At 44.3% G+C, this 72089-nt stretch overlaps 3 protein-coding genes across 3 annotated transcripts in view; all 3 read left to right on the plus strand.

The window, feature by feature from the left end:
• The first annotated feature begins 3147 nt into the window (after window positions 1-3147).
• LOC116685220 (protein NLRC3-like) lies at window positions 3148-34533 on the plus strand. Its single transcript, XM_032510382.1, is given in 12 exon segments — window positions 3148-3291; window positions 6429-6575; window positions 7178-7306; window positions 9301-9447; window positions 9866-9984; window positions 21597-23093; window positions 23096-23372; window positions 26477-26650; window positions 27504-27677; window positions 31206-31379; window positions 33943-33989; window positions 34391-34533. Coding segments are annotated over 11 exon segments (3009 nt in total). The 5' UTR covers window positions 3148-3291; window positions 6429-6447.
• Window positions 34534-35562: 1029 nt separating this feature from the next.
• LOC116685222 (uncharacterized) lies at window positions 35563-44039 on the plus strand. Its single transcript, XM_032510384.1, has 6 exons — window positions 35563-35571; window positions 35686-35903; window positions 38592-38857; window positions 41535-41651; window positions 41748-41889; window positions 43441-44039. The coding sequence occupies exons 2-6, from the start codon at window positions 35744-35746 to the stop codon at window positions 44037-44039; spliced, it is 1284 nt and encodes a 427-aa protein (XP_032366275.1). The 5' UTR covers window positions 35563-35571; window positions 35686-35743.
• Window positions 44040-59452: 15413 nt separating this feature from the next.
• LOC116685221 (NLR family CARD domain-containing protein 3-like) overlaps window positions 59453-72089 on the plus strand; it is a 13987-nt gene continuing 1350 nt past the window's right edge. The window contains 6 exon segments of the mRNA XM_032510383.1: window positions 59453-59469; window positions 60675-60818; window positions 61399-61502; window positions 62081-63953; window positions 68307-68477; window positions 69583-69756. Coding sequence (XP_032366274.1) covers window positions 60694-60818; window positions 61399-61502; window positions 62081-63953; window positions 68307-68477; window positions 69583-69756 — 2447 coding nt within the window. The 5' untranslated portion in view covers window positions 59453-59469; window positions 60675-60693.

Consider the following 72089-nt stretch of genomic DNA (forward strand, 5'->3'; position numbering starts at 1 on the left):
GCTGTTTTGCTGCTTCAGGACCTGGAAGACTTGCCGTGATAAAGGAACTATGAATTCTGCTGTCTACAAAGATCCTGAGGAGGAGAATGTCCGACCATCTGTTCGTGTACTCAAGCTGAACGAACTTGGGGTCTGCAGCAGGACAATGATCCTAAACACACCAGCAAGTCCACCACCGAATGGCTGAAGAAAAACAAAATGAAGACTTTGGAGTGGCTAGCCAAAGTCCTGACCTGGATCCTATTGAGATGTTGTGGTATGACCTTAAAAAGGCCGTTCATGCTCGAAAACCCTCTAATGTAACTGAATTAGGACAATTCTGCCAAAGATGAGTGGGCCAAATTCCTCCAGGACGCTGTGAAAGCCTCATTGCATTTATCACAAACGCCTTGGTTGCAGTTGTTGCTGCTAAGGGGGGCCAACCAGTTATTAGGTTTAGGGGGCAATCACTTTTTCACACCAGGGCCATGATGGTTAGGATTGTTTTTCACCTTTAATAAAAACCTTTATTTACAAATTGCATTTTGTGTTTACTGTGTTGTCCTTGACTGTTGTTTAAATTGGTTTGATGTTCCGAAACACTTAAGTGTGACGAACATGCAAAGGAACAGGAAATGAGGAAGGGGGCAAACACTTTTTCACACCACTGTATATATATATATATATACACACAGTTAAGTCTTTAGAAGGTTACTCTGTTTAATCAAGTTCTCCCAACTTAAAAGTCTTCTATTAAAGACAGAAATCTGATCTACGACTTTAATGAATGGACTTTATTAGAATAATAACTTCCACCGAGCCAAATCTAAAAGTCTAACTAATGAAACTAAATGAATGTGTGGATCCATGTGTGTGAAGCCTCAGGATTCCAAGAGTGTATGGCTGCAGCCTGGAGCGTCCCATGTCATCCGTCTCGTCCCATGCGGAGGTGTGTCCAACGGTAAATCCAGAGGGTCAAAAATACAAAATTGCAAATAATTTTCCAGATGGAGTCACGGGTAAATTCGTGACATTTGTTGCAATCAATTGAAAAAAAGGTTAATAACTGTTAAAGTAACAATTTTCCATTTACATACAGTTTGCTCATTTCTAAATGTTATGCTTGTGTTGACCAGATAAATGCAGACTATCGTCTGGAATAAAATAAGCCTGCGTCAACTATCGGCAATCATACAAATTAATAAAATACTTTTAATATTACATACAAATTAATAAAATATGTTTTTTTTAACTCAACATGTCTGTAAGATAAATGCAGACTATCATACTGATGAATAAAAACACTTAAAATATATGTCCGTCTATAAAATAAATGCAGATTATCGGCAAACTAAAATCCTTCTGCCATCCCCAAGTTACTACTTTTCAAAGTAGGAGCTCGCATCTGGAAAAAAATACTAATATCTCTCTCTTACTTTTCAAAGTAAAAGCTCACGTCAACTATCATGCTAATGAATAAAATATATACATATATTTTAAATATTTAAAAATATATGTCCGTCTCTAAAATACGTGCAGATTATAGACAAACTAAAAAAATCCACACACACAAGGAATTTCTCTCCCGGCAGAGGTCAAGCATTTGGTTTTGTTTTTAATTTTTTCCCCCCTTTCATACAATACAACACAAAATAGAACAGAACCGCTGGCGGGAGTGGAAGAAAAATACAATCGCATCCTGGCCCAAGACCGTGGCAGCAGAAATACGCAGTCGAATGCAGGACGGGTCTCTGAGACCCGGAGCCGAGGCCCCGGGTCTCAGAGACCCAACAGCATTCTTCCCCGGGTCCCAGAGACTCAACAGCGTTCTTCCCCGGGTCCCAGAGACCCAACAGCATTCTGCCCCGGGTCCCAGAGACCCGACAGCATTCTGCCCCGGGTCCCAGAGACCCGACAGCGTTCTTCCCCGGGTCCCAGAGACCCAACAGCATTCTGCCCCGGGTCCCAGAGACCCGACAGCATTCTGCCCCGGGTCCCAGAGACCCGACAGCGTTCTTCCCCGGGTCCCAGAGACCCGACAGCGTTCTTCCCCGGGTCCCAGAGACCCGACAGCGTTCTGCCCCGGGTCCCAGAGACCCGACAGCGTTCTTCCCCGGGTCCCAGAGACCCGACAGCGTTCTTCCCCGGGTCCCAGAGACCCGACAGCGTTCTGCCCCGGGTCCCAGAGACCCAACAGCATTCTGCCCCGGGTCCCAGAGACCCGACAGCGTTCTGCCCCGGGTCCCAGAGACCCGACAGCGTTCTGCCCCGGGTCCCAGAGACCCGACAGCGTTCTGCCCCGGGTCCCAGAGACCCGACAGCGTTCTGCCCCGGGTCCCAGAGACCCAAAGGCCGAGGCAGCAACTGTAGAGCTATACAGTTGAATGCTCTCGCCATGCTGATAAGCAGTTGTATTTGCAGCAATGTCCCGGTGAAGTGTGAAAACAATATAGAATATACAATTAAAAAGAGTCTTGTAAAGAGTGTAACATGTTTATTTTTGTAGTCTTGTTGTGTGTGCAGATCGTGGAGTGTTCTCCCTCCTCAGGAGATCCTGCCGTTAGTCGCAGAACGGCTGCGTTGCTGATGCAGGTTTCATCAGATATAGCCACGTTAATATGGAACAACACCTTTGCCTATGGCAAAATTGTTACTTTAACAGTTATAAACACGAATTTACCCGTGACTCCATCTGGAAAATTATTTGCGATTTCGTATTTTTGACCCTCTGAATTTACCATTGGACACACCTCTGCATGAGACGGGACCGCATGAGACGGGACGGATGACATGGGACGCTCCAGGCTGCAGCCATACCCGTCTCCAGGATTCAGGCTGCAGACGGAGTATCACATGTGACAACAAGGTGGCGGCATAGAGCTACTTTAAAATCCATCAGAGTCTCCTGAAGTTCCACATACTGGAAATCACTCTACGTGCACTGGACTGTTGACGTGCACATGTGTCCTCATGTTGAGTCCTGTGTGTGTGAGTGAGTGCATGTGTGCGTGGATGCGTGTGTGTGTATGTGTCTTTGTGTTTCTGTGTGTGCGTGCGTGTGTGTGTCTGTGTGTGTGTCTCTCTTTGTGTGTGTTCCTTTTCCTCCAGTCTTAACTGTGACTTGTTCTAACTTGTGTAATTTTGTGCGCTAAAAACATTTCACACCCACACACTCAGACACCTCCCACTGAGGGGAAGTTGTGTCATTTCCTGGAAGTGGAGACCAGAGAGGGAGGAGCAGCAGCCCTGTTGAGTCAGTTAGACTCCATTCAGAGAGGAGGAGGAGGAGGAGGAAGAGAAGGCTGAGGAAGGGTGAGTGGCCAAGATCTATTATCTTACTCTTAAAGACTCTGAGAGACGACTGGAAAGGAAGAAACATCAAACTGCGAGGTAGGGCATGTAATAATCAGGACAAGTTTCCTTACATAACACGGGTAAAACGAGCAGTCAAATCAAAAGGAGTCCTACGATAACACAAATAAAGTAAAACAGCAAGAAAATACAGTACAACATGTAAGAAAAGTATAATAGAATCAAAACTAGAAAATTCAGCAGAAATCAGTTCTCAGTGAGCCTCCTACTTGGTGCACATGCAAATAGCAATAAAACTTAATAAAAATAATTAATGCCTTAACCCTTCAGAGATTAGATTAGATTCAACTTTATTGTCATTACACATGTACAGGTACATTGCAACGAAATGCAGTTTTGAGAGTTTAGGTTGAGCTTCAGGGCCGCAGCTGTTTACGGCGCCGCCACACACACTCTGAAAAGGATTTATGCAGAAAGCAGGATAATACAAGACATAACAACATAATGCACAAGACTACACACGGAACATGTGGATACACGAAGGAATTTTTGTGATGGGTGGTGTATGGGGAACATGTGAGTCTGTGTATGTGAGTGTGTGTGTGTGTGTGTGTATGTGTGTGTATGTGAGTGTGTGTGTGTGTGAGTGTATGTGAAGTATGAGAGACAGACTGTCTGCTCAGTTCAGACCAGCCTTGACCATGAAGGTGACTCAGGAGGACGGAAAAACAAACAGAAAGAGACCGAGGCAGTCAGACGGAAGCAGTGGGGGATAGGGGAGGGCACGTATGGTGTGAAGTGAGAGTGTGTGTGTGTGTGTGTGTGTGTGTGTGTGTGTGTGGTGTGTGTGTGGTGTGTGTGTGTGTGTGTGTGTGTGTGTGGTGTGTGTGTGTGTGTGTGTGTGTGTGTGTGTGTGTGTGTGTGAGTGATATGAAGCCTCAGACTGTCCAAGTTGTTAGAAAGTTCAGTGTGTTCGGCCTTGCATGAGGAGATAAGACAATGCACAGGAGGAGATAGCAGTCCGCTGCAGGCTGTTTACCCGCTTAGGTGAAGGGGGGGGGGACATAGATCATTTTGACCAAATCAATGTCCGTCAATCAATTCCACTCGTCCTCAGCGTCATACGTGCATCCAGTTCATGAGGTGCCCTCTGCGCCCCCCCAGACCGGTCTGAGATGTTACAAGACAGTTCACTGGTCTGGTCAGCCCTCAGATGTAAAACCTTCATCCCCTCAACCACTCCGTGCAGGCACTCTTTAAGTTCCCCAGACAGCTGGTGGGTGAATTTGCTGGCGGCTGTCTTACCGATCTTCCGATAGGTCAGCTAGACCCCAAGGCCGACGATCAGGAGTCCCACCAACAGAATTACAATTATCCAAATGTCTTCAACGTCTTCCACAGTGAGAACGTCCAGGCAGACCACCTGCCAATCCCCCAGTAATCACAAGCGTAGCCCTGCAGGGAGCGTCCCACTGGGGCAGACCGGTTACCCCGGTAAGACATGCTTGGGTGAAAAAATCTTGTCAATGGCGCTGAGTGACCATTTAATCAATTCCATGTCGAATGTTCCAGAAAAACAACAGGCAGGGGACAAAGAGAAAAGACAAAAGTTCCACAAGACAGGGTGGACAGACTGGGAAGGAGCCAAGCTCAGATAAGAGGGGGGAGGAGGAAAAACACGTCTGCTCTCGCCAGAAGCAGGAAGACAAGCATATAAGATATATATATATATATATATATATATATATATGTAAGCAGATATAACTTTTTAAAACCTATTTAAGACGTTAGGACGTGTGTGTGTGTGTGTCTTAGAGAGCACATCATTTAAAAGCTTAAAGTCTCATGATTCGAGTCTAAGTTGAGTGTGTTTTCCCACCTGTTACCTTGTGTCTTTATCCACAGCGGTGAAAGATCACCAAAACCTTTTTTTTGCTACATCGCCAACAGTTCAAAGAATAAGTCCATCCAATCCTCTTAATCCAAAACCAGCTGGTTTCCTCACAAGCTTGTAGATTCTGGCCAAGTTTCGACGTTGAGAAATCTAGACAGTTCATAATTTCTGCGTTTTGATTGCTTGTATCGTCTCCCCCCGGGGCGCTAAAACGAAGCTCTGCCCCATGGCAGAATGTTTGAAACCCGAGCTTTTGAGTGAACTTTTGTTGCCGGCCAATCCATCTACTGAAACCCGAGCTGTTCCTTATGGAAGTTTGGGACACATGGGAAAGATTGACAGTTTTCCCTTCCAGTTAGATTTAGATGTAGTGAAACCGGCCTCCCTGTGTAGCCAATCAGAAGACGACTTGATTGAGACCTAACATGACCAGAACACTTTAACTCGTGATGGCTCCAGCTGTGTCAAAGCAAAAATACTGTATGGCCTTCTTATGGCATTTCACTATTTTATCAAATTATAATTAATTATTTCTATAAATGTATGTATGTAGTTCTTTCAGGTATGTGTTTGAGTGATGTGGATGTGTTTTGTATTTGAAAAGTTTTGTATTTTGCACTTTTTGGGCTTTTTTAGAAATAAGAAATAAGAAAAACGCACAGACACATCTGTAGAAATAAATTCATATAAAATCAATTTTTTGAGCCATTTTTTTCTGGATTTTTTCTGTTCTAAGTTGAGACATGTGGCTAGGGTACTATGTTAGTATATAGCCCATGTAATATGCTTACAGTAGTGTTTTTTAATAATTTTACAGATTATTTATTTGGACGGAAATAGAGATTCTGTGTTCTAACCTCTGTAGCTCTGTGTCAGTGAGGCCTAGTGTCACACTGCCACTAGAGACTAAAGGTTGAGAGAGTTAACTTCCCAACGCACCAGCTGCAGGCGAGACAACGAGGACTGGTACAGTGGGTCGCATTAATTGAACCTGGAGGAGATTAAAGCAACGGGGACAGTCTTCATGTCATCAGAAGACAAAGTGACACAAAGTGCAGAGCAGGGTAGTGTGTGTGTGTGTGTGTGTGTGTGTGTGTGTGTGTGTGTGTGTGTGTGTGTGTGTGTGGTGTGTGTGTGTGTGTGTTGTGTGTGTGTGTGTGTGTGTGTGTGTGTGTGTGTGTGTGTGTGTGTGTGTGTGTATCCTCTAAATGTGCTGAGTCAGTGTTCCTGTTGTTCCGCTCAGACTGACTTCAGATCAGAAGATGAGTGATTTGGAGGAAGAGGAGGACGGAGCAGAGTCTGGAGGATCCGGCTGTCTGTCTATGAAGAGTGACCAGTCCAAAGGTCTTCCTCTAGCCTTCAGTGATGAACCTGGACCCTTAGACCCAAAGTAAGACACTGTTGAGAGACTGCTCCCAACTCATTCAATGACTCTGGTTCAGGTTTTCCTGCCTATGGCATGTATTGATTGTTCTGATTTCTTTAAGTTCTATGGAGTCTCTGGACCATATGTGGTCCCTGAAAGCCAAGAACAGACCTCCATGGGCAGCACTGATCTAAAAGGTCTCAGCAGATTAGTCTAGCATCGCCAGACGGTGAATCAGAGAAATTAAAGCTTTTCTCTGATTCGTTGGTAGAAATGCAGCTGTAGCAGGTATCTCACTAGCACTGATGTTCTCCACATTCTTACTGAGACACAACAAATGAAATCCATCTCCAAAAAAAGCCTGAAGGTCTGAAGTTAGACCAGAAGACCAGGAAGTTGTTGTTCTATGCAGATGATTTCAATCAGCTGATACATGGTTAAACAAAGCCTGACATGAATGTACTGGGATGTTGATCCAGGATATCTTCATCATGCATTTGATAGAAAACAGGTTTCAGAACCCAGGACCAGTCTGGACCTGGACCTGAGACATCACTGTTACATGCTGGTCTTTCACCATATTCACTTGTTTCAGCAACAATAGTGATGAAGACATGTCTCCACAGAGAGAGGAAGAGGAGTGATGTTTCTGAGGAGGAGCAGCCGTCCAGATCCGGCTGTCTGTCTATGAAGAGTGACCAGTCCAAAGGTCTTCCTCTAGTCTTCAGTGTGGAACCTGGACCCTCAGACACAAAGTAAGAGACTGCTACCAACTCATTTAATGACTCTGGTTCGGGTTTTCCTGCTGATTTCATGTGTTTAGGACCCGAACCCCGACCGCGGCGAGGTTCCTACCTGTGACTTGTTCAAACTTGTGTAATTGTGTGCACCAGCCAAAAGTGAATGATTACACACACACAATCAGACACCCCCACTCAGGTGAGGTCATGTGATTCCCAGTAGGTGGAGACCAGAGAGGGAGGAGCAGCAGCCCTGTTCAGTCAGTAGGCTCGTTGGAGGTGATCCAGGTCTGAGCAGAATCGATCACCGGCGATCGGCGCCCGTTGCATGCTGGATAGATTTGTGTCCGACTTGATCCCAACTCGCTCTGACATCATGCACACGTGGGCAACGGAGATCTCACGAGACCAGGGGGCGCAGGTCTGAGACCAGGCGGCGCAGGTCTGAGACCAGGGGGCGCAGGTCTGAGACCAGAGGGCGCAGTTGCTTTTCACCGACTGCAAGAGCCAAGCGGACCCAGGCGGCCCCAGAGCATGCTGGGAAACGCCGGCTTCTCAGCTGATCTAACACCTGATTGGTTTACAACATGATGACGTTTTATATAAACTTTTTATCGTTTTTGAATCGGAAGGATTTTAATTTCTATTTGTCTGATTTAAAGACTTATTCTGTTCAGAACACATGTTGAGGCTGATAGAAACGTTTAGAATTCAGAAAGACTAAATCTGATCTCAGATCATCTCCAGTCTGTTAATTAAAATCAGCAACAGATCTCATGGAGACCATTCTGAGATCTACTCTGTCATAATTAAACAGCTGGAGACTGGGTACCAGCTGATTTAGGGTCTGATTAGATTTTATTAAATCGGAATCGCACCACAGTGTTTTTGTCACTTCCTGTCCTGAATCGGCTGGAAACTGTCCGACTTTACCGCAGTTTTTTGTCTCCGCCCCCGCTGCTGCCGCCTGCTCTCGTCTACTTTCTGGGCGAGGCGCAGTTCATCTCGAACGAGCCTTGTGTAGACTCTGTCACCGACCAATGGGAGGAGAGAGCAGATCTGAATCGCGCATTTATCACTTTGAGACAAGTAGCCTCTGAGATGCTAACGAGAGACTTCTGTAATGTCAACACAGTAAAAATGGACCTACTTAACAAAGTTGGTTCACTGCTAGCTTAGCTACTAGTTAGCAATAAACACAACAAAGGCTGTCGGTTGAATGGTGTTTTGAGCTAACGTTAGCAACGTATCTGAAATGATTGGCGTTCTAACCTCCGTCCCCGTCCTCTGTCTCTATGTTGGGACTCTAACCTGCAGCTGATTTCTGAGGACTATGGTTACCTGGTCCTCAGATCTCTGCAGGGTAAATCCAGACAGCTAGCTAGACTATCTGTCCAATCTGAGGACTATGGTTACCTGGTCCTCAGGTCTCTGCAGGGTCAATCCAGACAGCTAGCTAGACTATCTGTCCAATCTGAGGACTATGGTTACCTGGTCCTCAGGTCTCTGCAAGGTAAATCCAGACAGCTAGCTAGACTATCTGTCCAATCTGAGGACTATGGTTACCTGGTCCTCAGGTCTCTGCAGGGTAAATCCAGACAGCTAGCTAGACCATCTGCCCAATCAGAGTCTCTGTTGTCAAACTAAAACTACCTCTGAACGTACACATGTTCCACCAAAACAACTTCCTTTCTGAGAATATTTAGCAGCGGCACTGTGGCTCCGTCCAGAGCTTAGCCCCGCCCACGATGATTCTGATTGGTTTAAAGAGATGGCGATAAACCAGAGCACCCAGAAGGCTGTGTGGCTTAGCCAGACCTTCCCCCAGAGTTCTGTGGAGGAGGGTCAGCCTCAGAGAGACTATACTTCAACAAACTGGTACAGATTGAACCCATGGAGAGAAAATATAAAGCAGCGTGTTGGTAGGAGAACCTAAAGCAGGGACTCTAAAGTCCCAATACTCTCTCAAGCTGTCCTGAGACTCTGAACCTGTACCCTGTTCCTCTTAGACTGACTTCAGACCAGAAGATGAGTGATTTGGAGGAAGAGGAGGATGGAGCAGAATCTGGAGTATCCGGCTGTCTGTCTATGAAGAGTGACCAGTCCAAAGGTCTTCCTCTAGCCTTCAGTATTGAACCTGGACCCTCAGACCCAAAGTAAGAGACTACCAACTCATTTAATGACTCTGGTTCAGGTTTTCCTGTCTATGGCATGTATTGATTGTTCTGATTTATTTAAGTTCTATGGAGTCTCTGGACCATATGTGGTCCCTGAAAGCCAAGAACAACCCTCCATGGGCAGCACTGATCTAAAGGTTCTCAGCAGATTACTTCGTTATTCATTGGTAGAAATGCAGCTGTAGCAGGTATCTCACTAGCACTGATGTTCTCCACACTTACTGAGACACAACAAATGAAATCCATCTCCAAAAAAAGCCTGAAGGTCTGAAGTTAGACCAGAAGAACAGGAAGTTGTTGTTCTATGCAGATGACCAAATGAACGTGAGCTTTTTAAATCAGCTGATACATGGTTAAACAAAGCCTGACATGAATATGTACTGGGATGTTGATCCAGGCGATCTTCATCATGCATCAGGAAGAGGAAGAGGAGTTATGTTTCTGAGGAGGAGCAGCCGTCCAGATCCAGAACCAGATCTGGACTGCAGACAGCCAATCAGAGCAGCTCTAAGCAAAGTAAGTCTGTCCATCTGTCTGCTGATGTCTTCATGTCTCAACACACCACTGCTGTTGGAGTACGGAGACATTTGTTGAGACATTTAACATTATAAATATTCCAGTTTTTACAGTCGTACAGCGCAGAAATTTAACATCTGGGGGGGGGGGGGGGTCTGAGTGGATTATGGACTACTAGGTACTGGAATGTGTCAGTGATTGTGATTCGGTCCTCGGTAGTACTGACATAATCCGCGTAGGAGCCATTTGGTTCCATGTGTATTATTTGCTGCTGTTAGTCCTCCCCCCACCAGGGGTTGCCATGGCGATGTCAATTCAATTCAAAGGGGGGGGGGGGGGGTTACTCACTGTTCCTCAAAATGTGACAGTGTAACTGATGATATCAGCATTAACATTACAACATTACAGCTGTGTGTGTGTGGGGGGGGTAAAGACATACTGTGCTGCTAGACTCCAGCTCTCTGGCTGTTCTCCCAGTAGGATCACCATCTTGTTGGTGTCTGAGTGTCGCTTATTTGGTCAAATGTTGGGTGCTTGTGTCTGAATTTGGGAAATATTTAGTTCAGACCGGCTGCAGGTGGGTGCTTTCTGTCTCTCTCTTTCGCTCAGGAAGTGCAGCTCTCTCTCTCTCTCATTCTGTCAGGAAGTGCAGCTCAGTCTCGACTGTGTCGCTCTTACACAGCTGGCAGAAGCGCTCCTCTTTGGGGAGCCATTGCTGTCGGTAGCGGCCGGTCTCGATGGCCAGGTGGTCTCTGAGTCTGGACCTGGTCAACGTGGTTCTTAGTGTGACATTAGTCCCTGTGGTCAGGTAGTCTGCCACTCGGTCCTCTCTCTTTAGGGTCAGGTAGCACTGCATCTTGCTTTGTACTTTTGTTTGTGTGTTCCAATCGATGATGTAGTTTTGTTTCTGTTGTGTTATAATTTGGTTAACTCTGATTGGTTGGTTCCCAGACTGGTCCTGTGGTAGTACAGGGTCAGGAAGTGGACTGAGCCTCAGGACCAGCTGAGTGGGGGGACTCTTCTCTTTGCTCAGCTTTGCAGTCTTGCAGGGCTTTCTGCTGATGGGGGGGGGGGGGGGGGGGTTTGTTGTTTTTTAGATGGAGCCAATATTTGAGTGCATGTTTTTGAATTTTGATGAATAATGGGAATTGGCCTAATTCAGCTCTGCAGGCGTTGGTGGTGGTTCTCCTGGGCACCTGCAGGATGCTTTTACAGAATCTAGGTGCAGGATTTCAACTCGTTCTTTTGTCCAAGTGGGCAGAATTCTGGTGGGAAATAGGACCCCACACCTCACTACCGTAGAGGAGGATTTGAGCCAGATTCTAATAATAGATACAGATAATTGTAATGTGTACAGTTGTCTAATTTATGTTTCCCTAATGTGAAGCTGTATGCGTTTCCTTGAGATCTGAATCTTTTCTGAAAAGAAATTGTCTTTTTCTTTTGAGTGTTTATTGTCAGGGCCCAGGTCTGACAGTACTGGTCCAGCAGGTCCAGGTTCTGCTGTAGGCCCTGTTCTTTAGTGGACAACAGAACCAGGTCATCTGCATAGAGCAGGAACTTGATCTCAGTCGTGTAGCCTGAGACCAGGAGCTGCTGATTCCTCTAGGATGGAGACCAGTTGGTTAATATAGATGATGAATAGAGGACTCAGACAGCATAGAGACCAGTTGGTTAATATAGATGATGAATAGAGGACTCAGACAGCATAGAGACCAGTTGGTTAATATAGATGATGAATAGAAGACTCAGACAGCATAGAGACCAGTTGGTTAATATAGATATAGATAGTACTGGATTATATTAACACCACCATAGACACTGTTACAACCCAGAAGCAGATCACCACATACCCAAATCAGAAGCCATGGATGAACAGGAAAGTGCGACTCCTATTGAAGACACGCAATACTGCCTTCAGATCAGGAGACGCACAGGCCTATAGCACATCCAGGGCAGATCTGAAAAGGGGCATCAAAGAGGCCAAGCACTGCTACAAGCTGAAGATAGAGGGACACTTCTCCAACGCTGATCCTCGACGCATGTGGCAGGGCATTCAGGCCATCAGTGACTATAAACCCACTCACTCCACCCCCGTAGCCACTGATGTCAACTTCCTGAACGAGCTTAATGACTTTTATGCTCGCTTTGAAAGAGACAACAGAGAAACTGCCACCAAGCTCAAACCCTCAGCTGACCACCCCCCCCCATCACACTCTCCTCCACAGATGTCTGCAAGGCACTGAGCAGGATCAGCACGTACAAGGCTGCTGGACCGGATAACATCCCTGGACGCGTACTCAGGGCATGTGCGGAGCAGCTCGCTGGAGTTTTTACAGACATCTTCAACCTGTCTCTTGCCCAAGCTGCTGTACCAACATGCTTTAAATGCACGTCCATTGTGCCAGTGCCAAAACACTCCAGCCCGAAGTGCCTTAACGACTACCGCCCTGTAGCACTCACACCCATCGTAATGAAGTGCTTTGAGCGGCTGGTCCTGGCACACCTAAAGGACTCGCTACCATCAACATTGGACTCACACCAGTTCGCCTATCGTAGCAATAGGAGCACAGAGGATGCGGTTTCCATGGCACTGCACTCTGTGCTCACACATCTGGACAATAAGAACACTTATGCACGAATACTGTTTGTTGACTTCAGCTCAGCATTCAACACTGTCATCCCGGCTAAGTTAATAGCCAAACTTGGAGACCTGGGCATCAACACCTCCACGTGCAATTGGATTTTGGACTTTCTTACCAACAGACCCCAGAATGTTCGATCAGGCTCCAACTGCTCCACGTCCATCACACTCAACACTGGTGTACCACAGGGCTGTGTGCTGAGCCCGTTTCTCTACTCCCTCTTCACCTCCGACTGCAAGCCTGTGTACGAATCTAATTCCATCATCAAGTTTGCGGACGACACTACGGTGATTGGTCTCATCAGCAACAACGATGAGACTGCCTACAGGGAAGAGATCCAGCACCTGGCCACATGGTGCACTGAAAATAACCAGCTCCTCAACACCACCAAAACCAAGGAGCTCATCGTGGACTTCAGAAAGGAGCCAAGAGGCACGCACGACACCATCCACATCGATGGAATGGCTGTTGAGCGTGTCTCCAGTTTCAAGTTTCTGGGGATCCACATCTCGGCGGACATGTCCTGGTCAACCAACACCTCCTGCCTGGTCAAGAAGGCTCACCAGCGCCTCTTCTTCCTGAGGACACTGAGGAAGAATCAGCTTTCCTCAACTATCCTGGTGAACTTCTATCGCTGTGCAATAGAAAGCATCCTGACAAACTGTGCAACAGTGTGGTATGGGAGCTGTTCTGTTGCAGAGCGCAAGGCACTGCAGCGGGTGGTGAAAACCGCCCAGCGCATCACCGGGACTCCACTACCCGCCATCACCGGGACTCCACTGCCCGCCATCGAGCACATCCAGAGGAAACGCTGTCTGCATCGAGCAGCATCCTGAAGGACTCCTCTCACCCAGCCCACAGACTGTTTTCTCTCCTGCCCTCCGGCAGGCGGTTCAGGGTCCTCCGGACCAGGACCAGCAGACTAAAGAACAGTTTTTTCCCCAGAGCTGTCTCTTTATTGAACTCTAATCCTCATTGATCCCACTCCCCTCATATACTGACAGACTCTCCTCTCCCTCCTCACACCTGCCTCCATTTTGTTATCTGCAATATTATAATGTTCATCTGCACTGCTGACTGTTACTATAGTAACGACTGTTTACATCTGCATCTTTTGCACTACTTACCTTTTTGCACTACTTACATTTCATTTGCACTGCTGACTGTTTATTTATTACAGTACCAATTGTTTACATTTACATCCGCACTACCGTACTTTAACTGTAATATGCAATTACTTTCCACCGCACTTTAATTCGGATAGTTTCTGCCCAAACTTTACCTTATTTCATTAGTATATTATGCTGTTTGCACATATCTGTAAAAAATTTGCAATTATAGTAATATCCACCAAATTCCTAGCTGTAAATCTTGCTCACAATACCTGTTATCTATATTTTGTATTCATAGGACAAACCCATCTGTAAAACTCTGTTTATAATAGTATTCTTTTCTATATTTATTCATTACATATCCATGTCTTGCACTTACGGAACCATTGTATATCCTGCACTTACTGCTATTGCACTTCTGGTTAGACCCAAACTGCATTTCGTTGCCTTGTACCTGTACATGTGTAATGACAATAAAGTTGAATCTAATCTAATCTAATCTAGATGATGAATAGAAGACTCAGACAGCATAGAGACCAGTTGGTTAATATAGATGATGAATAGAGACTCAGACAGCATAGAGACCAGTTGGTTAATATAGATGATGAATAGAGGACTCAGACAGCATAGAGACCAGTTGGTTAATATAGATGATGAATAGAGGACTCAGACAGCATAGAGACCAGTTGGTTAATATAGATGATGAATAGAGGACTCAGACAGCATAGAGACCAGTTGGTTAATATAGATGATGAATAGAGGACTCAGACAGCATAGAGACCAGTTGGTTAATATAGATGATGAATAGAGGACTCAGACAGCATAGAGACCAGTTGGTTAATATAGATGATGAATAGAAGACTCAGACAGCATAGAGCAGGGGTTCCCAAAACTTTCAGCCCTCGACCCCCAAAGTAACGGTGCAAGTGACTCGCGACCCCCCCCCCCCCCCTTCCCCCCCACTATAAACATTGCGCGCAACCGCGCACGCACTACAGGCGTATCCAAACATGAGCATATTGACAACACAAAATAACACAACAGCCATGACATTATTCTACAGTAATTTACTCATTACTTTAATTTGAACTTAATCTCACCTAATGAGGTGGATGTGCAGGATGTTTGGAGCACAGCAAGTTAAAAAGCTCTATATTTTAATTTAAAATAGTTTTTATATACATTACACACTAGGCCAAAAAAAAGAAAAATCCATTTTACCTATTTCGGCCTTACAGTATTCGGTATTTCGTGGTGTTGGTTTTAAGCGGTCTGGAGTAACAACTGTGGGCATCAGCAATGGGCCGAAGGTAAAGCCCGGGTCGGTAACGCTGCTACCACCGTGAGTACGGCGGGGATGGACTCCGCTCTGGACCAGGAGGCAGCGCCGGGCGCTCGCTCTGTGGAAGGAGCGGGACACGGAGCTAGATGGCCGGGGGCTGCCTACGTGTTTATAACTTTATACATCCTCAAACTGGCTGGAATCATCACCTCCTCTCCAAGGAGGGCACCAGCAGGGACATTGTCTGGAGGAAGTTCAGGCAGCAACTGGCAGAGGAGCTGAGACACGAGTTTAGAGGAGGAAAGGGAGCGGGGCGCGGTCTGAACCCCGGGGTGGGGGGGACGCGGTCCGAGGAGCAATGCGCACCACGGCAGACACCAACACGGAGGCAGTGACAGGTTAGGTTAGGTTATAAATGTTCAAAGAAAATACTTTTAGGTGTTATTTGCATGTTTACATACCATATTTTTCAGATGTGAATGGAATAATTACATTTTACTACGCCATGATATGAGTTATTGAAGCACCTGGGCAACTCAAGTGTATAATTAAACACGTTAAATTGTACATTTTGGTGTTATTTCGTTTTTCTAAAGATATCCTAACACAGTACCTGCATTAAAATTGCAATTAGGTGTTTATCATGACAGATTATAGAGTTTAGATGGTTCCAGTACTTTGGGAATCCCGGCGGTTGTAGTGTTAATGTTGGAGACGCTACTCGGAAAGAAAGAAAATCAAAACAGCTGTTCCCTTTTTATTTAGTTGCTTGGTTTTATTTTAAATTTAGCCACTAGTTTTATCTTGTGTTAAAATCATGGCTAACATGCTATTTCTAATCGTTTTTACATTTTTATTTTATTTCTGGAAATCAACTCGCGACCCCCCCTCTCTGGCTCGCGACCCCCCTGGGGGTCGCGACCCCCACTTTGGGAATCACTGGCATAGAGACCAGTTGGTTAATATAGATGTTGAATAGAGGACTCAGACAGCATAGAGACCAGTTGGTTAATATAGATGATGAATAGAGGACTCAGACAGCATAGAGACCAGTTGGTTAATATAGATGATGAATAGAGGACTCAGACAGCATAGAGACCAGTTGGTTAATATAGATGATGAATAGAGGACTCAGACAGCATAGAGACCAGTTGGTTAATATAGATGATGAATAGAGGACTCAGACAGCAGAGAGACCAGTTGGTTAATATAGATGATGAATAGAGGACTCAGACAGCATAGAGACCAGTTGGTTAATATAGATGATGAATAGAGGACTCAGACAGCATTCCTGTCTCACGCCACACTTCTGACTGAAGAATGTTTTTCTTTTGTTGTCAATGTTAATACTTTCCTTAATGTTAGTGTACATTGATTTAATGATGTCATATGTTTTACCCCCTATACCGGATTTAATAACTTTGTAGAATAGACCGCTGTGCCAAATAGAGTCAAATGCCTTTTTGAAATCTATGAAACATGCGCAGATTTTGTTTGTCGTTTGTCTACCAGGGTGTGGAGGGTGTAAATATGATCTGAGGTGCGGTGTTTGGTACAAATCCAATTTGACTTTACTCAAGACGTTGTGTTTGGTAAGGAAGTTTTGAAGTTTTGAAGTGTTTAAGTCTGGCGCTGTAAAGAAGGCGTAAGTCTACATTTCCTGGATCTCTGTGTTTTTGGTTAGATAATAGTTGAATGTTTTGTCTAATTTCTTTACATTCTTTGTCAAACCAGTTGTCATCTTTGGGGTTCTTAGGTTTATTTTTGGATAGTTTTGTGATTTGTGATTTCTTTGCAGTTTCCATGACGATGTGATTGACATGTCTAACTGCATTATTTACGCCTTCTGGACTGTGTATATACGTGGTGTCCAGAAAGGTGTCTAGTAGTGTTTGAATTTGGGCTGAGATGATTGCTTTCTGGAAGTCCTCGGTGGTGTTTTCGGCCCATCTGTATGATCTCCTGATATTAAACAGCTTACTGGGCTGGGGGGGTTGCTGCTGTTGTTTGTCACTGACCTTCTGAGAAACACAGTAATTTGGCTGTGGTCAGACAGAGGGGTCAGGGGTTTGACTGAATGCACTGAGAGAGAAAGGGTATATATCTGTCACCATGTAGTCCACGTTGCTGTCTATCTATTCAATTCAATTTTATTTATAGTATCAATTTATAACAAGAGTTATCTGGAGACCCTTTACAGATAGAGCAGGTCTAGACCACACTCCAGAATTTACAAGGACCCAACAGTTCTAGCAGTTTCCTCCAGAGCCGCAACAGGGCCACAGTGGAGAGGAAAAACTTCCTTTAGGCAGAAACCTCGAACAGACACAGACCCAGACCCAGGCCCAGACCCAAACCCAGGCCCAGACCCAGACCCAGACCCAGACCTAGACCCAGAACTAGACCCAGACCCAGACCCAGACCCAGGCTCTTGGTAGGCGGTGTCTGACGACCGGTTGGGATTAGAATGAAGAGTGGAAATAACAGTCACAAAAAATATAAGTTTGTAACAGTTCATTGCATAGCAGGGCACTGTGGGCATTGCAAGGGATGAACAAGGCATCACAGAACGTGTAGCGGGACCATGGCGACAGCTGCTACCCTGATTTTGGAGCATCCCTGATCCGAGGGAACATGCTGGGGAAAAAAGAACATAAGGACTCCGGGGAATGACTCCGCAGAGCTAGGTTAGTAACTAGGTTAGTAACTAGGTTAGTAACTAGATTAGGAACTAGGTTAGTAACTAGGTTAGTAACACGCATTTCTGGGACATGGGTGCACATAAATGAAAAGATAGAAAGATAGAGGAGAGAGGAGCTCAATCCCCATCTGTCTAAAACTATTACAGCATAACTAAGAGAGACAGGGTAAAGAGAGGAGCCTGGTCGGGCTAGAACTCTCCCCAACTGGATCGGGCTGTATGCCAAGTCTCCCTTTAGTTTATTATATTATTGATTATATGATAGATAAATCTGACAACTATGACGAGAAGCAGGCGGGCCGGGTTAGGCGGACGCTGCGAATCCTCACTCCCTAACAATTTTCAATTCTATGCCCTAACAATAAGCTTTATCAAAAAGGAACGTCTTAAGCCTACTCTTAAGGCAAGGCAAGGCAGCTTTATTTGTAGAGCACATTTCAGCAACAGGGCAATTCAAAGTCCTTTACACAAAATCAGTTAAACAACAGTTAAAAACAAACAAACAGATAAAACACGTGAATAAACAGTTAAAAATAAGAACATTAAGACACATAAAATAAAAGTTACAGTGCAGCATAAGAAATTAAACATTAAAGAAATGAGCATTCATTTAAAGAAAGGCAGCATCAAAAAGAAAGGTCTTCAGCCTTGATTTAAAGAACTGAGAGTAGCAGCAGATCTGCAGGTTTCTGGGAGTTTATTCCAGATATGAGGAGCATAGAAACTGAAAGCTGCTTCACCCTGTTTAGTTCTGACTCTGGGGACAGAAAGTAGACCTGTCCCAGATGACCTGAGAGGTCTGGGGGGGTCATAATGTAGTAGTAGACCTGTCCCAGATGACCTGAGAGGTCTGGGGGGGTCATAGTGTAGTAGTAGACCTGTCCCAGATGACCTGAGAGGTCTGGGGGGGTCATAGTGTAGTAGTAGACCTGTCCCAGATGACCTGAGAGGTCTGGGGGGGTCATAGTGTAGTAGCAGACCTGTCCCAGATGACCTGAGAGGTCTGGGGGGGTCATAGTGTAGTAGTAGACCTGTCCCAGATGACCTGAGAGGTCTGGGGGGGTCATAGTGTAGTAGTAGACCTGTCCCAGATGACCTGAGAGGTCTGGGGGGGTCATAGTGTAGTAGTAGACCTGTCCCAGATGACCTGAGAGGTCTGGGGGGTTCATAGTGTAGTAGTAGACCTGTCCAGATGACCTGAGAGGTCTGGGGGGGGTCATAGTGTAGTAGTAGACCTGTCCCAGATGACCTGAGAGGTCTGGGGGGGTCATAGTGTAGTAGCAGACCTGTCCCAGATGACCTGAGAGGTCTGGGGGGGTCATAGTGTAGTAGTAGACCTGTCCCAGATGACCTGAGAGGTCTGGGGGGGTCATAGTGTAGTAGTAGACCTGTCCTGATGACCTGAGAGGTCTGGGGGGGTCATAGTGTAGTAGCAGACCTGTCCCAGATGACTGAGAGGTCTGGGGGGGTCATAGTGTAGTAGCAGATCAGAATGTATTTTGACCTAAACGTTAAGGGATTTATAACTAGCAAGAGTATTTTGAAATCAATTCTTTGAGACACAGGAAGCCAGTGTAAAGACTTCAGAACTGGAGTGATGTGATCCAGTCTCTTGGTCTTAGTGAGGACTGGAGGGATGTGATCCAGTCTCTGGTCTTAGTGAGGACTGGAGGGATGTGATCCAGTCTCTGGTCTTAGTGAGGACTCGAGCAGCAGCGTTCTGAATCAGCTGCAGCTGTCTGATAGATTTTTTAGGGAGACCTGTAAAGACCCTGTTACAGTAGTCAAGTCTACTGAAGATGAAAGCATGGACCAGTTTTTCCAAATCCTGTTGACACATAAGTCCTTTAACCTTGATATGTTCTTAAGGTGATAGTAGGCTGACTTTATAATTGTCTTAATGTGGCTGTTAAAGTCCAGATCAGTTACCATGACTACACCAAGATTTCTGGCTTTGTCTGTTGTTTTAACATTGTTGTTTGAAGCTGAGCGCAGACTTTTAATTGTTCCTCTTTTGCTCCAAAAACAACCACCTCAGTTTTTCCTTCATTTACTTCATAGAATAGAGCCTTGGGGAACTCCGCACATCATATTTGTATGTTCAGATGTATAATTACCTATTAACACAAAGTAATCCCTATTCTTTAGGTAGGATTCAAACCAGTTTAGTACTGAGCCAGAAAGTCCTACCCAGTTTTCCAATCGGTCTAGTAATATGTCGTGGTCGACCGTGTCAAATGCAGCACTGAGATCAAGTAATACTAAGTGAGATCTAGTAATACTAAGACTGAGATCAGTAATACTAAGACTGAGACTAGTAATACTAAGACTGAGACCTAGTAATACTAAGACTGAGACTAGTAATACTAAGACTGAGATCAAGTAATACTAAGACTGAGACCTAGTATACTAAGACTGAGATAGTAATACTAAGACTGAGACTAGTAATACTAAGACTGAGACCTAGTAATACTAAGACTGAGACCTAGTAATACTAAGACTGAGATCAAGTAATACTAAGACTGAGATCTAGTAATACTAAGACTGAGATCTAGTAATACTAAGAGATCTAGTAATACTAAGACCTAAGACTGAAGTAATACTAAGACTGAGATCTAGTAATACTAAGACTGAGATCTAGTAATACTAAGACTGAGATCTAGTAATACTAAGGCTGAGATCTAGTAATACTAAGACTGAGATCTAGTAATACTAAGGCTGAGATCTAGTAATACTAAGGCTGAGATCTAGTAATACTAAGACTGAGACTAGTAATACTAAGACTGAGACCTCTAAGACTGAGATCAAGTAATACTAAGACTGAGATTTTGCCACTATCTGTGTTAAGGTGGATTTCATTAAAGACCTTAACGAGAGCCGTCTCAGTGCTGTGGTGTGGTCGGAAACCCGACTGAAAGATATCAAAAATTGAATGGCTGAGTTGTAGAAAAACGCTTTTTCAATGATTTTACTTAAAAACGGAAGGTTTGATATTGGCCTCTAGTTGCTCATTAGTGACTGTCTAGGTTGTTCTTTTTTAAGAGTGGCTTGATTACTGCAGTTTTCAGGGCCTGTGGAAAGATACCTGAAAGAAGAGATGTGTTCACAATCTGTAGAAGATCAGAAGCCAAACAAGTCGAAACATTTTTGAAAACACCCGTTGTAGAATATCAAGGCAACAGGAGGAGGATATCAGATGTTGTATATTGTCCTCCAGGTTTTTATGGTTTATCGTGTGAAATTCTGTCATATTGGAACTAGTTTTGCTTGAACACTGTGACAACACATATCCTGAACTTGATATGGAGGCACTGACTGTTTGAGTTTGACTGATGGCAGGATGATTTGTCTGTAGTTTGGGGGGCGGTGTGTGACAGAGCCGGATATATACCATGTCTCTTAGATGCTGTCAATGTGGCTGTGACTCAGGTGATTTAATCAATGTCCAACAGGGTCCCAGGTGTTGGGGGAGAAGGGACCAATATGTTGTGAGAATGGAAAGAGGAATGAAGGGATCTGTGTTTGGTGTTTCCAAATCTGAATGGACTCTATGTCTGAAACCTGCCTGAGTTTAAAAGACATGCTGACCCCCGATGGTTGGCATCGGACCACATAGTGCACGAGTCTTAAATAGCTCCAGGATCTACCCAGCACCCGTAGGGGACTGGTCTGGTAAGCAAAGGGTCCCTACAATCCGGTTGGTACCCTAAACAGGAAGTCAGTAAATCCGGTACCCAGTCCTGATTTTAAGTCCAACTGAACTTTAACTGCATGTTTTAATATTAATACAGTAATAAAGTCCTAAAAAGAATCAGCAGCTTGTTCTCTCTTTCTCTTTCTTGTTCTGTCTCTCACCTCTGTCCTTTTTTTAGTGGACGTTGGTCGTCAGGAACAGAAGTCCAGGCTGAAGGAGACATTTGAACATGTGACTGAAGGAGGTGAAACAGGAAGTAGAACCCTCCTCAGCAGGATCTACACGGTCCTCTACCTCATAGAGGGACTGAGTGAAGAGGTTAATACCCAACATGAGGTGAGGCAGCTGGAGACAGCTTCCAAGGAGAAGAGCCTCCATCACTCTCCGATCCAGTGCTGCGACATCTTTAAAGCCTCACCTGGCCAACAGAAACCCATCAGAGTGGTTGTGACGAGCGGCGTCGCTGGCGTTGGAAAAACCTTCTCAGTGCAGAAGTTCTGTCTGGACTGGGCCGAGGGGTTGGAGAACCAAGATATCAGTCTGGTGATCCCTCTTTCCTTCAGGGAGCTGAACCTGATCAGAGATGAGCAGTACAGTCTTCTGGAGCTGCTCCGTGTTTTCCATCCAACATTACAGGAGGTCCCAGCAGACCAGCTCGCTGCCTCCAGACTTCTCTTCATCTTTGACGGCCTGGATGAAAGCAGACTTTCACTGGATTTCAACAACGATGAGGCTGTTCCTGATGTCACACACAAGTCCTCAGTCAACCTGCTGTTGACAAACCTCATCCAGGGGAAGCTGCTTCCCTCGGCTCTCGTCTGGATCACTTCCCGACCTGCAGCAGCCAATCAGATCCCTCCTGCGTGTGTTGACAGGGTAACAGAAGTACGAGGCTTCACTGACCCCCAGAAGGAGGAGTACTTCAGGAAGAGAGTCAGTGATGAAGAGCTGTCCAGCAGAATCATCTCCCACATCAAGACCTCCAGGAGCCTCCACATCATGTGTCTGATCCCAGTCTTCTGCTGGATCACTGCTACAGTCCTGGACCACATGTTGACTACAGACCAGAGAGGAGAGCTGCCCAAGACCCTGACTGACATGTACTCCCACTTCCTGCTGGTTCAGACAAAGAGGAAGAAGCTCAAGTACGCTGAGGGACATGAGACGAGTCCACAGGAGCTGATGGAGGCCGACGGGGAAGTTCTTCTGAAGCTGGGGAGGCTGGCGTTTGAACAGCTGGAGAAAGGAAACATCATGTTCTACCAAGAAGACCTGGAGCGCTGTGGTCTGGACGTCACAGAGGCCTCGCTGTACTCAGGAGTCTGTTCACAGATCTTCAAAACAGAGAGTGTGGTCTTCCAGAAAACAGTCTACTGCTTTGTTCATCTGAGCGTTCAGGAGTTTCTGGCTGCAGTCTACCTGTTCCACTCTTACACCAACAGGAACACACAGGTCCTGGAGGACTTCCTGGGACCAGACTACGTTAACTCATCTTTGGATGTCTTCCTGAAGAGAGCCATGGAGAAATCCCTTGAGAGTAAAAATGGTCACCTGGACCTGTTAGTCCGCTTCCTTCATGGCCTCTCTTTGGAGTCCAACCAGAGACTCTTAGGAGGTCTGCTGGGTCAGTCAGACAACAGTCCAGAAATCATCCAGAGAGCCATCAACAACCTGAAAAGATGAACAGTGATGAGATCTCTCCTGACAGAAGCATCAACATCTTCCACTGTCTGACGGAGATGAAGGACCAGTCAGTCCATCAGGAGATCCAAGAGTTCCTGAAGTCAGAGAAGAGATCAAAGAAGAAACTCTCTGAGATCCACTGCTCAGCTCTGGCCTACATGTTGCAGATGTCAGAAGAGGTCCTGGATGAGTTGGAAGTGATGAAGTACTACACTTCACTGGAGGGACGACGGAGACTGATTCCAGCTGTGAGGAACTGCAGAAAGGCTCGGTAAGTCCAGATCATCATTTTAAATCAGTGTGAAGCTGAGGCCATCAGTATCAGAGGAAACATCCAGACTTTACACACATGAACAATAGAAAGCTTCCACACTATAAAAGATAAAGCTGCTTATTAGAAATAATTCTACATGTTCCTCTGCAGATGTCTTAGTTGTGTCCAACGCTTTGAGAATGAGCCGATGGAGATCTAAAGGATCTTCTGTCATCATTAGTCCAGCAGACGGCCTTTAGACCGTGGAGACAGAGGCAGCTCTGCAGAGATTACAGATACAGTTATTATTGGGTCAAGGTTCAGCTTTTCATTAACAACTTTCATTCAGTTATTTTCATCATATTTAATGAGCAGATTCTTGGCTGAGATGGACACTGCTCCATCAGACTGACCAACGGAGCTCATCATCTCTCTGAGCAGTAGCTAAACTTCGCAGGGGGGGCCAGCGATGTAGCATTTACATTTCCATAAGCTCCAGTAATCAACACGACATCAACAAGCAGTGACTAATGATCTTATTAACACTCCTTCCTCAGATGATCACATTAATGTGGGACACAGCTGCAGCGTTAGCAGTTCCTATATTAAGAACCATACCTGGTTCTCCATCTGCCAGGACTCCTGCAGCCTTCCCTACAGTATTTAATGTTGGCCTGTTGTCGACCTGTTTTATAGTTCCCGCTGTGTTCAGGGTCTGGCCAGCGAATGGGGATCCAGGGAGTTTCTCAGGCTTTGGCATTTACCACAGACCTGATCTCTTTGTTCAGGGCCACATGTTTCTTCTGTTCCAGAAAGCAGTCAGGCTGTGGAGTTGTCTCTAGGACACATTTGGACATGTGTCTCCTCTATTTCAGAGAGAGTTTAATTCCCTTTCTGTGGTCCCAATAGTAGGAAACAGAAATCATAGTCTATGCAGCAGGTCAAGGGAACCTTGTACAACTCTGTCATCTCCTTTATATCCAAAGGGAAATGTCCCAAATCACCTTTAAATATCTGAATGAGAATCAATGTACCAGGAAGTGGAGGCGAGCCCCCCACCCTAATGTCTCTAATTATTGTTGGATGTGAGAGAGGAACCAAACATTTCCATCCTGGTTAAATAAAAGCTGCACCTTTACCTGGGCCTGTTGCACGAAACTAGGATAAGGGATAAGCCGGGATATTCAAGTTATCCTGGATAAATTTAGCTTTGACTTGGTTGCACGAAACCAGGTTGAATTAAGCCGAGCCAAGTAACCATGGAGATTTATTCTTTGAGGCTAGCCTGGTCCAGAGCAGGCTAACAGCCAGGCTAAGATTAATCCTGAGTCTCGTGTGTCAAATCAGATGCCGTCTGTTCCGAAATAAACGTGTTTAACAGTATTCCGTTGTCTTCTGCATGCTTTATTTATATTAACAGCGGCCGCTGCCCGGTGCCCGGTGGCCGGTGCCCGGTGGTCGGTGGTTGGTGCCCGATGGCCGCCACCTGCCGGTGGATCTGCGAGTCGCGTCATGTCTCTCTCTCTCTGTAAAGTGAGATGAGCAGCGCAGCGTCGTGGTCTCAGCTTCAGGTTTATACAGGACGCTCCGGAGATTAAGTGTGACGATATTAATGTAGAGATATTCCAGATGATATTAATGTAGCGATATTCCAGATGATATTAATGTAGAGATATCCAGATGATATTAATGTAGCGATATCCCAGATGATATTAATGTAGCGATATCCCAGATGATATTAATGGCACAATGCTCAGAGACCATACATTCATGATTCATGTTCTTGTTGCTTGTCCTTCTCTAATGAAGGGTAGTTTGTGTTACTCCTTAATAAGTGGGCCTATTGTTTTTTTGATATACCTTACATTAGTTTCATAACCTTCTCAATTAGTCTCACATCACCGACTAATAACGTGGTCTATATACAGCACGTATGTAGTGGAGTTTACATTCATCACACACGGGAAAACCACAATGCTTCTTAATCTTTTATTTGGTGCGGTCACTTGTCAGAAGAATAAAAAAACATGAATTGTTTTACAAATGTTCACAGCGTGTATTGAAGTCACTTACTTCTTTTTCTAGTTGTTGTCCCTTTCTGATTGTTCTGTATGAACATTAATGTACAAAGAATTAGACACAGCTTATAGAAACTTTTGCATGGTTGTAAAACATGTTCTCACGTTGTGAATAAGTTTGAAATTAAGCCTAGAGTCCATAGTGTCCATTTCCTGAGGACTTAGTTCCCTCTGCTCACTTTTAAGGCAAAGAATATATTTTTACACTCCCACGCATTCATCGGGTCCGCTATTGGGCTATTTCTCCGTTTGATAAGAGCCGTATTTCCCTTTTTGCATATTCTTCCCCTCCTCGTTAGAAGCTGCTGCTCATTGGATGAAACATATAGCGCATGCGTCTTCTCAATCTCTGCATCAGTAAATCTGGGATCGATACCGTGGTCTATTCGAGAAAGCCGTGAACGTGCACTTATCCTGGTTATCTACACCTGGCTTGACATAGCTCCACCTGTTTATCCCGGCTTGGCAATAGTGTAACCGATTAAGCCGCAATGAGCAGATCACACTAAGTCATGCTTTTTCACTTATCCTGGATATCTTTATTCTACTTTCGTGCAACAGGCCCCTGGTCTAGTTTCCAACGAGGACCATCTTTAGAGATGGGCCGAGCTTTTTAGAGCTCGTTCTTCTCCTTTCATCTGGTCGCCCTAACATTCAAACTGTAGCCAACGCTTTATTTCATCTCTTATAGTTCTCATCGTCCCCAATCCTGGTTTTTCTTCGGCCCCGATGACTGGAGGCGAGCCGATAAAACAGTTCTTAAAAAATAGAAACTACTTGCCAAAAGATTAATTATGATTGTTATTATTGTTGTAAAGGAAGAGGGATGGTTTAAAGATATAATTTTCTTCATCTGAATGATCCAGTATCGATTCCACAGAACGGATCTCTGTCTGTCTGCATGGGGTTTTGAAAGGGTCCCGTGACCTCTGACCTCAACATATCAGAATCAAACTTCAGACTCCTGTCAATCAATACGTGATTTTTAGGATAAAAGGGTCAGATTTGATTATATTTTAAATGTTTTATTATCTGTGATCACAGGCTTTTTAACTGTTTCCTCTCTGAGACTGATTGTGAAGTCGTCGCCTCAGCTCTGAAGTCCAACCCCTCCCATCTGAGAGAGCTGGACCTGCGTGCCAGCGACCTGGAGGATTCAGCAGTGGAGCGTCTGTGTGCTGGACTGCAGAGTCCAAACTGTAGACTGGAGACTCTGAGGTCAGTTCATGTGTTTTGCTCACATACAGTGTATAACTCACTAGGGCTGTTGGAACATATTCTGAAAATTTAATATAATTTGAATGGTAAACAAAATATTTTATTTGACTGCTGAAATTACTAATGAATAGGATTCTTTATAAATGGACATTATATATATAAAAATGTTGGCTAATGTTAGCTAATCTCAGATTTTACACCTTGGCCTACCCACATGTACCAGTAACGTAATGTAACACAGAGATCTTTGAGATTGTTGCTGTGGACTCGTGGTGGAAATTGAATGGGAAAAACACACACACACTCACACAATCAAACACACACACACACACACACCAATCAAACACACAGATGTCTCTGTTATTATTTAAAGTAAATACATTTTTCTGTTTGTTGGTAATGGTCACATCTGTTCCAAAAGATCCTCTCACTAATGGTTTGGATGAAGTTCACCGGCGGAAGTAGAAATATTTCTCCTTGTAGCTTTGGACTGGTGGTGGATTATGAATGGAAACACACACACAATCACACAATCACACAGACACACACGCACAGAGACACCCATACACACATAGAGACACACATACAGACACACACAATCACACAGACACACACAAAGTCCACACACACACACACAACCACACACAAACAGACACACATGCACAGACACAACACAAAGACAGACACACACAGACACACACACAATCACAAACAAACACACACACACAAAGACATGTAGATGAGACAAAGAGACCAAAGCATGTTTCCAATGCAGCTGTTTAAAGGATCATAAAGTTTTTATTGAATTAGAATTAGAAATAGATTTTCATCATCATCATTTATTCTTATCCAGATTGGAGGGCTGCAGGTTGTCAGAGACCAGCTGTGCTTCTCTGGCCTCAGCTCTGAAGTCCAACCCCTCCCATCTGAGAGAGCTAAACTTGAGTGACAACGAGCTGCATGGTTCAGGACTGGAGCTGCTGTGTGGTTTTCTGGAGAGTCCAGACTGTAGACTGGAGACTCTGAGGTCAGTTCCCTGACTCTGTTACTATTAGAGATCTAATATCTTTAATTAACAACTGAAACTAATTCATGTCCAAACAACTTCCATCTACCAAGTAGTAAATGTTCTGTAGTTCATATGTTGATGGTTCTTGTAGTCCATTCAGTCTGCAGTCCCAGAAGACTTGTGTCCATTAACCCTCGTGTTGTCTTCCATCGGCCATCAGCTCGTTGTTTGGAGATATTTTCCTCAACGTTTTGGCCCTTTCTCCTTTGATTTGGAAGGTTTTGTCAGTTTTTATTTGAAAAGAAATCATGGTTGATAAACTTAACATATTTATGACATCCTAACTAATCTTTAGACCTAATATATATGACATCATAACTAATCTTTAGACCTAATATATATGACATCATAACTAATCTTTAGACCTAATATATATGACATCATAACTAATCTTTAGACCTAATATATATGACATCATAACTAATCTTTAGACCTAATATATATGACATCATAACTAATCTTTAGACCTAATATATATGACATCATAACTAATCTTTAGACCTAATATATATGACATCATAACTAATCTTTAGACCTAATACATATGACATCATAACTAATCTTTAGACCAAATATATATGACATCATAACTAATCTTTAGACCTAATATATATGACATCATAACTATCTTTAGACCAAATAATATGACATCATAACTAATCTTTAGACCTAATACATATGACATCATAACTAATCTTTAGACCTAATGTATATGACATCATAACTAATCTTTAGACCTAATATATATGACATCATAACTAATCTTTAGACCTAATATATATGACATCATAACTAATCTTTAGACCTAATATATATGACATCATAACTAATCTTTAGACCTCTCATATATGACATCATAACTAATCTTTAGAGAACAGAAGTTGTGAATTCTTTGGACTAATAGTTCAGATCAGAGGACGTCGAGTGGACCACAGACTGGTTCAGGTCTAAGTTTAGTCCCCATGCTGTTTGTCCAGTTTGACCAAATTTAGTCTGAAGTCCACCTGAGACACATGAGAGAGACATCTAGATAGAAATAATTAAAAGATCTTTATAAGAAGGTCTTTATATACAAGCTTCAGAACATCATATTTACACAACTTCTAGGTTTATATTAACTAAAATCTTCCATTCCATGAACTTTAACTTGAAACATGAATGTCTTCATGGAAATATTTGAAAAACATCAAAATGCCACAAGGAGACATAGAAGACATGTGTAATAGAGCAGAAAACAACATAATAAAGTAGCTAAGCAAAACACAGAAACACATACAGACAGACACAATGTTTCCTGTATGATGTAAAAGTGATTGGAGTAGTCGTTAAGACCAGAAAAGCGCTTTTAAATACAGCACATTTACATTTACATTTACAGACAGACACACACACACACACACACAGACATGTAGATGAAAACAAAGAGACCAAAACATGTTTCCAAATGCAGCTGTTTAAAGGATCAATAAAGTATTTATTAAATTAGAAATTGATTTTCATCTTCGTCATTTATTCTTTATTCAGATTGGAGAGCTGCAGTTTGTCAAAAACCAGCTGTGCTTCTCTGGCCTCAGCTCTGAAGTCCAACCCCTCCCATCTGAGACAGCTGAACCTGAGTCACAACCAGTTGCAGGGTTCAGGACTGGAGCTGCTGTGTGGTTTTCTGGAGAGTCCAGACTGTAGACTGGAGACTCTGGGGTCAGTTCCCTGACTCTGTTACTATTAGAGATCTAATATCTTTAATTAACAACTGAAACTAATTCATGTCCAAACACAACTTCCATCTACCAAGTAGTAAATGTTCTGTAGTTCATATGTTGATGGTTCTTGTAGTCCATTCAGTCCGCAGTCCCAGAAGACTTGTGTCCATTAACCCTCGTGTTGTCTTCCATCGGCCATCAGCTTGTTGTTTGGAGATATTTTCCTCAACGTTTTGGCCCTTTCTCCTTTGATTTGGAAGGTTTTGTCAGTTTTATTTTAAAAGAAATCATGGCTGATACAGCTAATACATATATGACCTCATTACTAAACTTTAGAGAACAGAAGTTGTGAATTCTTTAGACTAATAGTTCAGATCAGAGGACGTCGAGTGGACCACAGACTGGTTCATGTCAAAGTTTAGTCTCCATGCTGTTTGGTCCAGTTTGACCAAATTTAGTCTGAAGTCAACCTGAGACACATGAGAGAGACATCTAGATAGAAATAATGAAAAGATCTTTATTAGAAGGTCTTTATAGACAAGCTTCAGAACATCATATTTACACAACTTCTAGGGTTATAATAGCTGAAGTCTTCCATTCCATGAACTTTAACTTGAAACATGATCGTCTTCATGGAAATATTTGAAAAACATCAAAATGCCTTAAGGAGACATAGAAGACATGTGTAATAGAGCAGAGGACAACATAATAAAGTGCAATGAAGGGTCCTAGTGCAACAACTAGTGTCCCCAGCACACTCAGACTTCCCCCCATCATTTAGAAAGCTATATGACCTCATATCTAATCTTTAGAGAACAGAAGTTGTGAATTCATTTGACTAATAGTTCAGATCAGAGGACGTCAATTGGACCACAGACTGGTTCATGTCAAAGTTTAGTCCCCATGCTGTTTTGTCCATTTGTTGAAGTTTTAAATTCCTTCAGTTCTCTTGTTTTCTGGGTTTTTGTTTCAGTCTGAACAGTTAGACCAAATGTAGTCTGAGCTCAAACTGAGACACATGACAGACATCTCTATAGAAATATTTAAAAAATCTTCAAGAAGTCCAAGGCTTTTTCAAGAAGGTCTTTTATACTTTTATATACAAACTTCAGAACATCATATTTTACAGAACGTCTAGATTATAAATAACTGAAGTCTCATTGTCACAGACACTTTAAAACTCCCTTGCAGGACCAGAGAGAGAGAGAGAGTGAAGCATATTTCCAGTTTAAATGTGTTTAAAGTCTGTCAAGTCGTGTCTGATCTGAGACCAGCAACACTTTAACATGTGGACAATGCTTCCTGTCCAACCTGGTCTCACTCCCAACTCCTAAAATAGTGACATGGGTGACAGTTTGTCACCCATGATCTGATCCTGGACCTAACTGTCCGGTTGGTGTGTCTCATGTCAGCTAAACGGTGTCACCACACCAAAGATTTAGTAGTCGCTGCCTATACAATTAAAATACCATGAAATCAAAAATATAGATTTTGATAACAAGGTAAAAAAGAGATTTAATATGTTTAATGAACAACTGGAACTATTTCATGTGCTAAGATAGAACTATTTCTTTTGTTTCTGTTAATTTCAAAGCATTATCACAAAAATGTCTAATCATTGATATTGATCCTTCACAACAGTCACACACACACACACACACACACACACAGATTATAACAGAGACAAAAGGATATTCCAAATGCAGCTGTTTAAAGGCTCAATACAGTATAGTAATGATTGGAATAGAAATGTATTTTTTATCATCATCATTTATTCTTTATTCAGATTGAGGGGCTGCATGTTGTCAGAGACCAGCTGTGCTTCTCTGGTCTCAGCTCTGAAGTCCAACCCCTCCCATCTGAGAGAGCTAGACCTGATATACAACAAGCTGCAGGATTCAGACGTTAAGCAGCTGCGTGATCTTGTGGAGAGTCCAGACTGGAGACTGGAGACTCTGAGGTCAGTAGAGGGTTGGACTCAGTCCATGCTGGTCTCAGCAGTATTGAACTAAACACAGTTAGTATCAATGCACCAAATAAAAAATAAAAAATAAAAAGCATTTATATATGCTTTTTATGTTTTATATATATATATGTGTATATATATATATATATATATAGATATATATATATATCTATATGTCTTGGGAGTCACACTGTGAAGAAATAATCCTCATAGCTTATATAGTTGACAAAAATAAATACATTTTTATCAAAGAAAGTCCAGACGCTTTTGCCCTAATGACATTTACTTATGCCAATAATCAACATAATAATGTCATATTTATTGATATTACACACAAAGTAATGCTACACAAGCATTTGTGTGTCTAAAACAGTTCTCCTATATGCAAAAATAATAATACACGTAAAAACAATATATCTCATATAAAGCACATACTATTTACATTTCTTCAAAAAAGGCCCAAATAAATGCCAAATCTCAAACCAGTGTGGCCATTTTCTTCTGTAGATATCTATCTTGTGCACTATAGCATCTTTGATCGCATATTAGACTAGTTTGACTGGGTGGAGAGCACTTTTCTTCCTCCATACATGTGGGTGACGTTGTCCACACTCCATACTCTTTGGGTCACGTTGTCGCCCATATATGTGCAAGGTCCCTGTACTTCCATAAACACACGGAGAGGAGAGATGGAGCGGGCAGCTAGCAGCATAAATGAGCGAAAACGCGATGAATTATGGACATAAAGTGGATAAATCTTGGATGAAACAGTTTGGATTTAATGCTCAACGACCCCGAAAAAGGCTGGAAGTTCCAGGCTCAATAGAAAATCACCTGTAGAGGCTAGAGAAACCCGGAAGAGACGTCCGTAAACGCTAACTCGTTAGCGTTTAGCCGCAACAATCTGTGAGTTTCTATGTTTTACGGTTGTTAAATGATTAAACTCATCAGAGGTGCTGTTTTTACTCGGGGGCGAGTCTCTCGGGTTGAACGCTGCAACCAGCTATGAGAGTAAAGGGTTCTAAAATGGTGAAATACTTCAGGCAGCTAGGTTTCTCCCTAACTTAACCTCTCGGCCAGCGTGGTCCTGCTGGCGGGCCGTTTTCTCCATTTTTGGAGACGTTTTCTTCACTCATAAATTGCAAGCATTAAATCTTCATAAACACGATCATGCAGCACATCTTTAGAAAGGTTAAAGTCTCGTGATTCCATTAAGCGCACACACAAAGCATACGGTGACTTATAGCAGTTATAATCATGTTATGAATTGAAGAAACACAGAAAGATTCTGCACCGTTTCTGTCTAAAGTCGAGCGTGCATCCCTACCTTTGTCCTCAAGTCTTTATCCACAGCGGGGAAACATCGTTATCAACTTTTTTCTCCTACATCGCCAACAGTTCAAAGAATAAGTCCATCCAATCCTTTTAATCCAAAACGAGCTGATCCCCTCACAATCTTGTAGATTCTGGCCGAGTTTCCTCGTAAACAAAGCTGAACAGTCCATCATTTTTGGACTTTGATCGCTCCTGCCGTCTGCCCTTAAGCAGCCACGTTGGATCTTTTTACACAGCCGAATACCCTGAAGTTTGAAATTGAGTGACAGCATTTTTCAGCTAATCCGTCTACTGTAACCTGAGTTGTCCCTTATGGAAACCAATCAAGTCGCAGGGTTTACAGAGGAGGAACCTGGGAAAGATTGACAGCTATTCCATCCAGTTACAACTAAATGTTATAAAACCGGCCTCCCTGTGTAGCCAATAAGAAGACGAGTTGATTGATACCAAACCTGACCAGAACATTTTAACTCGTGATGGCTCCAGCTGTGTCAAAGCAAAAATAAGGCCTTAGTTATTGCATTTCACCATTTCATCAATTTATAATTACTTATTTCTATAAGTTTATGCATGTAGTTATTTCAGGTATGTGTGTGAATGATGTGGATGTTTTTTTAATTTGAGAAGTTTTGTATTTTGCTCTTTTTGGGCTTTTTTTCTGAAAGGAAATGAGAAAAACGCAATGTCATATCTATAGAAATAAATTCATATAAAATCAATTTTCTGGATTTTTTCTGTTCTAAGTTGAGACATGTGGCTAGGGACTATGTTAGTATATAGCCCATGTACTATGCTTACAGTAGTGTTTTTTAATCATTTTTCAGATGATTTATTCGGACGGAAATATAAAATCTGTGTTCTAACCTCTGTAGCTCTGTGTCAGTAAGGCCTGGTGTCACACTGCCACTAGAAACTAAAGGTTGAGAGTGTTAACTTCCCAACGACCTCAGGGTCCTCCCAGAGGTCAAAGCATGTGGGAACAGTATCACTTCTTTGGGGGTAAACATTTAGGCGAGAAAAACACGTATTTTTAAGTGTTTGTAAAGAGGTTTTAACTTCACAGAGTGGAGGATACAGAGAAGTAACTTCTTCTGCTAAGTTAGTACTTTTACTGCAGTATTAAAATAAGTTGAGGTTTCTTCAGTGTTAAAGGTTCATCTGATGAGGATTTAGTGGACCTCTCCCCAGAAGATAACTGCTTTATTCATGTTTATCTCTTCAGGGTGGATGACAGAGTCTACAGGGCTGCACCTGCCAGACAGGAAGCAGGTGAGTAAATATCTCAAAGAAACATAACGGGGCTGTTAAAGCAGGACCAGAACTGGAGACTAGCTGCTGGAGCTTTAAGGCGCTGGTTGGTCCCAGTAACCACAGCAGGTCTGCTGCTTTCTTCTTCTCTGTCTTCAGTCTCTCATTTCTGTTAAATGTTGTTGGAGAAACTTGGTCTTGACTTTGTACCGATCCACTTTGGACTTGGTCTGGACTTAACCATGATTTAATATCTCCATTGGGACTTTATTGGAAGTTGTCAGTAGATAACAACAGGAACGATGAGGAGAAAGACCTGCTCCAGAGGGCTCTGATGGACCTCTGCTAGACCTTTATTAATGTGGGTCACCAGGATTTCATAAAGGGAGTTTACCCTCTGCTGTGTCCTCTTGTCTCCCCAGATCAGTCTCCATCAAAGACAGACCCTGATGTGTGTGAGGACAGCAGGGAGGACCAGCTGTCTCCTGATGGTCCAGAGAGGTTGAAGCAGCAGCAGCTTGTGGGTGGAGAGGCTCTCCATCCAGATGTCAGTCTTTCACTTTAACATTTAATTCATCTGTCAGTGGTCAGACTGGGGGGGGGGGGGGGGGGGGTCCTCAGTGTTACCCCCTCCAGGGTTTACTGTTCCTTTACCTTCTCCTCTCTCTCTTCTCTTCCTCTTCATCATCAACTCATTCAATCTCTTCTCTTCTTCCTCATCTCTGAAACCACGAGCTGCTGTCAGACAGTCCTGCAGGCTTCATCTGTGCACGTATACAGAGGAAATAGTGCACGTGGAGTAGAAAGGGAAGTGGTGGATACAGAGGAAATAGTGCACGTGGAGTAGAAAGTGAAGTGGTGGATACAGAGGAAATAGTGCACGTGGGGTAGAAAGGGAAGTGGTGGATACAGAGGAAATAGTGCACGTGGAGTAGAAAGTGAAGTGGTGGATACAGAGGAAATAGTGCACGTGGGGTAGAAAGGGAAGCAGTAAGGATCCTGTCACATAGACAGGACTGTGAGTTTGGGGGGGCAGTTTCTAATAAACTCTTCTTCTTCTTCTTCTTCTTCTTCTTCCAGGAAATGTCCCCCTTCACAGCTGAGCTGCTGACTGAGTCTGGAGAGACTTCATACAGGTAACCCAGTCCTCCAATGCCCAGTCCTTCATCATTCAGCAGCTCCACTTAATCTAATGTCCCCTTTATCTCTTTTTACTGGATCAGGAGACTCCAGCAGAACTGCCCCCCCCCCCCCCCCAGGTCCCCTGTCCCTGCTTCCAGATCTTACCCTCCACTTTTAAAGCTCATTCCCTTCTTCCTCCTGCAGCAGCTGCTTCTCTCTCGTCCAGAGAGACTTTCTGAGTCAGCAGTGATCCCATTTCTAGTTTTAGGACTTTTGACCAGGACTAAAGCTGGAGTAGTTTTGTGTTTGTGTTGCCGGGCAGATTACGCCTGACTTTAGCCCCAAATCAGTTGCTGCCAACGTATTTTAGAGCCTGGGTGGATGCTGACACGCTGGTTTTAGATCAGCTGAAGAATCCCTGATCTGTGTGTCAGACGGTCGGATGATCGCAGGTTGTTAGTTCAGGAAGGAAGACTGAAACGTGGACAACTCTCCGTACGAGATGAATAAAAACACAGAGCACGCTTTAACTCAACTCACTGTTGGACCCACAGAGGGAGAGCTGGCTTGTGATTGGCCCTTCTGTGTCCCACAGGTTCAGGTGTCCTGGTCCAGGTGTGTTCCGGTGTGCTTTGACTGGACTGGTGTTTGTTATGACCCAGGAGGCGGAGCTGCGGTACAACACTGTCCAATGGGATGAGAACCTCCTCCAATCAGCTAGCAGGATTGCTGCAGGGCCGCTGTTTGACATCAAGTGTTCAGAGGATGGAGCAGTCTGTCAGCTCCACCTCCCCCACTGTGACACCAAGGAAGGTAAAGATAGGAAGTAGTACTACTGCACAGATGTGTACTCATGGGTACTAGTTATACACAAGACTTAACACACTCATCCAGACAAATCACATGTAAAAACAAATCAAAATTAAAGTTGCAAGCAGCATTGGACGGGCCCTTGCGACCGTGCATTTGTGCGAAACTCAGACACGGAAAATCCTCACCAATGAAAAGTAAATTCCCTGTTGAGTTTAATGACACCTCACACAGGACTGTACCTTAAATGGGTCACCAGTTATGAAAGGGAGCGTGGCTTAAGCATAGGGGGTGGGCCAAACCATCACCACTGAAAAAGGAACTCTCTGCTGAGTTCAACAACTCCTCACACAAGGCTCTACCTTAAACGGTTCAAATGTAATGGAAAGGGGGGATGGCTTAGGCATACGGGGCGGGCCAAACCATTACCGATAAAACGCAACTCTCTGAGTTCAATAACTCCTCACACAAGGCTCTAAATTTAACGGTTAAAAAGTTATGAAGGGGCGTGGCCTGCTGTAGTGGCCGTGGTTACATTATCGGGGCCGGCTCAGTTTCACATCGAATGGCATTTGTCATATAAGGCTGATTTCCTGTCGCCAGATGATGGCGCTATCTCCAAATATCAATATAGGCCTTACACCCCCAGGTGTTCATGTGGGCGCTAAGTTTAGTGAGTTTTCGTATACTGCATATTGAGTTTGTCAAAAATGTGCCCAAGAGCAAAGAAACAGGCTAAAACCAATTAGGGAGCACTATAGAGTAACCATACCACTCCCAAGCCTACATGTGAATTCAGTTGAAAGAACACATGGCTGCATGATTTTAGGAGTTTTCATGGATCCTAAAGTCCTCAAACAAGTGTTCGTAAAATGAGAAATTTCACACAAAATTTGCCATATCATAAATTTAAGAAATATGTGATTTCTTCTAAAAAAATACCTTGATAGAGTTCCAGGTAATACGCGTGTTCCCTGAAAGTTTGTATGATAAATTATTACTTTTGTCAAACTCAAGGTGCATGTTAGGGGGCACTATGGAGCCCCCTGTCATCGCCTGAGACCAATCAGTACAGAACTTTGTCATTTTTCTTAGTCTGACATGTCTGCAAGTTTTTGTCAATTTGCCCACATGCTAACAGACTCAAAAATCAAAATGAGAGAGACATGCAGGACGATAATAATAATAACTAAAGCTGCAAGCAGCGTTGGACGGGCCCTCGCCTCCTCGCAGGTCGGGAGGGCTGCCAGACGCCAACGGCATGGATTTGCGCGACAGTCAGTGAAAGCCAAAGATTGATTTGGCTGCAGCTATCTGTGTGTGTGCTTCTGTCTGCGTGTGACCCAACCTGCTCCTTCCTTAAAAAGCTTCCATATGGATGTGTTTTAAAATTCTGTGTTTTTGTCAAATGAAAAGGAGAGAGCATGATTCAATGACTCAATGGCACATGTAGACCACACATTATAAGTTTTAATGTAAATTGGAATGTTTACCAAGATACAACCATTCCTCTTTCAACAGCCACGTACAGGAAGTTTGTCCTCTATAACTTGCGCGGGGTCCACCGAGTCTATATTCAAGTTTTCATGCAGATTGGACTCACAGCCCAGGAGGCGTTAGACAAAGTATGTCCAACTATAAAGTAAAAAAATAAAAAATAAATCTAACAGTGACATCTAATGGCCAATTCACTTAAGATTTGGCATGGATGCTCACGCCGCTATGCGGAATAACTTTGTCTTGTTTGGTGGCAATCGGAATAAATGTTGGCCAGATATGCAACTTCCTCTTTCAAGAACCCTGACAGGAAGTTGGTACTCTATAACTTGCACATTTGTTGCCTATCAAAATTCTTTGGATAACTTTTCATCATGAGTGTTAGTGGATACTAACTGCAAAGATTCAAGAAGTCACGGCCTAGGGGGAGTTTGAAAGAATGTAACACACATGACAATTCATAAATTCAAAATGGCCGCCTTCCGGTTGGGCGGAGCTAATGAAGGTAAATGGGAAAGATGTTCACAATGGTTAGAGCAATATGTGTATCAAATCTAGTGAAGATCGGAGTAACTATGTCCAAGTTAAGGCCATTCCACACATTAGGGGGCGCTACAGAGCCTGCTTACAGGTATGGGCCAAATCACTGAACAGACTCGCAAACCCCCCCGGTGTTTTTTTGGGCGCCAATTTATGTGAGTTTTCGTATATATATAGTACTCAGTACTCAGGCCCTAATAATAAGATACAGGGTAGAGGCAAACTTATTGGGGGGGGTCCAGAGGGAATGACTATGGGTTCATTTGAACTCCAGTAGAACCAGATGAAGGGTAGAGGTGTGTGTGTGTTGGGGGGGGGGGGTCCAGTCCAGTAGAACCAGATGAAGGGTAGAGGTGTGTGTGTGTGTTGGGGGGCGGGGGGGGGGTCCAGAGTGAATGACTATAGGTTCATTTGAACTCCAGTAGAACCAGATGAAGGGTAGAGAGGTGGGGGGAGGGGGGGGTCCAGAGTGAAAGACCATGGGTTCCAGTAGAACCAGATGAAGGGTAGAGGTGTGTGTGTGTGGGGGGTCCAGTAGAACCAGATGAAGGGTAGATGTGTGTGTGTGTGTGGGGGGGTCCAGTAGAACCAGATGAAGGGTAGATGAAGCTTGGGCCAATACCAGCAAAGGTTAACAGGTCTCTGCCCCCCCAGCGCTGCTTGTTGACGGCCTGCTGTCTGTCGTCCACATCTCTGATGATGGGATGAGCATCTTGGAGCCGCTGAAGATCACAGACACTCATGTGGTCCTGAAGGTCCCCCACCTCTCTGCCTTGGGCCTCGTCTGGGATTTCATTAGAAGATTTGTGAACCTCTCGCTGCCGATAGAGGCCCAAGTTCTGCTGATCCTCCGGTCTTCGTACACTGCTGGTCCAGTTCTCAATGTGTTGCTGTTGCCTGGCAACATCCCTTTAAATGAGGTAACGCTGTCTAACATACAGTGAGGAAAATAAGTATTTCACACGCTGCTATTTTGCAAGTTCTCCCACTTAGAAACCATGGAGGGTCTGATGTCCTCGTAGGTGCATGTCCACTGTGAGAGACATGTCCACTGTGAGAGACATGTCCACTGTGAGAGACATGTCCACTGTGAGAGACATGTCCACTGTGAGAGACATAATCTAAAAAAAAAATCCAGAAATCACAATCTATGATTTTTTAACTATTTATTTGTATGATACAGCTGCAAATAAGTATTTGAACACCTGTCCATCAGCTAGAATTCTGTCCCTCAAAGACCTGTTAGTCTGTCTTCATAATGTCCCTTAAAGACCTGTTAGTCTGTCTTCATAATGTCCCCCCTCCACTCCATTTATTATCCTAAATTAGATGCACCTGTTTGAGGACGTTAGCTGCATAAAGACACCTGTCCCCCCCATCCAATCAGTAAGAATCCAACTACTAACATGGCCAAGACCAAAGAGCTGTCCAAAGACACTAGAGACTAAACTGTCCCCCTCCACAAGGCTGGACAGGACTACGGGGACATGTCCAAGCAGCTTGGTGAAGACAGGTCCACTGTTGGAGACATCATTAGAAAATGGAAGAAGCTGAACATGACTGTCAGTCTCCCTCGGACTGGGGCTCCATGCAGGATCTCACCTCGGGGGGTCTCAGTGATCCTAAGAAAGGTGAGAAACCAGACCAGAACTACACGGGAGGAGCTGGTCCAGGACCTGGAAAGAGCTGGGACCACCGTTTCCAAGGTTACTGTTGGTAATACACTAAGACGTCATGGTTTAAATCCTGCATGGCCCGGAAGGTTCCCCTGCTTAAACCAGACCATGTCCAGGCCCGTCTTAAGTCTGCCAACGACCATCTGGAGGATCCAGAGGAGTCATGGGAGGAAGTCATGTGGTCTGATGAGACCAGAATAGAACTTCTTGGTCCTGATTCCACTAACCGTGTTTGGAGGAAGAAGAATGATGGGGACCATCCCAAGACCACCATCCCTACTGTGAAGCATGGGGGGGTAGCATCATGCTTTGGGGGGGGGGGTTCTGCACATGGGACAGGGGGACTGTACTGTATTGAGGAGGACCGGGGCCATGGATTGGGAGATTTTGGGGACCAACCTCCTTCCCTCAGTTAGAGCATTGAAGATGGGTCGAGGTCTTCCAACATGACAAAGACCCCAAGACCACATCCAGGAGAACCAAGGGGGGCTCTGGAAGAAGCAGATCAAGGTTCTGGGGGGGCCTAGCCAGTCTCCAGACCTAAACCCAATAGAGAATCTTTGGAGGGAGCCCAGAAACCTGACTGGTCTAGAGAAGATCTGTGTGGAGGGGGGGCCAAAATCCCTTCTGCAGGGTGTCAGACCTGGTGCAGGACTACAGGAACCGTTGGAACCAAAGGCTGCTGGATCAGATATTAACATGGATCTTCTCAGGTGTTAAATACTTATTTGCAGCTGTATCATACAAATAAATAGTTATAAATCCTACATTGTGATTTCTGGATGTTTTTTTAGATTATGTCTCTCCCAGTGGACATGTCTCTCACAGTGGACATGTCTCTCACAGTGGACATGCACCTACGAGGACATCAGACCCTCCATGGTTTCTAAGTGGGAGAACTTGCAAAATAGCAGCGTGTTAAATACTGATTTTCCTCACTGTATATGTGCTCCCCGTCTTACTCAACACTTTACTTTATCTTCCTCATCAACCTGTACATCTTCACATTGCTCTTTTTATTTTTTCTAAATCTCTGATTATCATTCATGATACTTCCACCTACGATGACTAAATGGTGGCATAAATGAGTCCAGAGTAAAATATCTAGGGATTCTTAAAGAAAACAACCTCAATACTTTATCTAAACTTAATCATTTAAAAATGAAAATATTCAAAAAGACGAGGTTTGATGGATGTTTTAAGAAAGATTGAAATGTATTTATTATAGTCACTGCCAATAAATACTATGCTAATAATATAAAAATTTAGTAAAATGTTTTTGTGGACTTGCTTAGTGTCAACAGGGTCCGAAGTTTAGACTCTCCAAGTTCCAAATATGTGGATAAATGTTGACTTTGTTAGTAAATCTTGGAGGTCTATTGGCCACGTCTCGGTAAATGTTTGTACCATATGGTTGTGTTTTTCAATCTTCACTTTGGTGAAGCTGCAGTACTGATAGCTAGCATTTTCCTCAGGCTAGTTAATTAGCTGCTATGTGGCTCAGGCTAGTTAATTAGCCGCTATGTGGCTCAGGCTAGTAAATTAGCCGCTTTGTAGCTCAGGCTAGTTAATTAGCCGCTATGTGGCTCAGGCTAGTTAATTAGCTGCTATGTGGCTCAGGCTAGTTAATTAGCCGCTATGTGGCTCAGGCTAGTAAATTAGCCGCTTTGTAGCTCAGGCTAGTTAATTAGCCGCTATGTGGCTCAGGCTAGTTAATTAGCCGCTATGTGACTCAGGCTAGTTACTTAGCCGCTATGTGGCGATGGTTGGTAGGAGTCTTCCAGCCTTCCAAATGAAAACCTGATGAACCAGGACCAACCCTCTAATAATGGACCTCCAGTCTGATTGATGTGTTTTTATTCTGGACATCACGTTGTGGACTCTTGTGGACTAAACTAAACCAGTAAATGTCCTGTTGAAGGTCAAAGAGCAATACGAAGACGCCGAGCACATCCCCATCCCTTCCTACTGTGATGTCAGATTCGGTCAGAGTTACAGAGTCCACTGTGAGCCTGGTGTCCACAGGATCCAGCCTGAAGTGAGTCCAGGGTCTTCTGGTGCTAACACCGTCCTCATGTTGAAGACATGTTCCCATCAGCCAGATCTAAAAATGTCTCGTGTCTTCTCGTTTCAGAGGGCTCCATTTCGCTTAAGGTATGGACCAAATTACCATCCGACGTTTCAAGTTCTCCTGGAGACGATCCCAGAGGACGTGACTTTAATATTCCAGGACAGCGAGAGGACAGACGTCTGGAGACGTGACTTGCATCTGAGAGGTGAAGGTTGACCCCCCTGCAGCAGGACTCCACCTGATGTCCCCGTTACACCGCACTCATACCAAACAATAGATATGGAAAGCTCTGATACGCATTCAGAGACCTTCACATCTCGGTCATATGTGGGCGGGGCTAAACTTCAGACGGAGCCACGGTGCCGCTGCTAAATAATCTCAGGAAGGAAGTAGTTTTGGTGGAACATGTGTACCTTCAGAAGTAGTTTTAGTTGTCAACAGAGACTCAGATTGGACAGATAGTCTAGCTAGCTGTCTGGATTTACCCTGCAGAGACCTGAGGACCAGGTAACCATAGTCCTCAGATTGGACAGATAGTCTAGCTAGCGGTCTGGATTTACCCTGCAGAGACCTGAGGACCAGGTAACCATAGTCCTCAGATTGGACAGATAGTCTAGCTAGCTGTCTGGATTTACCCTGCAGAGATCTGAGGACCAGGTAACCATAGTCCTCAGATTGGACAGATAGTCTAGCTAGCGGTCTGGATTTACCCTGCAGAGACCTGAGGACCAGGTAACCATAGTCCTCAGATTGGACAGATAGTCTAGCTAGCGGTCTGGATTTACCCTGCAGAGATCTGAGGCAGGGCTGCCAACTCTCACGCATCGGCTGTGAGACACACGCATTTGACTGGTTTCACACGCGCACACGCCACACCCCCGATGTCTCACGCTGAAGTGTCAACCCGGTCGGTCAAATTTCTGAAAGATGAGTTTATCTATAGATCTACCTGTTGAGCCACTCGTGATCAACTAGTTGTGCTTTCAGAGACTGTGAGGGGGGTCAAGAGCGCTCCCTGTCTGTGGTTTCGAATTGTCGCATACTGAGAACATTTTTGCACGAGCCATCCCAGGTGCATTTCCGCGGCTTCAGGTATGAGCTCTGAGTATCACAGACCCGTCCGTCGCTTCGTGTCCACTCTCTGTAACAATAGAGGTGAGCAGCGCGGCTGGTAGCGTAGCAACTTCAGTTCATGTTAGTGGACTCGCTCTGGGGGGGGGGGGGGGCAGTGACAAGTTGGATCCGTCTAGTCCTCCGATGATGAGCAGCGTACAGCCGCCTCTAAACTCTGTCAGAGACCAGAGACCCAAATGGGCCTTTGTCTGTGCGACGGTCTGAGTGAGATCCACCATATCAGTGGAGCAATGACATGCACAGCAGACTATAGAAAATATGTTGCAAATCCGTTAGCTAGTACACTGACACACTTTCACTTATTCACTATGCAAACACATTTGAGCTGATAAAGTGGGAGCTTGTAATTTTCTATAACTGAAATTTTTACTCACAGAAAATACACACCCATTTTTCTTAAAAATAATAAAAAAATGTGTACACTGATGTTTACATAACTACAATGACAGCTACAAACTTTTTTTGTTTTACATGTTTTTGCATTTTGCAAAATTTACCTTCATATCCACCACCCTTAGTGGTTAGGTTTGTGTGTTTTTTTGACTAACACTTCCAAACACATTAGAACAATGGGACTACAGTGGCTTGGAACTAAAATGACTGTTGTACTCGTTGTTTTCAGATTTCTACCGGTGCACGCAGCAGTTGGACATCTCAGAAGACGCCATAGAAAGCCATGCAGTCTTGCCTTTACACTGCCTTACTACTGGTACATTAATTGGATACCATGCTATTTTTTTGCTTGCTTTCACAATGATATTTAATTGTGGTATCTGTGACTTTAGAAATACCTCAGTTTCTGACTATGTGAAACATTGTAGAACCCATAGAAACAGTAACAAGGCTATTTTTCCCAGTGGGTTTCCAGACTGTGGAAGAAGCTTTTCGTCTTACAATTCTTTTAATGTGCACTTGTCCAGATTTCACCACAAAGGGAGGAAGCTGTCTTTTAATCGTAACATATCTGTGCCGTTAAAGTGTTCTTGGGAGTTTTGTGGCAAAGAATGTGAAAGCATAAAAGGTCTCGTAGCTCACCTTAAGTGTCATTTGCAAGAGGGTCTTGAAGTGACGTGTCCTTATAGTGGATGTGCAAAGGCCTTTAAAGTCATATCCTCTTTTACATCTCATTTATCAAGATGTCACAAGCAGTGTGATGTTACACATATTGATCAAAGTTATATCAGGGAAACAACAGAGTATGCACCTAAAAGGTGCTTTTAATAAATGAAGAAGTAAGTTCTGCTGCAAAACATCAATTCCTTAATTTAGTAAATTATGATTTAGCCCAACAAATATGTCCCCTCACTAATTTCCCCTATGCCTACTCTGTCTTCACCTCTCTCACAGGATGCCTTAGCAGAGCTGCCAAGCACCCCGTGCATCATAGTTATGGGTAAGGAAATGCATGTCTACTATAAAAATATTGGGAGGTGTTGTGTATTTGTTTAATTGAAAGATGTATGTTGTTATTTATGTTTTACAGATGAAGGAAGATACAAGATGTCAGTGGATGAAGTCCCAGTTAACATAATCGGCTGTCCACTAGTTGCTGTGAGCTATATGTTCAGCCTGTATTATGTGCTGAATATAAAGTATCCAACGGGAGCAGCCCTGACTCTGGAGTTCATCCAGAGGTAAGTTTTCACCATCATTTTTGTCCGGTTTATAGTATTATTTATTTTTGCATTTTCAATTTAGACATGTTTGTATGCCACAGGTGCCTGCTGGGGATAAACCCAGAACGGGGCACGAAAGCAGAAAAGCGGGGGAAACAGTACAACATCCCTCCAAAACTGCTTCGATTGCTGTCGGACCTTAATGACTTCAAGAATCCGTGGAAGATTTAAAGGTAATTGCACACACCTTTGTTCAGGGTAGCCGCGGGGTCTTTAAAGTAAATTTGATTATCTCAAATTAAGGCCTTGAACAAAGTCTTGGATCTAGCCAAACACCAAGCGGTAACATCTGCAAAGATTGGATCTGTGAGCTTATTAATCTGCTCGGTGTGCGTCCTATAACAAACAGAGTGAGCAGCTGCCGGACTCTAACATTTGTTGATCTGAGCAGGACTTCCCTGAGCAGACTGTTTAGAGACGATGTGACCGGCAGGTAACGTTAAAGGTTATCTGCTGCTGTAGCAGAGCTGCAAGTAACCGCTGATCTGAGCTGTGTGTTTCAGGGTTTAACACTGCTGCACAACTGTTGTTGGTGATCTACAAGAGGAATCTTCGCAGAATTTATTCTGACTTAAATAAAAGTTAGCACAGCTGTTCCGCATGGGCCATTGAGGCTCTGTGCCAAATTTGGCGTCAATTGGTTATTAGATGGCACTTATAATTTTTATAATTTGCAAAATTGCTATATGAAAAATTTACTTTGTACCTCCTAGAGCGCAAGACCCATCTGCACCAACATCTGCGTCTAAACTTGGGGGGCCCAAGCGCCCGGATAGCTCAGTTGGTAGAGCGGGCGACCATATGAAGAGGTTTACTCTGATGTGGTGGACGCGGGTTTGACTCCGACCTGCGGCCTTTTGCTCCATGCCATTCCCCTCTCTCCCCTTTCATGTCTTCTGCTGTCCTGTCAAAATAAAGGCTGAAAATGCCCCAAAATAATCTTGGTGGACCCTCATTACAAAAACTTATTAAAAGAACTTTGATAGTCGAAAAAATGCACAGTAATAAGTCATTCTATTTTTGTTTTCCAGCAGAAGAAGCATCTCAAACAGAGAAAGGAGAGTGATGTGTGTCTGTGGACACCCATCTTTACGGAGGACAACCATGGTATTATTAACTTTTTTTAAATAAGGACCATTTTGCAAAAGTGAGGACATTTCAGCCGACTACACTTTATTTTCCCCGGCCTTTAAAGGCTATTTACAAGCTTCTTTCAAGTTTTCCGAGAGATCCTCAGAAAACGTGCAAACATCTGTTCCTGTGCATCTACGCTTTTTGTACTCTGAATACAGACTTTTGCTCTCTACTGCCCTCTACTGACATGGACTTATTTGCCCTGGAACAAGGAAAACTAGAGGAAGACATGTCACATGGTTTTAGAATGAAATGCATATTCGTTGTCTGGTTTGTCTGTCACATTCTTGTTATTTAACTAATGTTAAATAAATTATAGTTATGTTGTAGAAAGGATGTTCATACCCTGTCTGAGATGTTCTTAAAATGTAAACCGCTACATTTTTAAATTCAAAATGGACTTACTATCATTGTAAAGCCTTTTAGTGAAAAATTACTTATGTTACAGCCAACGCTTTCTCACTCCGATGGCGTAAAATACGGGAGTTTGGCCAGTGGCTTTCCGCGTCTGATGCAACAAAAAAGGCGTCCTTTGGCGTGTGAGGAACGTACCGGGGAGAGCAGCATCTAGCGAGTAGTATGCAATGGGGAATTTGTCGTAGGGAGGTTGGTCGGGGGGGGTGGATGTGTCAAACACAGGACCTTCATTCAAGAGACCGGGATTCAAGTCCCGTGTGTGTCCTTAACCGTCCTGTTATTACCGGGTGTCACGGAACTTTAGCATATATGAATATATATATACTTTTAATGCCAGTAACAACTGACCAAACGTCCATATCTTATGAGATGAGAGTGAGAACGTGTTGGATGTGTTCTGCTTTAATTCATCCTGTGTTCATCACACCCACCTTGTGTACAGTGTGACAAATTGTGTTAATGTTGTTTAAAGTTATTTAATTTTTTATTTCTCTTTGGGTGATGCTTTAGTCCTTTTTGTATTTTTAAAGAATTTGAAAGATGAGTTAAATAAAAATCTTTTTTCATCACAGATTTAAGATGTTTTACCAAAATGTATTACCAAAATAAAGTGCACCATCAAGTAACAGAAAAGTTGCATTTGTATTTCTGTAAGTAATACCAAAAATGTTTTTCATTTACTGTAGTTAAACCTTTTAATTACAGGACAAAGTCCAGGTAATGAGCTGCCAGTACATTTGCTGTTATTTTACAGATTTATGTATGATTCACAGAAAATGTTCTGTTTTTTAACTGTAGGAACACCATTAAATAACAGTAAATGTTCTGTTTTTTAACTGTAGGAACACCATTAAATAACAGTAAATGTTCGGTTTTTTAACTGTAGGAACACCATTAAATAACAGTAAATGTTCGTTTTTTAACTGTAGGAACACCATTAAATAACAGTAAATGTTCGTTTTTTAACTGTAGGAACACCATTAAATAACAGTAAATGTTCCGTTTTTTTACTGGAGGAACACCGTTATTTAATTACGGTAGAAAGTCCCGGTAATGAGCTGCCAGTACTTTTTCTGTTAATTTACGGAATTTTTTCTTACAGTGTAGTATTACTAGATCTCAGTCTTAGTATTACTAGATCTCAGTCTTAGTATTACTAGATCTCAGTCTTAGTATTACTAGATCTCAGTCTTAGTATTACTAGATCTCAGTCTTAGTATTACTAGATCTCAGTCTTAGTATTACTAGGTCTCAGTCTTAGTATTACTAGGTCTCAGTCTTAGTATTACTAGGTCTCAGTCTTAGTATTACTAGGTCTCAGTCTTAGTATTACTAGGTCTCAGTCTTAGTATTACTAGGTCTCAGTCTTAGTATTACTAGATCTCAGTCTTAGTATTACTAGGTCTCAGTCTTAGTATTACTAGGTCTCAGTCTTAGTATTACTAGGTCTCAGTCTTAGTATTACTAGATCTCAGTCTTAGTATTACTAGATCTCAGTCTTAGTATTACTTGATCTCAGTGCTGCATTTGACACGGTCGACCACGACATATTACTAGACCGATTGGAAAACTGGGTAGGACTTTCTGGCTCAGTACTAAACTGGTTTGAATCCTACCTAAAGAATAGGGATTACTTTGTGTTAATAGGTAATTATACATCTGAACATACAAATATGATGTGCGGAGTTCCCCAAGGCTCTATTCTATGAAGTAAATGAAGGAAAAACTGAGGTGGTTGTTTTTGGAGCAAAAGAGGAACAATTAAAAGTCTGCGCTCAGCTTCAAACAACAATGTTAAAAACAACAGACAAAGCCAGAAATCTTGGTGTAGTCATGGTAACTGATCTGGACTTTAACAGCCACATTAAGACAATTATAAAGTCAGCCTACTATCACCTAAAGAACATATCAAGGGTTAAAGGACTTATGTGTCAACAGGATTTGGAAAAACTGGTCCATGCTTTCATCTTCAGTAGACTGGACTACTGTAACAGGGTCTTTACAGGTCTCCCTAAAAAATCTATCAGACAGCTGCAGCTGATTCAGAACGCTGCTGCTCGAGTCCTCACTAAGACCAAGAGACTGGATCACATCCCTCCAGTCCTCACTAAGACCAGGAGACTGGATCACATCCCTCCAGTCCTCACTAAGACCAAGAGACTGGATCACATCACTCCAGTTCTGAAGTCTTTACACTGGCTTCCTGTGTCTCAAAGAATTGATTTCAAAATACTCTTGCTAGTTTATAAATCCCTTAACGGTTTAGGTCCAAAATACATTTCTGATCTGCTACTACACTATGACCCCCCCAGACCTCTCAGGTCATCTGGGACAGGTCTGCTACTACACTATGACCCCCCCAGACCTCTCAGGTCATCTAGGACAGGTCTACTACTACACTATGACCCCCCCAGACCTCTCAGGTCATCTGGGACAGGTCTACTACTACACTATGAACCCCCCAGACCTCTCAGGTCATCTGGGACAGGTCTGCTACTACACTATGACCCCCCAGACCTCTCAGGTCATCTGGGACAGGTCTACTACTACACTATGACCCCCCCCAGACCTCTCAGGTCATCTGGGACAGGTCTACTACTACACTATGAACCCCCCAGACCTCTCAGGTCATCTGGGACAGGTCTACTACTACACTATGACCCCCCCAGACCTCTCAGGTCATCTGGGACAGGTCTACTACTACACTATGACCCCCCCAGACCTCTCAGGTCATCTGGGACAGGTCTACTTTCTGTCCCCAGAGTCAGAACTAAACAGGGTGAAGCAGCTTTCAGTTTCTATGCTCCTCATATCTGGAATAAACTCCCAGAAACCTGCAGGTCCGCTGCTACTCTCAGTTCTTTTAAATCAAGGCTGAAGACCTTTCTATTTGATGCTGCCTTTCTTTAAATTAATGCTCATTTCTTTAATGTTTAATTTCTTATGCTGCACTGTAACTTTTATTTTATGTGTCTTAATGTTCTTATTTTTAACTGTTTATTCACGTGTTTTATCTGTTTGTTTGTTTTTAACTGTTGTTTAACTGATTTTGTGTAAAGGACTTTTGGACTTTGCCCTGTTGCTGAAATGTGCTCTACAAATAAAGCTGCCTTGCCTTGCCTTAAGAGTAGGCTTAAGACGTTCCTCTTTGATAAAGCTTATTGTTAGGGCATAGAATTGAAAATTGTTAGGGAGTGAGGATTCGCAGCGTCCGCCTAACCCGGCCCGCCTGCTTCTCGTCATAGTTGTCAGATTTATCTATCATATAATCAATAATATAATAAACTAAAGGGAGACTTGGCATACAGCCCGATCCAGTTGGGGAGAGTTCTAGCCCGACCAGGCTCCTCTCTTTACCCTGTCTCTCTTAGTTATGCTGTAATAGTTTTAGACAGCTGGGGATTGAGCTCCTCTCTCCTCTATCCTTCTATCTTTTCATTTATGTGCACCCATGTCCCAGAAATGCGTGTTACTAACCTAGTTACTAACCTAGTTACTAACCTAGTTCCTAATCTAGTTACTAACCTTGTTACTAACCTAGTTACTAACGTAGTTACTAACCTAGTTACTAACCTAGCTCTGCGGAGTCATTCCCCGGAGTCCTTATGTTCTTTTTTCCCCAGCATGTTCCCTCGGATCAGGGATGCTCCAAAATCAGGGTAGCAGCTGTCGCCATGGTCCCGCTACACGTTCTGTGATGCCATGTTCATCCCTTGCAATGCCCACAGTGCCCTGCTATGCAAAGAACTGCTACAAACTACTAATTTTTTCTATTTTTGTTATTGCCACTCTTCATTCTAATCCCAACCGGTCGTCAGACACCGCCTACCAAGAGCCTGGGTCTGGGTCTGGGTCTGGGTCTAGTTCTGGGTCTAGGTCTGGGTCTGGGTCTGGGCCTGGGTTTGGGTCTGGGCCTGGGTCTGGGTCTGTTCGAGGTTTCTGCCTAAAGGAAGTTTTTCCTCTCCACTGTGGCCCTGTTGCGGCTCTGGAGGAAACTGCTAGAACTGTTGGGTCCTTGTAAATTCTGGAGTGTGGTCTAGACCTGCTCTATCTGTAAAGGGTCTCCAGATAACTCTTGTTATAAATTGATACTATAAATAAAATTGAATTGAATTGAATAGATAGACAGCAACGTGGACTACATGGTGACAGATATATACCCTTTCTCTCTCAGTGCATTCAGTCAAACCCCTGACCCCTCTGTCTGACCACAGCCAAATTACTGTGTTTCTCAGAAGGTCAGTGACAAACAACAGCAGCAACCCCCCCAGCCCAGTAAGCTGTTTAATATCAGGAGATCATACAGATGGGCCGAAAACAGCCCCGAGGACTTCCAGAAAGCAATCATCTCAGCCCAAATTCAAACACTACTAGACACCTTTCTGGACACCACGTATATACACAGTCCAGAAGGCGTAAATAATGCAGTTAGACATGTCAATCACATTATCATGGAAACTGCAAAGAAATCACAAATCACAAAACTATCCAAAAATAAACCTAAGAACCCCAAAGATGACAACTGGTTTGACAAAGAATGTAAAGAAATTAGACAAAACATTCAACTATTATCTAACCAAAAACACAGAGATCCAGGAAATGTAGACTTACGCCTTCTTTACAGCGCCAGACTTAAACACTTCAAAACTTCAAAACTTCCTTACCAAACACAACGTCTTGAGTAAAAGTCAAATTGGATTTGTACCAAAACACCGCACCTCAGATCATATTTACACCCTCCACACCCTGGTAGACAAACGACAAACAAAATCTGCGCATGTTTCATAGATTTCAAAAAGGCATTTGACTCTATTTGGCACAGCGGTCTATTCTACAAAGTTATTAAATCCGGTATAGGGGGTAAAACATATGACATCATTAAATCAATGTACACTAACATTAAGGAAAGTATTAACATTGACAACAAAAGAAAAACATTCTTCAGTCAGAAGTGTGGCGTGAGACAGGAATGCTGTCTGAGTCCTCTATTCATCATCTATATTAACCAACTGGTCTCTATGCTGTCTGAGTCCTCTATTCATCATCTATATTAACCAACTGGTCTCTATGCTGTCTGAGTCCTCTATTCATCATCTATATTAACCAACTGGTCTCTATGCTGTCTGAGTCCTCTATTCATCATCTATATTAACCAACTGGTCTCTATGCTGTCTGAGTCCTCTATTCATCATCTATATTAACCAACTGGTCTCTATGCTGTCTGAGTCTTCTATTCATCATCTATATTAACCAACTGGTCTCCATCCTAGAGGAATCAGCAGCTCCTGGTCTCAGGCTACACGACTGAGATCAAGTTCCTGCTCTATGCAGATGACCTGGTTCTGTTGTCCACTAAAGAACAGGGCCTACAGCAGAACCTGGACCTGCTGGACCAGTACTGTCAGACCTGGGCCCTGACAATAAACACTCAAAAGAAAAAGACAATTTCTTTCAGAAAAGATTCAGATCTCAAGGAAACGCATACAGCTTCACATTAGGGAAACATAAATTAGACAACTGTACACATTACAATTATCTGTATCTATTATTAGAATCTGGCTCAAATCCTCCTCTACGGTAGTGAGGTGTGGGGTCCTATTTCCCACCAGAATTCTGCCCACTTGGACAAAAGAACAAGTTGAAATCCTGCACCTAGATTCTGTAAAGCATCCTGCAGGTGCCCAGGAGAACCACCACCACGCCTGCAGAGCTGAATTAGGCCAATTCCCATTATTCATCAAAATTCAAAAACATGCACTCAAATATTGGCTCCATCTAAAAACAACAACCCCCCCCCCCATCAGCAGAAAGCCCTGCAAGACTGCAAAGCTGAGCAAAGAGAAGAGTCCCCCCACTCAGCTGGTCCTGAGGCTCAGTCCACTTCCTGACCCTGTACTACCACAGGACCAGTCTGGGAACCAACCAATCAGAGTTACCAAATTATAACACAACAGAAACAAAACTACATCATCGATTGGAACACACAAACAAAAGTACAAAGCAAGATGCAGTGCTACCTGACCCTAAAGAGAGAGGACCGAGTGGCAGACTACCTGACCACAGGGACTAATGTCACACTAAGAACCACGTTGACCAGGTCCAGACTCAGAGACCACCTGGCCATCGAGACCGGCCGCTACCGACAGCAATGGCTCCCCAAAGAGGAGCGCTTCTGCCAGCTGTGTAAGAGCGACACAGTCGAGACTGAGCTGCACTTCCTGACAGAATGAGAGAGAGAGAGAGCTGCACTTCCTGAGCGAAAGAGAGAGACAGAAAGCACCCACCTGCAGCCGGTCTGAACTAAATATTTCCCCAAATTCAGACACAAGCACCCAACATTTGACCAAATAAGCGACACTCAGACACCAACAAGATGGTGATCCTACTGGGAGAACAGCCAGAGAGCTGGAGTCTAGCAGCACAGTATGTCTTTACCCCCCCCCACACACACACAGCTGTAATGTTGTAATGTTAATGCTGATATCATCAGTTACACTGTCACATTTTGAGGAACAGTGAGTAACCCCCCCCCCCCCCTTTGAATTGAATTGACATCGCCATGGCAACCCCTGGTGGGGGAGGACTAACAGCAGCAAATAATACACATGGAACCAAATGGCTCCTACGCGGATTATGTCAGTACTACCGAGGACCGAATCACAATCACTGACACATTCCAGTACCTAGTAGTCCATAATCCACTCAGACCCCCCCCCCCCCCCCCAGATGTTAAATTTCTGCGCTGTACGACTGTAAAAACTGGAATATTTATAATGTTAAATGTCTCAACAAATGTCTCCGTACTCCAACAGCAGTGGTGTGTTGAGACATGAAGACATCAGCAGACAGATGGACAGACTTACTTTGCTTAGAGCTGCTCTGATTGGCTGTCTGCAGTCCAGATCTGGTTCTGGATCTGGACGGCTGCTCCTCCTCAGAAACATAACTCCTCTTCCTCTTCCTGATGCATGATGAAGATCGCCTGGATCAACATCCCAGTACATATTCATGTCAGGCTTTGTTTAACCATGTATCAGCTGATTTAAAAAGCTCACGTTCATTTGGTCATCTGCATAGAACAACAACTTCCTGTTCTTCTGGTCTAACTTCAGACCTTCAGGCTTTTTTTGGAGATGGATTTCATTTGTTGTGTCTCAGTAAGTGTGGAGAACATCAGTGCTAGTGAGATACCTGCTACAGCTGCATTTCTACCAATGAATAACGAAGTAATCTGCTGAGAACCTTTAGATCAGTGCTGCCCATGGAGGGTTTTCTTGGCTTTCAGGGACCACATATGGTCCAGAGACTCCATAGAACTTAAATAAATCAGAACAATCAATACATGCCATAGACAGGAAAACCTGAACCAGAGTCATTAAATGAGTTGGTAGTCTCTTACTTTGGGTCTGAGGGTCCAGGTTCAATACTGAAGGCTAGAGGAAGACCTTTGGACTGGTCACTCTTCATAGACAGACAGCCGGATACTCCAGATTCTGCTCCATCCTCCTCTTCCTCCAAATCACTCATCTTCTGGTCTGAAGTCAGTCTAAGAGGAACAGGGTACAGGTTCAGAGTCTCAGGACAGCTTGAGAGAGTATTGGGACTTTAGAGTCCCTGCTTTAGGTTCTCCTACCAACACGCTGCTTTATATTTTCTCTCCATGGGTTCAATCTGTACCAGTTTGTTGAAGTATAGTCTCTCTGAGGCTGACCCTCCTCCACAGAACTCTGGGGGAAGGTCTGGCTAAGCCACACAGCCTTCTGGGTGCTCTGGTTTATCGCCATCTCTTTAAACCAATCAGAATCATCGTGGGCGGGGCTAAGCTCTGGACGGAGCCACAGTGCCGCTGCTAAATATTCTCAGAAAGGAAGTTGTTTTGGTGGAACATGTGTACGTTCAGAGGTAGTTTTAGTTTGACAACAGAGACTCTGATTGGGCAGATGGTCTAGCTAGCTGTCTGGATTTACCCTGCAGAGACCTGAGGACCAGGTAACCATAGTCCTCAGATTGGACAGATAGTCTAGCTAGCTGTCTGGATTTACCTTGCAGAGACCTGAGGACCAGGTAACCATAGTCCTCAGATTGGACAGATAGTCTAGCTAGCTGTCTGGATTGACCCTGCAGAGACCTGAGGACCAGGTAACCATAGTCCTCAGATTGGACAGATAGTCTAGCTAGCTGTCTGGATTTACCCTGCAGAGACCTGAGGACCAGGTAACCATAGTCCTCAGATTGGACAGATAGTCTAGCTAGCTGTCTGGATTTACCCTGCAGAGATCTGAGGACCAGGTAACCATAGTCCTCAGATTGGACAGATAGTCTAGCTAGCTGTCTGGATTTACCCTGCAGAGATCTGAGGACCAGGTAACCATAGTCTTCAGAAATTATCCGCAGGTTAGAACGCCAACACAGAGACAAAGGACGGGGACGGACATCCGGCGGATCTCCCGGCAGCACCGGAGTGATCGTTTGTCAATATATAGACAAATGGTGACTTGACATTATGTAACTGTAAACAAGATCAAGAAAACAGGAGGAAGGAAGATATTTTGGTCCTAGATGGGCCCCAGTTTGGCCCTGTCATTCAGCTCATGTGGACTTGTTTTACTGGTATGGGGGTGCACAGCTGTTTTGGGACTACTTCCTGCTATGTGAAACCTGGTCCCAGACACATAAGCACATGTTGAAACATTAGATGGACCCTCACATATATGCAAATGCGAGAGCATGACAATGTATTTTCAGAGCTGTCCTCACAGCACTTCCTGTCTAGCCTCTGTAAGGCCAGGCAGACACTTTAGATTAGCCAACTTTCTGTGAGAGTGCCGTTTTTTTTACCTAATAGAACAAGAAAAGAAGAAGAGCTAACACGTAAACAAACTTGCACTGTAGCTGCATGTCATTGGGGAAAAGGTGTGCTGCTGGTTGTTCTGCAGAGTCAGGACCACAGCAGAACTCTAAACTGACCAAAGTGGAGTGTTGACAAACTGACCGCAGAGCTGCTTCATTAACCCAGGTCATGTCACTGAACCGGGGGAACTGAGTGCCTTACATCAATAAACCCACGTGGAACAGTGCTAGAATCCATCAGGAAATGGGCTAAGAGCAAAGAGTTGTTGAAGAGTTGTAGATTGGAGCGCACCAGGCTACTACACAAGGCCGTAACCGTTCCAGTCTAATGTAACCAAGCGGTGTCTAGGTTCTCAGCGAGTTTGAGTTATTGACCAAGCCTTGTTTCTGGTGCATCTTCAATGATTGAGTTCTCAGGAGGTCTAGACCGCTCTATAATTTACAGATAGAGCAGGTCTAGACCGCTCTATAATTTACAGATAGAGCAGGTCTAGACCACTCTATAATTTACAGATAGAGCAGGTCCAGACCGCTCTATAATTTACAGATAGAGCAGGTCTAGACCACTCTATAATTTACAGATAGAGCGGGTCTAGACCACTCTATAATTTACAGATAGAGCAGGTCTAGACCGCTCTATAATTTACAGATAGAGCAGGTCTAGACCACTCTATAATCTACAGATAGAGCAGGTCTAGACCACTCTATAATTTACAGATAGAGCAGGTCTAGACCGCTCTATAATTTACAGATAGAGCAGGTCTAGACCGCTCTATAATTTACAGGTAGAGCAGGTCTAGACCACTCTATAATCTACAGATAGAGCAGGTCTAGACCGCTCTATAATTTACAGGTAGAGCAGGTCTAGACCACTCTATAATCTACAGATAGAGCAGGTCTAGACCACTCTATAATTTACAGATAGAGCAGGTCTAGACCGCTCTATAATTTACAGATAGAGCAGGTCTAGACCGCTCTATAATTTACAGATAGAGCAGGTCTAGACCGATCTATACACAATTCTAGTAATTCCCCCAGGAGGAAGCATTGCAAAAAAACTAATTTGGAAAGAAACCTGGGCCAGACCCAGGTTCTTGGTAGGCGGAGTCTGACGGGGCCGGATGGCGGGGTGAAAAACAAGGTCTCCATCTAGGTAAACAAACTAGTCAATCAGATTCAACCATCACAAAACCGTGAAATATGAAATATTAATTGGTCCTTTTTGGTTTCTGAATACTTCTTAAAGGAGAACACTACCTGATAGTATTTCCCTGTTTATCTTCCAGTTCCAGATGGTCCAGATCCACAGAGGAATGTCCCAGCAGAGGACAGCGTCTCCACAGAGGACAGTGATCTCCCAGAAGACAGGCTGTTGCTGGTTCAGGACCAGTTTGTGACCCGAGTGTCTGATCCAGTTCTGAACCAGCTTCTGGATCAACTCCTTCAGCGAGGGGTTCTAACTGACGGTGAAATGGACTCAGCCAGACCACGAGGCCGAGCAGACAAAGCCCGAGACGTGGTGGACACGGTGAGAAGAAAAGGACGTGAGGCCAGCTCGGTTCTGGTCTCTGCTCTCTGTGAGGTGGACCCGGTCCTCTCCAGAGAGCTGGGATTAATGTGAAGCACCAGACTGTGGAGAGCTGTGATGGACGTCTACAATAAGGGACTGGTCCACGGCGTCTCTTTGGAAGGACACGCTGTTAAAGTCTGCTGGTAATAAGTGGACCTGGACTCTGAAAGACATGGAGTCCAGTACAGAGAGGATGGAGTTCTTAGTTTCAGCCACTAGACGGAGACACAACATCCCTGATGGACCAACAAGAAGCAGAATCAGAGACCTGAGGTCATTTTTACAGATCATCGTCCGTCTGGTTTTATTTTCTAAAATAACTTCAAAACATCAACCCTGGTGTCTCCAGTCAGGACACCAACATCATGTCTTTCAGGACAAACATCAACCCTGGTGTCTCCAGTCAGGACACCAACATCATGTCTTTCAGGACAAACATCAACCCTGGTGTCTCCAGTCAGGACAAACATCAACCCTGGTGTCTCCAGTCAGGACGCCAACATCATGTCTTTCAGGACAAACATCAGTCCTTGTGTCTCCAGTCAGGACATCAACATCATGTCTTTCAGGACAATCTGGGCTGCAGTCAGGTCACTGGATGGTAAAATGGTTGGAGGACCTTAAAGACAAATTAATTAATAAAGATAACATGAGTCTTCCAGATATGTATTGATATCAGACCAAGAGCAAGACTAGCTGAACCAGTCTCTCTAAAACCCGTCTCATATGTCCTGGGAGTCCCCCTGGGAAGACATAATAATCACAACTTATAAAGATGACAAAATACATTTTCTCCAAATAAGTCTGGACGCTTTTGCCCTCAGGACATTTACTTATGCCAACAATCAACATAATGTCATATTTATTGATATTACACAGCAACGCTACACAGGCATGTGTGTGTCTAGAACAGTTCTCCTCTATGCAATAATACACATAAACAACATTATAATTCATATAAAACACAAACTATTTATATTTCTTCCCAAAAGGCCCGAGTTCCAGGCTGGGTAGAAAATCCCCAGTAGAGGCTAGAAAGACCCCGAAGAGACCTCCGGGACCGCTAGCCCGTTAGAAGAGACCTCCAGGACCGCTAGCCCGTTAGAAGAGACCTCCAGGACCGCTAGCTCGTTAGAAGACACCTCCAGGACCGCTAGCTCGTTAGAAGACACCTCCAGGACCGCTAGCTCGTTAGCCGTTAGCTGCACCAATCGGGAAGTTTCTGTGTTTTATGGTTATTAAATGATTGAATGATGATGATGATCTGAAGATGATGATTGATGATGAATCAGAAGACGCTCTCGGGTCCTGAGGGTCCTGCGTGCTCATTGGTCCCCTCCTTTAAGTGGCTTTGACCTCTGTTCAGCCTCATGTCATCCTTACTGTTGGGGGGGGGGCAGAGAGATGACCAGCTGTTCAGCCTCATGTCATCGTGGGGGGGGGGGGGGGGGGGGGTTGACTACATGTTGCCTGGTTTTGATGTTGAATGTTTCAGCGGACCAACGATCCAGCATCAAACAGCTGATACACTTTAAAAACACACATATCTTTTCATATTTCTTTCATATTTTATATTTCAACTCCAGTTTTCAGAGATTGATTACATACATGCGTTAGAGGTTTGGCAACACGGCCAATAATACTTTACTAAGCCCACACAAAGCATAAGGTGACTTATAGCAGTTATAATCATGTTTTTAAGTAAAGAAACAGAAAGATTCTGCGCCGCTAGTGTTTAAAGTCCAGCGTGCATCCCCCCAAACTTTTTTTTCTACATCGCCATCAGTCCAAGGAATTAAAATATCCAAACCATGTAATCCAAAACGAGCTGGTCCCTCACAGTCTTGGAGGTTCTGGCCGAGTTTAGACGGATAGAGAGCTGAATAGTTTGGTTTTTATGGGCTGTGATTGGTTCTGTCTTCTCCCCCGCGTCTGCCACAGAGTAACTGAGCACACCGGCACATTCTCTCGCTAAGGATTTGATTGACAGGTCGTGTCAGCCAATCCGTCTAGTGTAACCCGAGCTGGCCCTAATAGAAGCCAATCATGTCGCAGGGTTCAGGGAGGACCAACGTGGGAAAGATTGACAGCTATTCCTTCCAGTTAAAACTAGATGTTATGAAACCAGCCTACCTGTTCAGCCAATAGGAAGACGAGTTGATTGATACCAAAGTTGACCAGAAAATATTAACCCTGTGATGGCTGCAGCTGTGTCAAAGCAAAAATAAGAACTTAGTTATAACATTTATAACCATTTCATCAATTTACAATTACTTATTTCTATAAATTTATGCATGTAGTTATTTCAAGTATGTGTGTGAGTGATGTGGATGTGTTTTTTAATTTGAGAAGTTTTAAATTTTGCACTTTTTGGGTTTTTCTTCTGAAAGGAAATAAGAAATAAGAAAAATGCATGACATATCTGTAGAAATAAATTCATATAAAATCCATTTTCTGAGTCATTTTTTTCTGTTCTAAGTTGAGACATGTGGCTAAGATACTATGTTAGTATGTAGCCCATGTAATATGCTTACAGTAGTGTTTTTTAATAATTTTACAGATGATTTACTTGGACGGAAATAGAGATTCTCTGTTCTGACCTCTGTAGCTCTGTGTCAGTAAGGCCTGTGTGGAGGTGTTTCTCACCTGGAACCCTGATCACCTGTTCACCAGTTACCACTCCACATATTTACTTTAATCAAAATTTAATTTAACCAGTGGTGAGCCATTTGGGGGGGGCGGGGGGGGGTTACACCTTCTTCAGACGTGTTGGGCGCCCGGGGAGCTCAGCTGGTAGAGCAGGCGCCCATATGTAGAGGTTTACTCCTCGCTGCAGTGGGCCCAGGTTTGACTCCAATCTGCGGCCCTTTGCTGCCGCCCCCCCCCACTGAGGTGAGGTCATGTGATCCCCAGTAGGTGGAGACCAGAGAGGGAGGAGCAGTGTAGACTCCATTTAGAGAGGAGAGGAGGAGGAGGAGGAGGAGGAAGAGAAGGCTGAGGAAGGGTGAGTGGCCAACAGTTATTATTCTACTCTTAAAGTCTCTGAGACCATGTGTGTGTGTGTGTGTATCTGTGTGTGTGTGTGTGTGTGTGTGTGTGTGTGTGTGTGTGTGTTTCCTTTTCCTCCAGTCTTAACTGTGACTTGTTCTAACTTGTGTAAGTGTGCGCACCAAAAAACATTTTACACACACACACACACACACACACACACACACACACACACACACACACACACACACACTCAGTCAGCTCCACTCAGGTGAGGTCATGTGATCCCAGTAGGAGGAGACCAGAGAGGGAGGAGCAGAGTAGACTCCATTTAGAGAGGAGAGGAGGAGGAGGAGGAGGAAGAGAAGAATGAGGAAGGGTGAGTGGCCAACAGTTATTATTCTACTCTTAAAGACTCTGAGAGACGACTGGAGAGGAAGAAACATCAAACTGCGAGGTAGGGCATGTAATAATCAGGACAAGTTTCCTTACATAACACGGGTAAAACGAGCAGTCAAATCAAAAGGAGTCCTACAATAACACAAATAAAGTAAAACAGCAAGAAAATACAGTCCAACATGTAAGAAAAGTATAAATTAATAAAAATAAATAATTATTAAACAATAAGAGCAACCAAAGGCCATTGAAAACAAAATTTGTGTTGATATGTTTTAAAACTATCAATGCGGGGGGGGGGGGGTGGGGGGGGGGGACACAACGTGGGAGAGGACTCCAGAGTTTGGAGCTTCCACAGAAAAGGCCCAGTCCCCCTAACCTACCAGGGTTCACGGGTTCCCAGGTATGGGTCGTCTCTTTAAAGGATCTGATTCATCTAATTGTTGAGACAAATATGAAACCCAGTTACCTAAAACCTCGATGGAGGGACAGGTAAAACCAGCTGATTCTGATGTAAGGTCTTCAGAAAGGTCCTGGGGAGCCTGACCATGAATGGCTTCAAAAACAAACACAAGAACCTTAAACTGGATCCTGTATTTAATAGGGAGCCCATGCAGGGATGTTAGAGTTGGTGTGATGCTTTCAACAGACAAAGTGACACAAAGTGCAGAGCAGGGTTGTGTGTGTGTGTGTGTGTGTGTGTGTGTGTGTGTGTTGTGTGTGTGTGTGTGTGTGTGTGTGTGTGGGTGTGGTGTGTGTGTGTGTGGTGTGTGTGTGTGTGTGTTTCTAAATGTGCTGAGTCAGTGTTCCTGTTGTTCCTCTCAGACTGACTCCAGATCAGAAGATGAGTGGTTTGGAGGAAGAGGAGGACGGAGCAGAGTCTGGAGGATCAGACTGGTGGTCTATGAAGACCCGGTCCAGAGATCCTTCTCCAGACCTCAGTGATGAACCTGGACCCTCAGACCCAAAGTAAGAGACAGCTACCAACTCATTTAATGACTCTGGTTCAGGTTTTCCTGCCTATGGCATATATTGATTGTTCTGATTTCTTTAAGTTCTATGGAGTTTCTGGACCATATGTGGTCCCTGAAAGCCAAGAACAGACCTCCATGGGCAGCACTGATCTAAAAGTTCTCAGCAGATTAGTCTAGCATCGCCAGACGGTGAATCAGAGAAATTAAAGCTTTTCTCCGATTCATTGGTAGAAATGCAGCTGTAGCAGGTATCTCACTAGCACTGATGTTCTCCACATTCTTACTGAGACACAACAAATGAAATCCATCTCCAAAAAAAGCCTGAAGGTCTGAAGTTAGACCAGAAGAACAGGAAGTTGTTGTTCTATGCAGATGATCAAATTATTCTTCCATCCATCTTTATCCACTTATCCGGTATCGGGTCGCGAGGGCAGCAGCTCCAGTAGGGGACCCCAAACTTCCCTACCAGGGAGGCCCAGAACGCAGTCTGGACCTGAGACATCACTGTTACATGCTGGTCTTTCACCATGTTCACTTGTTTCAGCAACAAAAGTGATGAAGACATGTCTCCACAGAGAGAGGAAGAGGAGTGATGATTCTGAGGAGGAGCAGCCATCCAGATCGGGATCCAGAACCAGAGCTGGACTGCAGACAGCCAATCAGAGCAGCTCTAAGCAGAGTAAGTCTACGGAGACATCTGTTGAGACATTAAACATTATAAATATTCCAGTTTTTACAGTCGTATAGCGCAGACATTTAACATCGGGGGGGGGGGGGTGTAATGAAGGACAGAGTGGATTATGGACTAGGTACTGGAATGTGTTAGTGATGGTGAACCGGTCCTCGGTAGTACTGACATAATCCGTGTGGGAGCCATGTGGTTTCATGTGTATTATTGCTATTAGTCTCCCCCCCACCAGGGATTGTCATGGTCTATGTCTGAAACCTGCCTGAGTTTAAAAGACATGCTGACCCCCGATGGTTGGCATTGCACCACATAGTGCACGAGTCTTAAATAGCTCCATGATCTACCCAGCACCCGTAGGGGACTGGTCTGATAAGCAAAGGGTCCCTACAATCAGGTTGGTACCCTAAACAGGAAGTCAGTAAATCCGGTACCCAGTCCTAATTTTAAGTCCAACTGAACTTTAACTGCATGTTTTAATGTTAATACAGTAATAAAGTCCTAAAAAGAATCAGCAGCTTGTTCTCTCTTTCTCTTTCTTGTTCTGTCTCTCACCTCTGTCCTTTTTTTAGTGGACGTTGGTCGTCAGGAACAGAAGTCCAGGCTGAAGGAGACATTTGAACGTGTGACTGAAGGAGGTGAAACAGGAAGTAGAACCCTCCTCAGCAGGATCTACACGGTCCTCTACCTCTCAGAGGGACTGAGTGAAGAGGTTAATACCCAACATGAGGTGAGGCAGCTGGAGACAGCCTTCAAGGAGAAGAGCCTCCATCACTCTCCGATCCAGTGCTGCGACATCTTTAAAGCCTCACCTGGCCAACAGAAACCCATCAGAGTGGTTGTGACGAGCGGCGTCGCTGGCGTTGGAAAAACCTTCTCAGTGCAGAAGTTCTGTCTGGACTGGGCCGAGGGGTTGGAGAACCAAGATATCAGTCTGGTGATTCCTCTTTCTTTCAGGGAGCTGAACCTGATCAGAGATGGGCAGTACAGTCTTCTGGAGCTGCTCCGTGTTTTCCATCCAACATTACAGGAGGTCCCAGCAGACCAGCTCGCTGCCTCCAGACTTCTCTTCATCTTTGACGGCCTGGATGAAAGCAGACTTTCACTGGATTTCAACAACGATGAGGCTGTTCCTGATGTCACACACAAGTCCTCAGTCAACCTGCTGTTGACAAACCTCATCCAGGGGAAGCTGCTTCCCTCGGCTCTCGTCTGGATCACTTCCCGACCTGCAGCAGCCAATCAGATCCCTCCTGCATGTGTTGACAGGGTAACAGAAGTACAAGGCTTCACTGACCCCCAGAAGGAGGAGTACTTCAGGAAGAGAGTCAGTGATGAAGAGCTGTCCAGCAGAATCATCTAGACCTCCAGGAGCCTCCACATCATGTGTCTGATCCCAGTCTTCTGCTGGATCACTGCTACAGTCCTGGACCACATGTTGACGACAGACCAGAGAGGAGAGCTGCCCAAGACCCTGACTGACATGTACTCCCACTTCCTGCTGGTTCAGACAAAGAGGAAGAAGCTCAAGTATGCTGAGGGACATGAGACGAGTCCACAGGAGCTGATGGAGGCCGACGGGGAAGTTCTTCTGAAGCTGGGGAGGCTGGCGTTGGAACAGCTGGAGAAAGGAAACATCATGTTCTACCAAGAAGACCTGGAGCGCTGTGGTCTGGACGTCACAGAGGCCTCGCTGTACTCAGGAGTCTGTTCACAGATCTTCAAAACAGAGAGTGGGATCTTCCAGAAATCAGTCTACTGCTTCATTCATCTGAGCGTTCAGGAGTTTCTGGCTGCAGTCTACCTGTTCCACTGTTACACCAACAGGAACACACAGGTAGTCAAAGACTTCATGGGACCAGACTTAAAACATACAATTGCAAAACGAGTAAAACAACCCAAAAAATCTTTTCTTAAGAAGGTTTTAAAGTTTTTTGGAAAGAACGATAGCCGTGGTGACAGGGAACATGACCCTAACTCATCCCTGGATGTCTTCCTGGAGAGAGCCATGGAGAAATCTCTTGAGAGTAAAAATGGCCACCTGGACCTGTTTGTCCGCTTCCTTCATGGCCTCTCTCTGGAGTCCAACCAGAGACTCTTAGGAGGCCTGCTGGGTCAGACAGACAACAGTCCAGAAATCATCCAGCGAGCCATCAACAACCTGAAGGAGATGAACAGTGATGAGATCTCTCCGGACAGAAGCATCAACATCTTCCACTGTCTGACGGAGATGAAGGACCACTCAGTCCATCAGGAGATCCAAGAGTTCCTGAAGTCAGAGAACAGATCTGAGAAGAAACTCTCTGAGATCCACTGTTCAGCTCTGGCCTACATGCTGCAGATGTCAGAGGAGGTTCTGGATGAGTTGGACCTGAAGAAGTACAACACAACAGATGAGGGACGACGGAGACTGGTTCCAGCTGTGAGGAACTGCAGAAAGGCTCGGTAAGTCCAGATCATCATTTTAAATCAGTGTGAAGCTGAGGCCATCAGTATTAGAGGAAACATCCAGACTTTACACACATGAACAATAGAAAGCTTCCACACTATAAAAGATAAAGCTGCTTATTGGAAATAATTCTACATGTTACTCTGCAGATGTCTTAGTTGTGTCCAACGCTGTGAGAATGAGCCGATGGAGATCTAAAGGATCTTCTGTCATCATTAATCCAGCAGACGGCCTTTAGACCGTGGAGACAGAGTCAGCTCTGGGTTTCTAGAACCAGAGATTTCATACACACAGTTATTATTGGGTCAAGGTTCAGCTTTTACATACTAACTTTCATTTAGTTATTTTTATCATATTCATGAGCAGATTCTGAACTATTTAATCTTGAGGATGTTTCTGTTCATTTTCATAATTTTATAGGCATTGCTTTATTTATTTTTTTGTAGATTTCAGTAGTCAAATAAAAAAGTCCATCCATCTTCATCCGCTTATCCGGTATCGGGTAGCGGGGGCAGCAGCTCCAGTAGGGGACCCCAAACTACCCTTTCCCGAGCCACATCAACCAGCTCCGACTGGGGGATCCCGAGGCGTTCCCAGGCCAGGTTGGAGATATAATCTCTACACCTAGTCCTGGGTCTTCCCCGGGGCCTCATCCCAGCTGGACGTGGCTCCTTTCGACACGAAGGAGCAGCGGCTCTACTCCGAGCTCCTCTCGGATGACCGAGCTTCTCACCTTATCTCTAAGGGAGACGCCAGCCCCCCCTCCTGAGGAAACCCATTTCGGCCGCTTGTACCCTGGATCTCGTTCTTTCGGTCATGACCCAGCCTTCATGACCATAGGTGAGGGTAGGAACGAACACTGCCCGGTAGATCGAGAGCTTTGCCTTCTGGCTCAGCTCTCTTTTCGTCACAACGGTGCGATAAACAGAATGTAATACCGCACCGGCTGCTCCGATTCTCCGACCAACCTCACGCTCCATGGTTCCCTCACTCGCGAACAAGACCCCAAGGTACTCCTTCACTTGGGGTAAGGACTTACTCCCTACCTGAAGAAAGCAGTTCATCGGTTTCCTGCAGAGAACCATGGCCTCAGATTTAGAGGTGCTGATCCTCATCCCAGCCGCTTCACACTCAGCTGCGAACCGATCCAGTGAGTGCTGAAGACAGACCGATGACGCCATCAGGACCACATCATCTGCAAAAAGCAGCGATGAGATCCTGAGCCCACCGAACTGCAACCCCTCCCCGCCCCGACTACACCTCGATATCCTGTCCATAAATATTATAAACAGGATTGGTGACAAAGCGCAGCCCTGGCGGAGGCCAACCCTCACCTGGAACGAGTCCGACTTACTGCCGAGAACCCGGACACAGCTCTCGCTTTGGTCATACAGAGATTGGAGGGCCCTGAGAAGGGACCCCCTCACCCCATACTCCCGCAGCACCTCCCACAATTTCTCCCGGGGGACCCGGTCATACGCCTTCTACAGATCCACAAAACACATGTAGACTGGTTGGGCAGACTCCCAGGCTCCCTCCAGGATCCTTGCGAGAGTAAAGATCTGATCCGTTGTTCCATGACCAGGACGGAATCTGCATCGTTCCTCTTCAATCTGAGGTTCGACTATCGGCCGAACCCTCCTTTCCAGCACCTTGGAGTAGACTTTACCAGGGAGGCTGAGAAGTGTGATACCCCTGTAATTGGCACACACCCTCTGGTCCCCCTTTTTGAAGAAGGGAACCACCACCCCGGTCTGCCACTCCTTAGGCACCGTCCCAGGCTTCCACGCAACGTGAAAGAGGCGTGTCAACCAAGACATCCCCTCCACACCCAGAGCTTTCAGCATTTCTGGACGGATCTCATCAATCCCTGGGGCTTTGACGCTGTGGAGTTGTTTGACTACCTCAGCGACTTCCACCAGGGAAATTGACAACAATCCTCCATCATCCTCCAGCGGTGCCTCTACCACAGAGGGCGTGTCAGCTGGATTTAGGAGTTCCTCAAAGTGCTCCTTCCAGCGCTCTATTGCCTCCCCAGTTGAGGTCAACAACGTCCCATCCTTACTGTCCACAGCTTGGAGGATTCCTGCTTCCCCCTCCTGAGGTGGCGAATGGTTTTCCAGAAGCACCTTGGTGCCGACCGAAAGTCCTTCTCCAGGTCTTCTCCAAACTTCTCCCACACCCGCGGCTTTACCTCTGTCACGGCAGAGGCTGCAGCCCTTCGGGCCCGTCGGTACCCTGCAACTGCCTCCAGAGTCCTCCGGCATAACATATCTCGGAAAGACTCCTTCTTCAGTCGGACGGCTTCCCTGACCACCGGTGTCCACCAGGGTGTTCGTGGGTTACCGCACCTTGAGGCACTTAGACCCTAAGACCACAGCTCCCCGCCGCAGCTTCAGCAATGGAAACTTTGAACATTGTCAACTCAGGTTCAATGCCCCCAGCATCCACAGGGATGCACGAAAAGCTCCGCTGGAGGTGTGAGTTGAAAGTCCGTCGGACAGGGGCCTCCTCCAGACGTTCCCAGTTTACCCGCACTACCCGTTTGGGCTTACCAGGTCTGTCCAGAGTCTTCCCCCACCCCTTGACCCAACTCACCACCAGATGGTGATCAGTTGACAGCTCCGCCCCTCTCTTCACCCGAGTGTCCAAAACATACGGCCTCAGATCAGCTGAAACGATTATAAAATCGATCATTGACCTTTGGCCTAGGGTGCTCTGGTACCACGTACACTTATGAGCATCCCTATGTTTGAACATGGTGTTTGTGATGGACAATCCATGACTAGCACAGAAGTCCAACAACAGACAACCACTCTGGTTTAGATCAGGGAGGCCGTTCCTCCCAATCACGCCTCTCCAAGTATCTCCATCATCACCCGTGTCCCCCAGCAGAACTATGGAGTCCCCTACTGGAGCCCCATACAGGACTCCATTCAGGGTCTCCAAGAAGGCCGAATACTTCGAACTCCTGTTTGGTGCATATGCACTAACAACAGTCAGAGTTTTCCCCCCCATCACCCGCAGGCGTAGGGAGGCGACCCTCTCGTCCACCGGGGTAAACTCCAACGCAGCGGCACTCAGCCGGGGACTTGTGAGTATCCCCACACCCGCCCGGCGCCTCAAACCCTGGGCAACTCCGGAGTAGGACAGAGTCCAACCCCTATCCAGGAGTACGGTTCCAGAACCGAGACTGTGCGTAGAGGTGAGCCCCACCAGATCTAACTGGTAGCGCTCCACCTCCTGCACAAGTTCCGGCTCCTTCCCCCACAGAGAGGAGACATTCCACATCCCCAGAGCCAGGGGGGGTCTGGTCCGTCGAAGCCCCTGACCTTGGCACACCCGACCCCTTTGGATCCTCCCACAGGTGGTGGGCCCATGGGCTAAATAAAAAAATAAAATAAATAAATAATAAATAAAAAAGTCATAAATAAAAAGATTGAAATAACAAAAGTTACAGTGCAGTACAACAGTTCAAAACAGTTAAATATAGAAAAGCAGGTGAAAGAGAAGCTTTTAGGCAGGTAGTATGGGACAGTGTGTAAGGAATCAGCAGAGAGAATGGGAAGACTGTAGGATCCCACAGCATCATCACACCACCCTGTCTGTTAGCTTAGCTTACAGATAGAAGCAGAGAGACCCCCCCCCCCCCCTCTCTATGCAGCAGGTCAGAGGGAACCTTGTACAACTCTGTCATCTCCTTCATATCCAAAGTTAATATCCCAAATCACCTTTAAATATGTGAATTAGAATCAAATGTACCAGGAGTGGAGGCGAGCCCCCCCCCCCCGCCCTAATATCTGTAATTATTGTTGGATGTGAGGAACCAAACATCTCCATCCTGGTTAAATAACAGCTGCACCTTTACCTGGTCTAGTTTCCAACGAGGACCATCTTTAGAGATGGGCCGAGCTTTTTAGAGCTCGTTCTTCTCCTTTCATCTGGTCGCCCTAACATTTAAACTGGTAGACAACGCTTTATTTCATCTCTTATAGTTCATCGTCCCCAATCCTGGTTTTTCTTCGGCCCCGGATGACTGGAGGCGAGCCGATAAAACATTTCTTAAAAAATAGAAACTACTTGCCAAAAGATTAATAATGATTGTTGTTATTGTTGTAAGGGAAGAGGGATGGTTTAAAGATATAATTTTCTTAATCTGAATGATCCAGTATCGATTCCACAGAACGGATCTCTGTCTGTCTGCATGGGGGTTTTGAAAGGGGTCCCGTGACCTCTGACCTCAACATATCAGAATCAAACTTCAGACCCTTGTCAATCAAAATGTGATTTTTAGGATCAAAGGTCAGATTTGATTATATTTTAAAATGTTTTATTATCTGTGATCACAGGTTTATTAACTGTAACCTCTCTGAGGCTGAGTGGGAAGTCGTGTTCTCAGCTCTGAAGTCCAACCCCTCCCATCTGAGAGAGCTGGACCTGATAAACAACCTGGAGGATTCAGCCGTGGAGCGTCTGTGTGCTGGACTGCAGAGTCCAAACTGTAGACTGGAGACTCTGAGGTCAGTTCATGTGTTTGTAATCACATATAGTGTATACCTCACTAGGCTGTTGGAACACTTTCTGAAAATTAAACATCATTTGCATGGTATACAAAATATTTTTGAAAATAATAATAATTTTGAAATTACTATTTGAATATGAATCTTTATAAATATGTTGGCTAATGTTTGCTAATCTCAGATTTTTTACTTATGTGCAGTGGGTTGTGGGAGTGAGAAACAAAGGCATTGTGGGACCTGCAGAACTCGGAGCTAATGCTACCTTCCGAGTAATGTTAGTACGGGGAGGGGGGGGGTTAGTTTGAACATTACCATAGCATCCGCATCCACCTAGCCAGAATGCTAATGTTCTCATTAGTAAGCTGGCTCTTGTTTCCTTCATGGAGACAGCTAAAGGTCATGTTAGCTGCCCTCCAGCTGTTAGCGTTAGCTTCACTTCACAGACCTTCTAACAGCTGGATTCTCAGTAACGGGACAATCTGCAAGGAACAGGTTGGAGGAACGTTGGTGACAGCACCGTTGGCCGTTAGCAGCGCCATTAGCATGTGGCTAACACTACTGTTTCTTAGTGTGTGACACATGTTTGTGGCTGTGCTTTCTAACATGATGTCATGTTCTAACCGAGCACCATTAGACTTGTTCCATCATGTTTCATTATAGAGATCTCTGTTGATTGGGTTTGTAGCTGTGGACTCGTGGTGGAAAATTAATGGAAACCACACCACACACACACACACAAACGCACAAAAACAAACAGACACACACAAAACACACACACACACACACACACAGACACAGACACACACACACACAAGACACAGACACAAACACAGACCCCCCCCCCCCCCCCCCCCCCCCACTCGGAGGCTGTATGTCATTCCTCATCCTCCCACACACAGAATCACACACACAAACATGCAGAAACACGCACTCATGTACACACACGCAGACAACAAAGACCTCACATGCACAGACACACACACAGACATGTAGATGAAAACAAAGAGACCAAAGTATATTTCCAAATGCAGCTGTTTAAATGATCAACAAAGTTTTTATTGAATTAGAAATTGATTTTCATCATCATCATTTATTCTTTATTCAGATTGGTCGGCTGCAGTTTGTCAGAGACCAGCTGTGCTTCTCTGGTCTCAGCTCTGAAGTCCAACCCCTCCCATCTGAGAGAGCTGGACCTGAGTACCAACAAGCTGCAGGATTCAGGACTGGAGCTGCTGTGTGGTTTTCTGGAGAGTCCAGACTGTAGACTGGAGACTCTGAGGTCAGTTCCCTGACTCTGTTACTATTAGAGATCTAATATCTTTAATTAACAACTGAAACTAATTCATGTCCAAACACAACTTCCATCTACCAAGTAGTAAATGTTCTGTGTTTTTTTTTTATTTTTTATTCTTTATTTAACCAGGTAATACCCATTGAGATTAAAAATCTCTTTTGCAAGGGAGACCTGGCCAAGATAGGCATCAGAATTACATCACATCATTACATACGTACAAAGACACACACATGAAAACCAAATATGCACTTACAATAAAATCTCAATTAATACATTGACATGTGAGGGAGTCCAACTCAAAGCTTCTCATTCTCAGCTTAAAAATACTCAAAGGAACCAATTTACTAAGTTTCAAGTTCTTCTGCAGCAAATTCCATGTAAAGGGAGCAGAGTAAGCAAAGGCCTTTTTACGGAGAGAGGAGAGAGTAATGACCAGTACTTTTCTTCATAAGAAGTGAACATAAATAAGACGGAAGCGCACCAAGAATAGCCTTATATATAAATGTATACCAATGACAAAGCCTCCGTGTGGCCGAGGCAGACCCCCCTACACGAGAATACAGCTCACAGTGATGGGTGCCAACTCTACAATTAGTAATAACTCTCAACGTATATCACCATAATCCAGCACAGTTAAAAAAGTTGATGCCACTAACCGTTTTTTGACATTAAAAGAAAAGCACAGCTTATTTCAAAAGCAAAACCCAATTTTAGTCTCAACTTTTAAGCTTTTCTTTTAAGCCTCATGTTCACTTTCTAGTGAACATGAGGCTTAAAAGATAGGCAGTCATCAATAACATACCAAGATACTTATAAGTTGTAACAGTCTGTATTTCACGTCCATCAAGAGTAACCACTGAGGGAACATTCAGTGGCCTGTTCCGAAGGTCTGTGAAAAGCAGACATTTGGTTTGTCTGCATTGAGCTTTCAGCTGTAGCAAAGTATTTTGGACCACATTGAAAGCATTCTGTAAATGTGCAATAGCTTGTTTAAGAGAGGGTGCACAGCAGTAAATAACTGTGTCATCTGCATAAAAATGAAAGGTTGCATCAGACACATGCCGATTAAGATCATTTATATAAATAGTAAATTAAAGAGGGCCTAATACAGAACCTTGTGGAACCCCTTTAAAGATTGGTAAAATACCAGATTGAACACCATCATGCTTAACGCACTGAGTTCTGTCACTAAGATAGTTTGAGAACCAAGAGACAGTTTTGTTTGAAAACCCCGATTTAAGAAGCCTAATCTTTAAAACATCAGATGATCACCGTGTCAAAAGCTTTGACAAATCAATAAAAAGTGATGCACAGTTCTGCTTCTTGTCACGAGCACAGAGATATCATTTATCACCTTCATCGCAGCTGTGATGGTACTGTGTTTTTTTCTAAAACCTGACTGAACTGGGGATAAAATATCCTGTGCATGCAAGAAGTCTTTCATCTGATCACTCACCAGGGATTCAAGCGTTTGGCCAAAACAGACAAATTAGTAATTGGTCTGTAATATTTAAGTTTGACGGGTCACCCCCTTTCAGTAATGGACAAACAAATGCAGATTTCCATATTTTGGGACTAGTGTTGCTCTTAAAGTAACGTTAAAAAGGTACGTTAGAGGCTGTGCTACACAATCAGCAGCTATTTTTAAGAAATAGGGTTCTATAAGATCAGGTCCTGGGGGTTTTCAGGAATCAGTCCTTTTAGGGCTTTTTGAACCTCATCCAGTGAAAATGGAGCAAGATTGAAGACACTTGTAGTGACTGGTCCATCTCTACAAGATGTCACAGTATCAGGACAAGCAGTGTCAATAAAGAACCCGACTGAATTCAATGCTCATTAAAATGATTCAATATCTACAGCTGGTCATAAACTACTACAGACTCTTTCATAATAGAATAAGGAACATTAATACTATCTTTGTTAGGAGAAAGTAATTTTATAGCCTTCCAGAATTTTCTAGGGTCATTTAAAGTATTAGTAGTGGCTGACAGATAAAATCAGATTTTGCTTTCTTAATAGAGGAAGAACATTTATTTTTAAGCTGTCTAAAAACAAGCCAGTCAGACGAAAGCCCGATTTTCTAGCTCTGTAGTTCATATGTTGATGGTTCTTGTAGTCCATCCAGTCCGCAGTCCCAGAAGACTTGTGCTTATTAACTGTTGAAGCCATTACTCTGATTTCTGTTTGATCCTCTTCACATGCATGTCATTTATATCATGCTGACACCTATATTCAAATAATACGGATCATAATTACTGTTGATGATGATGATGATGATGAGGTCAGGGGGGGGTAACTCTATATGTAGACCTCACCTG

The sequence above is a fragment of the Etheostoma spectabile genome, unplaced genomic scaffold, assembly GCF_008692095.1.
Source record: "Etheostoma spectabile isolate EspeVRDwgs_2016 unplaced genomic scaffold, UIUC_Espe_1.0 scaffold00569664, whole genome shotgun sequence".
NCBI lineage: Eukaryota > Metazoa > Chordata > Actinopteri > Perciformes > Percidae > Etheostoma > Etheostoma spectabile.

What these genes read in the sequence shown, in the direction of transcription:
- LOC116685222 (XM_032510384.1), top strand. Translation starts at nt 35,744, where the DNA reads ATGACCCAGGAGGCGGAGCTGCGGTACAACACTGTCCAATGGGATGAG. An exon ending in TCCACAGGATCCAGCCTGAA is followed by an intron (nt 41,652 to 41,747) that starts GTGAGTCCAGGG and finishes TTCTCGTTTCAG; the next exon opens with AGGGCTCCATTTCGCTTAAG. An exon ending in ACGTGACTTGCATCTGAGAG is followed by an intron (nt 41,890 to 43,440) that starts GTGAAGGTTGAC and finishes CGTTGTTTTCAG; the next exon opens with ATTTCTACCGGTGCACGCAG.